Here is a 72,089-nt window from a genome sequence, read left to right on the forward strand (position 1 = left end):
ATTAAAGGTTGCCGTCTCTTGTGACGGACGCGTGGGGTGTTAATACCTTCCCCTTGTGTAAATACAACTCCCAAACCTTTCACTTAAAGTTCGTAGATCACGTCTTTTCCGGTTTTTCTGACGTTTTCCTCAAATAAACGTTGATGGTGACTCCGCGCGTATTCCTTTCTTGGAACACGCACCCGTGAGTCACGCGTCGCCCTCCCGCCGAAGGGTAGGTTGCGACAGTTGGCGACTCCACTGGGGACTGTTTTTAGAGAGTTAGGCCATTTATTCTTGTGCAAATGTTTTACCATGACTTTCTACTTTGTTGGCTTCCCTTTATTTTTCTTATGTTCTTGTATATATAACTCTTTAATGCTTTTAGTGCGTTTTAAAATGTATGCATGAGGTAAATCTTTATTCATTTGATGCACACAAACACCAACACTATTTGCACACACGATGAGTTGAAAAAAAAGGGCCCTATACCCGGGCTCGTGGGAACATAAGGAGTGGAGGTGAATCTGTGATCATGCTAGGTCTCCGACGTGCTTGGTTACAGTGAACCCTCATCTAGAGTTTTTCTCTTTGATAACACATTGTTGCTAGTAGTCCCTACTGCTGCAATATGTTCTTCGAAGGGGATGATACCTCTAGAGACCATCGCGAGAGATATGACCACCTTGGGGATTATCACTAAAAACCCTTTTAGCTCTCTCCCATATAGGTCCCTTGAATAGGGGCATGAAGCGGACACGCTGCGTGCCATTTTTTCACACTTCCATGCATAAGTGTCATGTACCCTTTTGCTTATATTTTGTGAATATTGTCATACTATGTACATTCCCGTGTTGCGCCTTTCGCATATGCATCGTGCACGGATTCTGTTTTGATCCCCTCTCTTTGGAAAACCAACGAAGGGTTCGTGCCACCTTCTTAAATACATACGTCGGGCACTTTGCTACCCCAAGACGTTGTATCTTAGAAGGAGACAATTTCCCGGGCTCCTGTATATATAAATTGCATCTATGTCATATGCATTTCTTCATGCATTCATCCATTCCACCCATGATAGATTTCAGAGTTTTGATTCGCACTAGATTTTGTTCACTTTAGTAAAACATGGGATCAAGTTAAATGCCTTCGCTTAAAAAGAGGTTCTATCAAGTCAAGGTCAAGAGCCTAGGGATCACCAGTCTAAAAAAGTTAGGGCAGTTGATGGGTCAGCTCCAGCAGCAAGCTTTTCGCAAAGCTTACAGTAAAATCTGGGACCTAGCCATGGTAGAAGTCTCCACAGAGGCCATTGCCTCCCTCGCCCAGTATTATGATCAGTCGTTGAGGTGCTTCACCTTTGGGGACTTCCAGCTATCACCCATGGTGGAAGAATTTGAAGAGATCCTAGGATGCCCTCTAGGGGGGAGGAAACCATACCTCTTCACAGGGTTCTATCCCTCATTAGCTAGAATTTCCAAGATAGTCCAAATCTCGGCGCAGGAATTAGACCATAGGAAGCAAGTCGAAAATGGGGTGGTTGGAATACCGAGAAAATATTTGGAGGCAAAAGCAAGAATCTTGGCAGGTAAAGGTGAGTGGGCCCCGTTCATAGATATTCTCGGACTGTTGATTTTCGGAGGAGTCCTCTTTCCGAATGTGGACGGGTTGGTGGACCTGGTTGCGATCGACGCTTTTCTCGCCTATCATAACCACAAGGAAAGCCCGGTTTCGCTATGCTAGCCGACCTATATGACACCTTCGACCGAAGATGTGAAAAGAGCAATACAAGAATTGTTTGCTATACTCCAGCTCTTTATGTATGGTTAGTTTCGCACCTTTTTCGCCAAGAGGTGAGGCATGCTTGCCTGCTAGAAAGCCACCGTTCATGCACAGAGAAAGGAGGGGCAAATTGGGACCAACTCTTAGCGAGCAATGAAGGAGCATCTGTCAACTGGTTCCCTTGATGGAAGGAAGGAAGAACCAGAGTTCTTATTTCATGCGGAGGATTTCCAAATGTTCCCTTGATGGGGACGAGGGGTTGCATAAGCTACAATCCCGTTCTTGCTATAAGACAACTTGGCTACCCTATGAGAGGGGCGCCACTAGAGGATGAGCTCACGCCTGTCATTTCACGAGGTTTCAATAAGACCAACGTGGAGACACTTCAGAAGGCCCGCAAGGCTGAGAGGTGTTGCAAAAGAAGGACAAGGAACTCAGGGGCAGTAACAATGGGCCCATCGGTGGCTATCGTAAGTGGTTAAAAGCCCACGTGCAAGGTTTGGATTGGCTTCCAAGTTTGAGAACCGCTAAAAGAGAGGAAGTTGAGGCACCAGAGGAAGATGAAGAAATGCAGGCCCTTAGGGCAGAACTTGAGCAAGCCCAAACAGTCAAGGAAAGGTTCAAATCAGCAGCTCTTAAGATCCGAAAGGAGAATGCCGAACTGAGAGATATAAATGCAGCTACCACCAAATCCTTGGAACAAGAAACCAAGAGGGCTCGTAAGGAAGAGCATGACCGAGACAAATTCCGTGTAGCTTTATGGGGCATCAACAGTGAGCTCAAGCTTCGAAGGGAAGAGAGAGACCAATCACGAGCACATAACATGGTCTTGAAAGAGGAGTTAGCTGCTTGCTCAAGGTCCAAAAGAAACTTGTCTCAGCATTTATGTGAGACAGAGACCAACATGTTAGCTATCATCAGCAAGTGCCAAAAAGAACTAAATCTGACCACGGCCCACGAGCATAGAGTGGCGGACGAGTATGCCCAAGTGTACGCGGAAAAGGAGGCTAGAGAAAGGGTGATCGACTTGTTACACCAAGAGGCAACAACGTGGATGGACCGATTTGCTCTTACTTTGAACGGGAGTCAAGAACTTCCCCGATTGCTAGCCAAGGCCAAAGCAATGGCGGACACCTACTCCGCCCCCGAGGAGATCCATGGACTTCTCGGCTATTGTCAGTATATGATAGACTTAATGGCCCATATGATTAGAAACCGCTAGGAAGTTTGTATTGTCGCTCAGATCTTGACTAGTTATAACTTTCTGAATAAAATGAGTTTATCCCACGTTTTTACTCCAAAAATCAGTGTGAATCAAGTCACTCCCACATTTTATCTCTAGCATGCATTGTATGTTGGTCTCGTCCTTTGTCACAGGAAGCCGGAAGGTCCATATCACCTTCTTTACTGTACACATGGAGCACTGCACCCCTAAATGCGCAAGTAAGAAGAGATAATTTTCCGGGCTCTCGTGTCCGTAAATGCATTCATATCATGCATCGCATAAGCATCTCTTCACAGCATCATAATGAACATAGCATATTCCAGCATCACATTTTGCATGAGTCATTGCATCATCATGCATATGCGTTCAACATACTTTTTGTTCTACAAACTGCATACCCTTTGTTTTCATGTTCGCTCATGCGTGATCCTTGCATTTTCCTCTACAAAACAGAAACAAAAAGGGAAGCATGAAAATTCATTCTTGGTTGCATATATTCGGTACCATGAGCCAACCATGTCGGGATCATAAACCTGTTTCACTTAAAAACAAAATGAGTGAACATGGTACCTAATGCATGGTTAACTAGGAAATGATGTTTCTTCGGGCATCTCAATTTCATAATTGCATTTTCCATGCATAGCTTGAAGTATGCCCGAGTCATTCATCTCTATGAGAGGTTGTTGAAGTATTGGCGATCAGAATTGCCATTCCTTGGATTATAGGGTTGAACTGAGCTCATGCTTTTTCAAAAAAAGTCCATCAAGTTGAAGTATGGAAGTAACCATCTTGTAAAAATTGGGGCAAAAGATTAATCGAGTTACATCACTGCTTCGTCTACTGCCAAACACATTTAGAACTGTTGATGTCCTTGTTACTTCCATTTTCACCTTGACCAAGATGTCATGGACCATGTTGAAAAATCTAAATTGATGCAACCCTATGTCCTGCGTAAAAATTCGCAATACTTCAAACTGTGCATCATTCACATACATCAATCCTTTTCATTGGTTGCATTGCTCATTGCATTCTTTCCTTGAAAAAAAATGAACTTAATCGTTATTATCAAAAAGAAAAAACACGCTTTATGGCGCCCTTACCGAACCTGTGCTAGAGCTAGAGTAATGGGTGAAGTAGAGAAGGTGCAAGAGCAACATCAAGGCCGACACGGAGGCCTTGAAAGAAAAATGGCCGCAATGATGGAGGCCATGATGAGCATAAAGGAGATGATGAAGGTCAGTACAGCTTACCGAGCCCATGCTAGAGCTAAGAGTAATGGGTGAAGTAGAGGAGGTGCAAGAGTAGAGGAAGGTCGACATGGAGGCCATGAAAGAGCAAATGGCCACAATGATGGAGGCCATGATGAGCATGAAGAAGATAATGGAAGCCGATGCAGTTGTAATTGCCGCTACCAGCGCTGTTGCTAAGGTGAACCCGATGCCCCCATCTGATCTCAACCAATGAATCATCCAACCTCAGATATGGTAGGCAAAGATTTGGGAAGTACGGACGGCCCCGTGATGTGCAAATTCAAAATGAGTACGCCTTCCCGCTATATGGCTTGCCTCCCAACTATACACCACCCAATGTGGCGTACACTCCTAATGAGGATGTCAATAACTCCACTCCCATGCTCATTGAGAGCCGACAACTTCATCATATACATGTCTCTCAACCCATGGGGGAGACACATGAAATTCCCCACCACTATCTAGCCGACTTCGAGCCTTGCCTCGGATATGCCACTAAAGGGCAAGCAGTTGGTGGTATACCCCTGCAAAACACTTTGGAGGGCCCTTAGTATCACCCCCAACTACACCTCTTGCATTCTACAACAAGTAAAAACCCTCATGCTATGGCACAAATGGAAAAGTTGGATCATCTAGAGGAAAGGCTCAGGGCCATTGAAGGAGGTGAAGATTATGCCTTTGCTAACCTAGGAAAGTTGTTCCTAGTACCCAATATCATCACCCCTCCCAAGTTCAAGGTGTTGGACTTTGATAAGTACAAGGGGACTACTTGCCCCAAGAACCATCTAATGTATTGTCAGAAGATGGGGCCATACGTAGAAGATGAGGAATTGTTGATACATTCCTTCCAAGAAAGTCTTACTGGGGTAGCTGTTACCTGGTACACTAACTTGGAACCTTCCTGAGTCCATGCTTGGAAGGACCTAATGGTTGCCTTCGTTAGGCAGTGTCAGTATAATGGCTTCAGATAGGATGCAATTACAGAACATGTGCAAAAAAGGGGGCACGGATCTTTCAAAGAATACGCCCAAAGGTGGAGGGATCTGGTAGCCCAAATGACACCCCCAATGATGAAAAGGGAGTTGATAATCGTGATCGTAGACACATTATCAGTATTCTACTATGAAAATGGTGGGTTACACACCTTCCAGCTTTGCAGATATGGTCTTCAGGATCGAAGTGGGTCTGAAAAGAGGCAAATTTGGTCATCCTGCTTTGATAAAAACTGGGGCAGATGAAGAGGATGAGAATGAGGGAGAAACCCATGCTGTGGCTGCCATTCCTATATGGCCAAGTTTCCCACCAACCCAACAATGTCATTACTCAGCCAATAATAACCCATCTCCTTACCCACCACCCATTTATCCACAAAGGCCATCCCTAAATCAAACCCCAAAACGCACCTACCACACGACCAATGCGAACACCACCTTTAGCACGAACCAAAAACACCAACGAAGGAAGGAATTTTGCAGCGAAAAAGCCTATAGAATTCACCCTAATTCCGGTGTCCTATGATGACTTGCTCCCATATCCACTCGATAATTCAATGATAGCCATAACCCCAACCAAGATTCCTCAACCTCCATTTCTCCGAGAATACGACTCGAACGCAACGTGTGCTTGTCATGGAGAAGCCCCGGGGCGTTCCTTTGAGCATTGTAGGGCCCTGAAGCATAAGGTGCAAGGTCTAATTGATGCGGGTTGGCTGAAATTTGAGGAAAATTGCATGTAAATCCTGACATTGACAAGAGATGCCACACATGGGGCAATTTTGAAAGCTGTTGTTAGATGTCTCCAATGACTCATCAGGATTTTCAAGTTTATACCATTATTGTAAACCACAGTTACAATGCTAAATAAAATGGATAAATTTGATATCTTTGTCCTTCATCCTCTCACAAATGCATCTTTGCTTATTCAACTTTCACCAGAATGTGGGTGCAAGCCATTAGTCTGTTTGCTTAAGCGACCTGTGCCCCTGAGTTTGGACTTCCAAGACCGTTCAATCAGAAATTACTCGTGCTACACATTTGGTGGGGGTGCCGTAAAACAATGAGTAAAGTTCAAAACAAATAAGTTTCAAAATAAAAAAAAAAGTTCAAAAAGAAAAAGAAAAAAAAAGCATTTGATTGACTGTGTTTTCAAGACGTTCATGTGACCTCATTTTATCATTCCGAAAATTTTGTCTTTTTAGAGAGAAGTGAGTTATCAAGAATAGGATGTTGGACAAATGGCCTCAGTTACCTTAAGAAAGAGGGGGGTTGAATTAAGATACAAAGACTATTCCCCAATTAAACTTTCACTCTCTCTTTTTGGATTAGCAATGCACCCTTAAAAGACAATTCAAAATAAACTTCTTTAAAGCAAAAGATAAATAGCAATAAATAAAAGAAGTTTAAGGGAAGAGAGGAATGCAAACTTGATTTATACTGGTTCGGCCCCGTGCTTATGTCCAGTCCTCAAGCAACCCACTTGAGATTTTCCACTCTCTTTGTAAAAGGAGTTTTACAAAGTCTGAACCACACAGGGACAACCCTTCCCTTGTGTTCAGGAATCCTCTACAACAAGAGACTCTCGGTCTCTTAATCCCTTTTCAGAAGTAAGAAGAAGAGAAGAAGAAATCTCTCTTGAAAGAGATAGATTGTACAATGAAGATCAATCAAAATTCCTTATTGAATATGCAAGTGGTTGACCAAGGAATCTTTTTGAGAGGATAAGACATTTCAGTTCAGAAAAACTCTCTTAATCTTTTGAGAGGATAAAACTTTTTGGGCAATGAAAACTCTCTTTAAATTCGTGTTTCCAAGTCACATATAAATAGACCTTTGATGGCCATTCATAAACCATTTGAATAGATGTGACTCTTGGAAATTATTTACTGAAAATCTCCTCTGGTAATCGATTACAAAGACTTGTGTAATCGATTACAGGCTTTAAAATTTGAATTAAAACATTCAATAAACTGCTGGTAATCGATTACCATCCATGTGTAATTGATTACACATTATAAATTTTGAATTCAAATTTCTAGTGACTGTTATAAACATTTTCAACTGCTGGTAATCGATTACCAGAGAGTAAATCTCAATTTAAAATGATTTAGATAGAATTCTTTGGCCAAACCTTTTGCTTTTTCAATTTGGAAACTTCTTCCTAAGATTCTAGAGATCAACTTGATCATATATCTTGATTTTCTTGGATTCTTGGATTCTTTTCTTGAATAAAACTTAGAAGCACTTGATCCTTTGGAATCATCAAAACATCAAAACATCTTGCTTCTACATAGGAGTCATTTGACTTAATCCATCAACTGAAAAATCCTTCAACTATTTCTCGTCCTTGGAAAATTCTTTTTGCAAGAATCAACTGCTTCTTTCATTCTTCCTCACTACGAGGTTGTGAAAACAAGACAACGATTGGTACCTCAAAGCCTTACACTGGGGCAATGAGGGGCACCGTGCATGAACCTCAAGCGAACCTAAGGGTAGATTAGAAGTTCTCACCCAATAGGTTCCCAGCTACAAGGTCATGATGAAAGATAACAATTGGTACCTCAAAGCCTTACACTGGGGCAATGAGAGGCATCGTGCATGAGCCTCAAGTGAACATAGGGGCAGATCAAAAGTTCTTACCCGTCGATGTTTTTAAACAAAAAAAAAGAGGGGGGGGGGGGACAAACCCTGGCATTTCAATGGATTGATTAAACGTCAAACGGCTCCATTGCCGTCACTCCATGATGGTCAAGTGACTAAATCAAACAGAACATACACTATGAGGGAGTTCCCGGAGAGATTTGCAAAAGATAGGATAAGGTTGCATGAATTATAACCTTTTTCAAAAGGACAGTCAATCTGTGTTTTCCAAAAAAATTCAAAATCAAAATCACAAAATAGGGAAAAAATGTCATGAACATTGTACAACTTTCCATTGCATTGCATTGTTTCATATGAAGTCCACATTTACCAAATTTCACGACAAAGGTTGCATGCGTCCCTAAAAATCATGTTAACTGCATAGATTTCCTACATCTATGTCCAATCTTTTGAATTTGGGATGACCGGCCCTCTCAAATGAGTCAATATCAGGTTTTCTCATAAGGGTGGACCCTTGGGTACTAGTACCCTCTCCTTCAGAGGACAGCACGTCCTCATCTTCAGAGGACTACATGCCCTCACCTTCTGAGGACTACATGCCCTCACCTTCAGAGGACTACACGTCCTCACCTTCAGAGGACTACACGTCCTCGCCTTCAGAGGGCTGCACGTCCTCGCCTTCAGAGGACTACACATCCTCCATTTCAGAGGACTACACGTCTTCTCCTTTAGAGGGCTGCACGCTCTCGCCTTTAGAGGGCTTCACGCTCTTGCATTCAGTGGGCTCCACATCCGCACCTTAAAAGAATTTAAGGTCCTCTTCCCCTTAATGCTTAACCGAGACTTGAACTCCCGGTTAAGGGGCCAGTAATTTCCTATTATCAGTTCCTGGGCCATTCCCTGATTCTGGAGGAGGGCCACCTATGCAAGTACAACCAGAGGAGGAGGCTATCGTGCAACTACTATGCATACCGGGGCAAGATTTCACCCGTGCCGCTGCAAAGAAACAAGTGCGGATCATGCGCACCAACATGACCACTATTACACAGATATGGATGACGTTGCTACTTAGCAACATTCCGTCCAACGACCGTAATGCCGATCTCCCCCTGCGGAAGTATCAGTTGGTCTGTGCCGTCCCGACATAGGTAGGTATGCATTATTTCCAACTGATTTCTAATGCCATATGCTATTTTCAGGGGTCGCGCCCACAAGACACCTAGTGGACCCGGAGAAGACCAACAGGGCCCTGGGGTTTCCAACTTTGGTTACGGGCCTCTATCAGTCCTACAGGGTGCCCGTACCCCCCGGCAAGGTCATGCCATCGCGACATAGGTAAGTATGCATATGGTTCAAACTGATTTCTGATGTCATCTATTGTTTGCAGGGATCGCGCCCGCAGGACACCCAGTGGACCCAAAGAAGTCCAACAGGGTCCTGGGGTTTCCAGCTCTGATTACGGGCCTCTGTCAGTTCTACGGAGTGCCCGTCACCCCCAACAAGGTCATCAGGCCCCCTACTAATCGAGCTTTCATCAAGAGGTACTGCGCCTCCCAGTCAGGCGCAAGGCAAAACACCACAACAGCCTGGGGATGGCCAACAACAGGCAACAAATGCACCGTCGCCACCTTTAGAGTTCACCTCAGCTCATCCACAAAAAGGTTAGAGTGTTGCCTATGACACATGGTCGACCAGCAGGCAACCAAGTCCAAAGCCAAAGGTAAGCAAAGTACTAGGTCCATGACCAACAAGTCATAAGGCGTTCAGCTCAAGACGTTAAAGAAGCGCTACTAGGAGGCAACCTAGTACCTTTTGAATCTACGCTTGTTATTTGATCACTTTTTATAGTAGGATGCACCTAGTTGCTCATGATCCTAGGAATTTAAATAAAACAAGCACAAGCTCAGAAGGTAGTCATACCTCACAAAATATATATATGTATGTTTAGGTAGTGAAAATACCTTAGATATGCATGTATGTAAACAAAAAAATACTTCACAAAATATATATATGTATGTTTAGGTAGAAAGATACCTTAGATATGCATGTATGTAAACAAAAAATACTTCACAAATATATATATGTTTAGGTAGAAAGATACCTTGGATATGCATGTATGTAGCAAAGATACTTCACAAAATATATATGTGTATGTTTAGGTAGCAAGATACCTTGGATATGCATGTATATAGCAAAAATATCTCACAAAAGATATATATGTATGTTTAGGTAGCAAGATACCTTGGATATGCATGAATATAACAAAAATAACTCACAAAAATATACACATGTTTAGGTAGCAAAATACCTCATGAAAAGAAAAAAACAAAAACAAACAAGGAAAAGAAATAAACACATGATAAAAAGGAAAAGAGAAAAAAGAAAAATAAGTTGTCTAGCTGAAAGAACAACATGCTTGTGAAAAGAGATAACTTCCAACTTTTCTTTGAAAGAATTCACTGATCATAACCAGTTTTTGAAAAAAAATGTGTATGCCTAAAGGGTAAATGCTGTGAAAGTTTTTCCGAACACCCAAGATAGATTCGAATGAATGCACAAATTGATAAAAGAACATATTTTGGAAATACTGGGTTGACTAAAATAGAGAAAATGAATTATGAGCCCTAGCATCACATGACCAAATTTTTTTCGACACTTGAGTGTCCACATAGGTGCATGCATGACTAGTTTTGCATAAAATTTCCAAATCATCATTGTTGCATTTGTATCATGGAAATAATGTGGGACATCCCCTTTTATCCCTGAACCAAACCAAACCCTGACATATATTATGTCCAGCCGTTCTACAAGCCTAGAGCCAAAATCCCGATTTACCATAAACCTTGCCCTCAGAAGAAAACAAAAGAGAAAGGAACTTCCCAATCAAAAGAGTGGCAGAAAGAAAAAAGAGAAAAATCCCAATCAAAGAATGAGAGAAAGCAGAAACACAAAAAAAGGAAGAAAATTCTCGATCAAGGATCGGAAGAAAACAGAAGAAATATGCAGAAAGGTCTTCTGACCAGACGATATCTGAACAATACAGATTTGTCACCAAGAAAACATGAAAAGAAAGGAAAGCACGACCTAAAGTGGTCCTCTCTTTTTGATTGCCAACCAAAATCCTGTGCATCGGTGACTTGTTTGCCTCGCGCTAAACAAAAAAACAGAAAAGGAAAAGGCCAAAAATATTCAAAGCCAAAATCCCACAAAAAACACCATTCCCAAGGAAAAGTCCTACTGATCCATGATCACGCATGTAGTCTTTGATTTGATAGGAAATAATTTTCAAAATCAAGTCATGGCATATCTATGGTTCGGAATTAGGATGAAACACTTACCTATGTGAGATTGATACACTTTGAGTGATTTTCTTCTATTTTTGTTGAGCCCAGTGTTTCCTCTAAATGGTCATTTAGAAACGAAATGCTAACATCCAAAATCTCATTTGTGGTTATGAGAAGATTTCGTCAGCATACTCCCCTTCCCTAGTAGACACATTGTTTTTCATCCAAAAAGCATATGTTGCTCTGATTAGTTGGAAGTTTTCTCTCTTTACTAAAGCATGTTCGCATTTTAGTGAAGAAAACACCAAGACTATTTTTAGTCTCACAAGTTAGCCCGAACTACGTAGGTCTAAGTTCCTCATTGAGGATACGTAGGAGCAAGAGCCTCGCTTTTGTCGGCCGCCCCACAAATTCTGTCATACTGACACTGGAGTCACGTGACATACGAAGATACCCGAGTGGTTATCTGTAAAAACTTTCTTTTGCTATCTCTAAGACTCAAAGCATGATAGCACGCAGAGACTAACGTCGCCTTCTGCACCCTTTGTCAATCGCGGCCAACAAGGCCGTTGACACGCGAAGATTTACGCCATCTTCCGCGCAGACAAATTCTGTCAAACTGACACTGGAGTCATGTGACATGCGGAGATACCCGAGTGGTTATCCGTAAAAACTTTCTTTTGCTATCTCTAAGACTCAAAGCATGATAGAACGTAGAGACTAACGTCGTCTTCTGCACCTTTTGTCAATCACGGCCAACAAGCCCGTTGACACGCGGAGATTTACGTCATCTTCCGCGCAGACAAATTCTGTCATACTGACACTGGAGTCACGTGACATGCGGAGATACCCGAGTGGTTATCCGTAAAAACTTTCTTTTGATATCTCTAAGACTCAAAGCATGATAGCAAGTTGAGTGGGTAAACGCGTGGAAACAGATTATGCGCCCTTTATCATTCAAGCACAACAACCTGAGTGGGTAAACGCGCAGAAACAGATTATACGCCCTTTATCATTTAGGAACAACAAGTTGAGTGGGTAAACACGCAGATACAGATTCTGCGCCCTTTATCATTCAGGAACAACAAGCTGAGTGGGTAAACGCGTAAATATAGATTATGTGCCCTTTATCATTCAGGAACAACAAGCTGAGTGGGTAAACGCGCAGATACAGATTCTGCGCCCTTTATCATTTAGGAACAACAAGCTGAGTGGGTAAACACGCAGATACAGATTCTGCGCCCTTTATCATTCAGGAACAACAAGCTGAGTAGGTAAACGCACAGAGACAGATTCTGCGCCCTTTATCATTCAAGAGCAGCGAGGCGGGTGATAAACACGTAGAGACAAATTCTGCGCCCTTTGTCATTCAAAAATAGCAAGCTGAGAAGTGGGCGGAGACAAATTATGGTCATTCTGCACACCTTTTTGCCGTCCAGAGGCGGTCGTGTTCGGTGGCACACAGAGACAAATTATGGTCATTCTGTGTCTCGCCGCCCAGGCTTGATTAGGTCCAACAAAACGTAGAGACAAATTATGGTCATTCTGCATCTTATATCAACCATGAGGAGCAAATTCGACAGTATCAGGATGATGTGTCGGTACTGATCATTTTCAATTTTTTGCAGGTTCCACTGGCAGGGAGGTTCACTGGCCGAGTGGTGTTTCGCTCGAACGAAATTAGTGTCTTATCTTTACTTCCCTTTTATCTCCAATAAAAGACAAGTAAAGAGGGGCAACTGTCATACCCTCATTTGACCACTTCGAGGTACTTAGCACCCATCGTTAGGCTATTCGTGAAGTTCCGTGACGTGCCGAAAGTCAAAAGAAGGCATTGTAGCACAATCCGTAAAGTTCTGTAACATTCCGGAAGGCAAAAAGGGGATGATTACATATTCCGTAAGGTTTTGTAACATTACGGAAAGAAAACAAGCATCGTTACGAAATTCGTAAAGTTTCGTAACGTTACGGAAAAAGAATCACCAAAAAAGAGCAAGGGGGTGTATTTAGTAAAAATGGGGGTGCAAATAGCAACCAGGCCCACTTGGGCCTTCCAGAAAATTCCTCCAGAAGGCGGTTGCTTTTGGAGGAAGCAACCTAGCTCGCCAGGGCAAGTTGAGCTCGCTTGGGCGAGCTGGGTGGCAAGCATCTCCCCCATTTTCCTATAAATAGGGGGAGATGTGAAGAGGAAAATTGTTCAGCCCTCCTGGTAATTCGAGAATCACTTGAAATTAGTGAAAAAAATTGGTTCCGTGAAGAAAATCCAAGCCGAGGCACTTTCGTAATGTTTCTGTGGGTGATTTCGCGAAGATTTTCAACCGTTCTTCAACGTTCTTCGTTCGTTCTTCGCCATTCTTCGTTCTTCAACCGGTAAGTTCCCGAAATTGAACTTTTCAATTCATTTTATGTACCCTTAGTGGTCCTCATTTGTTTCATGTGCTTTTATTTTCATTTCATTTACTTTCCGTATCCCCTTTTGACGTGCTTTAGTCATTTGCTTAAGTCATTTTCTCGCCTAATAAAAAAAAAAAAAATTTCCACCGATCATTTGAATTGTAATATTCGTTAATTTCTTTTAAAATGAAATCCAACCGTTCGGTCATGCCATAACCACGTTGGAAACCAAAAAAAGGTAAAATAATAATATAATAATAAAAAATATCTTTTAGTAAATTAAGTCAAAAAAAATCAATTAGACGTTTTTCTTTGGGATTTCTTTTTCTTAATCGAATCAACTAATAACCAAAGTGAAACTAAGGCTAAAATCAATTCATAAACCAAACTTTTGTCATCGCCTAAAAAAGTCATTTTCAAAGGTCCAACGCCTTGAAATGGTCTTTTCTGCTTTTATTGGTTAAGTGTAGATTTCTAAAAAGCCTAAAATCAATATGTAACTTTGTTACCTCTTTCAAAAATAAAGAAATCATTAATGGTCCAATGCCTTAATGTTTTCTCACTTTTCAAAAGAATCGAAAGATTGTCTAATGGTCCAATGCCTTAAATGACCTTTCATTCAATAAAAACATATCTTGCAAAAAAGTATAAAAAAAATAAATAACCAAAACGCTTCGTTCACAAAAGAACTACATATGTCTGATTTCCTTATCACAATTGAGGAATACGTAGGAGCAAGGGAAACACCCCTGTCGACCACAAAAAGATAAAAAATATAAAAGGCATAAAAAGACATAAGAACGTAAAAAAGGGAAAAAAATATAAATTGAAGTCATATTTGCACATTTGATTAAAGGTTGTCGTCTCTTGTGACAGACGCGTGGGGTGCTAATACCTTCCCCTTGTGTAAATACAACTCCCAAACCTTTCACTTAAAGTTCGTAGATCACGTCTTTTCCGGTTTTTCCTGACGTTTTCCTCAAATTTACATTGGTGGCAACTCCGTGCGTATTCCTTTCTTGGAACACGCACCCGCGAGTCACGCGTCGCCCTCCCGCCGAAGGGTAGGTTGCAACAGTGGGGTAACAAAAACTTGAGTTCATTGCTTCAAGCAGTGCACGATATGCTTCCAAACAGAAACATTTTGCTAAAAACTTATTATCAAGCCAAGAAGATATTGTGTTCGATGGGTATGGAGGATGAGAAGATTCATGCTTGCCCCAATGATTGCATATTATATCGACATGTGTTTTAAGAAATGCACAAATGCCTTAGGTTTAGGGTATCACAGTACAAAGTGAAGGATGATAACGAGTGTAGTAGTGACAAAAACTCAAAGAAGGGCCCCCAACAAAGGTGTTGTGGTATCTTCCGATCATTCCAAGGTTTAGGTGACTATTTGCTAATAGAGACGATGCAAAAGACCTTACATGGCATGCAAATGGGAGAAACTGCGATGGAATGCTCCGTCATCCAACTAATTCCTCCAAGTGGAAGAAGATTGATAGTTTGTATCCAGATTTCGGTAAAGAGGCAAGAAATCTAAGGCTTGGACTTGCCGCTGATGGAATGAATCCATATGGCAGTTTAAGCACTCAACACAATTCGTGGCTAGTCTTGCTAGTAATTTACAATCTGCCTCCTTGGTTGTGCATGAAGCGAAAATACATGATGTTGTCTATGATGATATCGGGCCCAAGAGAGCCAGGAAATGACATCGATGTTTATCTCAGTCCCTTGATTGAAGGCTTGACAAAGTTGTGGGACAAAGGGGTTTTAGTGTTTGATGGGTTTTGAAATGAGAATTTTCATTTGTGTGCAATGCTTTTTTGTACCATTAATGACTTTCCAGCATATGGGAATTTGAGCGGGTACAGTGTTAAGGGCCATCGTGCATGCCCCATTTGAGAAGAAGACACAAGCTACATACAACTGAAACATGGTAGAAAAATAGTATACACTAGGCGATTGAAAAAAAGCATTTAATGAAAGTCAAAAGCATGAAAGTGCGCCCATACCATTAATTGGTGACAAGGTCTTTCAGTGGGTTCAACACCTGAATACTATATTTGGAAAGACCCAAAAGAAGGGAAAAAAGTAAGACTTGCATATGGAAGAAAAGGTCGATTTTGTTTGATCTTCCATACTGCTTTGATCAAGATGTTAGACATTGTATTGATGTTATGGGTGTGGAGAAAAATGTATATGATAGTATCATTGGGACACTCCTTAACATTTAAGGCAAGACAAAAAATGGTTTAAATACTTGTCAAGATCTAGCTGAGATGGGTATACGAGCGCAGTTACATCCAAGGTCTGATGGTAAAAAAATATACTTGCCTCAAGCTTGTCATACTTTGTCCAAAAAGGAGAAGATGAGTTTTTGTCAGTGTCTGTACCATGTCAAAGTCCCACAAGGATACTCTTCAAATATTAAGAGCCTTTTGCAGTTGAAAGATCTTAAGTTGGTAGGCTTAAAGTCTCACGATTTCCACGTCTTGATGCAACAATTGTTTGTCATGGCCATACGAGACATTTTGCCTAACAAAGTCAGGCTTGCCATAACTCGACTGTGCTTATTCTTCAATGCCATATGTAGCAAAGTCCTTGATCTTGTCAAGTTAGATGAGCTAGAAAACAAGGATGCTATTATATTGTGTCAGTTGGAGATGTATTTTCCTCTTGCTTTCTTTGACATCATGGTTCACTTAATTGTTCATCTGATTAGTGAAATCAAATGTTATGGTCCTGTTTATTTGCGGTGGATGTACCCGGTTGAGCGATACATAAAGATCTTAAAAGGGTATACCAAAAATCTACACCATGCAAAAGCATATATTGTGGAAAGGTACATTGCAGAAGAAACCATTGAATTTTGTCCAGAGTACATTGAAAAAGTAAAACCTGTTGGGCTTCCCGAGTCTCGGCATGACGAAAGAGTGAGAGGTAAGGGTTCAAGAGGACTGCATGTTATCACTCTAAGTGTAGAAGATTTGCAACAAGCTCATTTGTATGTATTGAATAACAATAATGAAGTTTTGCCATACATACTTTGCCAAGAAGGTTTAGTGAAGGAAAGTAATCCAAAAATGTTGAAGAACAGGGTCTTGAAAGAGCATAACAAGACTTTCCTAGATTGGTTTAAAGATACAATCTTGATGATAAAGCTTATGAAACATTAAGAAAGCTAGCAGATGGGCCTAAAAGAAATGTTATCACTTGGCAAGGATATGATATAAACAAGTATTCCTTTTATACAAAAGCACAAGACGAGAAAAGTACAATACAAAATAGTAGGGTTACCCTAGGGCTGAATCTCAACACTTCGCTAGTGTACATGATGACAATCCCCGTGTAGCTTCCATCCCTTACTTTGGTTTCATAGAAGAAATTTGGGAGCTTAAATATGTCAAATTTATTGTTTGTGTTTTCAAATGTAAGTGGGTTGACAGTAATATCGGTGTGCAGATTGATGATGCAGGATTTATGTTGGTGGATCTTAAGAAACTCGCTTACCAGAATGATCCTTTCATCATGGCAAAACAATCTGAATAGGTATTTTATGTTCAAGACCCTTGTGATTAAAGGTGGTCAGTGGTTTTACACGAGAAAACAATTGGTGTTAATGTTGAAGATGATGATTCACACATTGATACTTATGTTAGTCCTTTATCCACACAAATGTCGCCTAACATCGTCGGAGCGGAAGAAGCTGACGATGTTCATGCTAATCGTAATGATCATGATGAAGGAGAATTAATTAACATCGCCTAATGTAATTTTTTTTATTATGTACTTTATTCCAGTCCATTAAATTACATAAGCTGTTGAATTTTGTGATAATGTTGAAAATTCATTAATGTTTTTTTCTTTACAAGAAAATGACTACACCACCCAGTTCTCTTCCTTCTCCTTCTCCTCCTCCTCTTCCTACTGATGCAACATCACATTCCCCTCTTACCTTGAAGCGGACAAGAAAAGCCACACACTTGAGATCATTAGCTACCAGACTAGTTGGGGCAAAGAGACCCTTGGTCCATGTGGATCCAGCGACCGGGAAAGCCGACGGTCCCCACAGAAAGAAGTTAAGAACATATTTGGGGATTGTCACTCATGATAAGGTGCATGTGACATAGGAGAATTGGAAACAAGTCCCTATTGCGCAGAAGGATTTGATATGGGAGGATATTCAGGTATTTTACTTAAATGTTGCATGTGGATGATTAACAATAAAATTGTAATTTAGTTACAATAAATTAATATTTAATTTTTGTTTGTCAGGCTGAATTCGATATCCCTAAAGCATCTGATCTGAGGACAAAAAAGAAATTACTTCAGACTGTAGGGGAGCGGTGGAGACAATTTAAGTCTGATTTGATGTGAAATGGACACTTGCAGCTGACAAGGATAGTGTTGATGACACTATATGCGAAAAGTATGGCTTTAGCAAGGAGAAGTGAACCCAATTTTGTCAGAGCCGCAGAGACCCTTTGTGGGAGGTAACTGCGTGATTTTCATTGTTTTAAACTTTAAATTTAGTTATTATTGTCAGTAATCATAACTTTTGATAATCTTTAATTTTTACAAGATGTGCGAAAGAAGGCACAGGCCATTCAGAAACAAAACTTCTCCCCTCACGTGTTGTCTCGTGGGGGTTATGAGTTTCTTGAAAAGAAGTTGATGGATGAGAAGAAATAGAAACAACTGGAGGAAGCTGCTCAATTTGGAAGCACTGACACTGTGATTGATCCTCCATCTCCCATCAGACGGCACGTGAAGTGGAAGATGGCCCGCACCAAGAAAACTAGGCAAATGACGTCTGAGGCAACAAAGGAAATTGCTGACAATATTATAAGTCACTTTCAATTGTTCCTTACAGGATTCATTGGAGGAGCAGGCCTCACAGGGTTCCTTTATCACATATGGACGTCAGGATGTACTGATTGCTGCCATTGGGCGACCAGAACACCCTGGTCGTGTGCATGCTATTGGAGCCGGTGTCACGATCAAACAATACTTTGGACTAGCTCCAAGGACCTCCCGCACTTCTTCGTCCATGGCTCCCGAAGACCTCGAGAAGGTAACACAAAAGATTAGGGACCAGCTGGAGGAGTCGATCATAGAAAAAGTGACTCAACAACTAATGCTGTCCTTTAGCCAGATGCAGTCCCAGTTTCAATCGCAGATGCAATCAGAGGGATTGTCACTGCCTCATGAGCCAGAGGTTGGTCCTTTAGATGCTCGTGTCAGCACAAAGGAGAGTTGTGTTGATCCTTCAGGGAACGACCCAGACACGGGTGACTCAAAGAAATACGGGTTGTACGTCGAAGAAAATCCTCCCCGCCTGGTTGCCCTAGGAAGACTTTATGAGGGGTCCACAACCGTTCAAAACATGCCTTTGTCCCATGATCAAGTCAAGGTTGGTGTTGAGGAAGTTAGAGATGCAGATGCTCCCATTCCTGTACCCACTCAAGAGGTTCAGTTAGTGGGGCAGACACTTAACACCTTCGTTGCTTGGCCAACACATCTTGTGAAGCGTTTATCAAAATAGGTATTTCACTGTGATTAAATGTTTTTTTTCCAATTAAAGTGTTCATTGTATATATATTATGTTAATTAATTGTGTTGGATAAACAAGGAGTTGTGGGACTGCGAAACCTGCACATAGGTCGGATCATCATGTCGATGATCTCTTATATCTGATGACATTGACCATCCCACAACTTTTTCTTAAGCTGTTGCAAGTTATGTGGGATGGTACCGTGTTTGGGGTGTTTAATGAAAACTTCCCCTTGTACATAAAACATGAAGATTTGTCTGAAATAACACACAATGGTCAATGTCTCAGCATCTCTGTTATACAATTATGGATTCTATAAGTTAGTTTACATTATTGTTTATTGCCTAACTAATTGTTTTAAATTCATACATAATTTACTTTATTTTAACAAAAATAGGCATATGACTGAGACAAGTATGCGAGCAGGGAATGCCGATGTGTATGGATTCCTCGAGCCACAGTCCATACAGAGATTTGGGCAATCACAATTTGAGTCAGAAAGTTACATTAAGAATTGGATGCATAATTCAAAGAGGGATGTGTACCTAGGAGCCTACTTGAATGGGTAAGTTAAACTGAACAAATGAATTTAAATAATGTATAATAGTATAATAACTTATATTGTTCTCCACTACAGTGCACATTGGCAAATGGTCGTCATTTTGCCTAAAGAAAATGTTGTCATCTGGTTTTGTTCGTTGCATAATAGGCCAGACAACTTCTTTAAGGGAATTATTAACAGGTTAGTTCTATTTTTCAATACATTTTCATTAACATTAGTCGGGAGCATCAATATATTAATTGTACAATACGCATCCATGTTTGTATTGAATAGTGCTTTGAAAGGACTTAACGATACTCCACAAAGTAAATCCAAGGCTGCTGCTAAGTGGATTGTTGTTAAAGTAAGCCATTTAAACAATGCTTCTAGTTATATTTTAATATTGTGTAGACTAATTTGTACTTAACATTGAATATCTAAACTTCATAATGTATTTAGTGTAATAGACAAAAAGGAAGCACTGAGTGTGGGTATTACGTCATGCACTGGATGTCAACTATAATCTTAGGAAGTTTCAAGAATAATTGGGAAATCGTAATTGTTTAATTCAAATGTATTTCATTTTGTTATAATTGGTATTATATATTATTGACTTATGTTTTATTATATCATGCAGTATTTCAATGATACTAGACCATTAGAAGCAGAGAGATTGAAGACTCTTCGCATCCAGTGGGCAACCTATTATTTGAAAGTTAAAAATGAAACAATTAGTGTTTAGGCAATTTTGGAATTGTAGTTTAGTTACTATACATTTTTTACAATTCATGTCTCCTTAACATTAAATATTCTTTTAATTCATAGTAAATAATAAATTTTTGATGGAATTTCTGGTAAAAACTATTTGAAAAAAGAATGAAAATTATATGGTGTGGTTCTGCTTTTAAATTTGCAGGTTAATTTGGGGTTATTAAAAAAACAAACATCGGTTTTGGAAAACCGATGTTAACAGTATTACTTTCAATGTCGGCACTTTCAACATCGGTTTTGAAAGTCCTTAATAATCGATGTTAAAACCCTATTTTCTAGTAGTGGTGCTTGGAAGGGAACTTTTTATGGGGAGGGGAGGATGGTGGGAAGAAAATTTCTTGGGGAAAATGGGACCATGTTTGTCTTCCAAAAGAGAAGGGTGGTTTAGGTATCAAGGATATTGCTTTGTTAAATGATGCCTTATTAACAAAGTGGAAGTTGAAAATGATGAACATAGAAGGAGGCTTGTGGTATGATGTCTCAATATCCAAGTATCAGGTTGGAAACTACTTTGGGCTCCTAGAGCTTTGTATAAGCAATTTACTTGGTGGAAGGACCTTGGGAAGAGTTGTGGGAGTAATAATATTTTGGGGTGGTTTGGTTCACATTTGGACACATTGTTGGTTAGGGGATGAAAAACTTGACTATAATTGACTATAAGTTTTGCAGAATGTACCAAAATTCTCTACAAAGAGAAATGGGCAAATAGGAGAGTGAGGAATGGGTTTGAGATTTCAAGTGGAGAAGGAGGTGGTTCCTATAGGAGGTTGGGGATTTTGATACATTTAGGGATTTAATTAGTAGAGTTCCCTTGAAGAAAGATCAAAGGGATAGGCGAAAATGGAAGTTGAAGGCTTTGGGAATTTATTCAGTTTCATCAACACATACAACTTTACAATCGATACCTCAGGTGGAGAATAAATTTTTTTACATGTCTTTGTGGAAGGTGAAGATGCTATTGTCAGTTTTACACTTTGTATGGAGGGTTATTCAAGATAGATTGCCAACGGACATCAACTTGAAGTGAAAAAGGGGTTCTGCAGAATGATGAGTCATGTCTTTGTCCCTTTTACGGGTTGGTGGAGGAATCAACATCTCACTTGCTGGCTATTTTCTATGCGGTGGATGAAATATGGAAAGCATGCTACTATTGGATAGATGTTAGGTGGTCATTACTGAGAATATACACCTGCACCATTGACTACATTGTCCATTGATTCAAGTCAAATTAGTAGCAAAAGTGTGGAATGTGATATGGATCATGATCTTGTGGAGTTTATGGAGGATGAGAAATGAGATGTTGTTCAATAATGGGGTTCTATCTTGTTAAGAAGGATTCAAGAAATTCTATTCAAATAGGAAAGTTCACATGATAGAAGGAGAAGAGAGATATCACACAAAATTGTTAAGTGTTGGATCAAGTGGCCTCAGAATAATTAAGAAGGGGGGTTGAATTAATTATTAATGTACCTTGACTAATTAAAACTTATCCTTCTTAATGTTACTAGATTCAATTTAAGCTTTACTACTAAGTTATGTAACTTAAACAAAAGTAAAGCATAAAAGTAAAGTACACATCGGAAATTAAAAAGTGTAGGGAAGAAGAAGACAAACACAATAATTTTATACTGGTTCGGCAACAACCCGTGCCTACATCCAGTCCCCAAGCAACCACCGGTTCTTGAGATTTCTTTCAACCTTGTAAAATCCTTTACAAGCAAAGATCCACAAGGGATGTACCCTCCCTTGTTCTCTTTGAACAACCAAGTGGATGTATCCTCCACTTGAACTGATCCACAAGAGATGTACCGTCTCTTGTTCTCAGTTACAACAACCCAAGTAGATGTACCCTCTACTTGTACCACAAAGGATGTACCCTCCAATGTGTTGAGACAAAGAATTCTCAGGCGGTTAGTCCTTTGAATCTTTGTAAGGGGAAACAAAAGATATCTCAAGCAGTTAGTCCTTTGAAATCTTTTGTTTAAGGAAAAAGGAAGAATCAAGAGAAAATCTTTTGGAAAGGGAGAAGGGAGACACAAAAGAATTCAGGCAGTTAGTCCTTTGTTCTTTTGGAAAACGGAGAAGAGAGACACAAAAAGAATTCAGGTGATTAATCCTTGTTGAATTCTTTTTGGCAAAGGGAGAAAAGAATGAAAAGATATAGCACACTTTTGTTTTCTGCAGAATTTTCACTTGCAGAAGAACAAGGTTTGAAGAAGAAACTTAGAAAGCTTTTTGGCAAAGGAAGAAGAAGAAGAAAGATGAGTAGGAAAGAATTGTAAAGGTTTAAAGGTTTCTCAATAATTGTTCAAGAAGTTCTTCCAAAAGTTGTTTGAATGCAAGTCAAGGTCTTACTTTTATAGACTCTTCATGTCTGGTCAAGAAAACCATTGAAAGAGTTATAACCTTGAGAAAATCATGTCAAGAGTTACATCTATTGACCTTTTATTTAAAACTTGTCACTGGTAATCGATTACCATAATCATGTAATCGATTACACAATGCATTTTATGGAAAGATGTGACTCTTCACACTTGAATTTGAATTTCAACGTTCAGATACACTGGTAATCGATTACCAATATATTATAATCGATTACACCATTTAAAAATCATTTGGAACGTTGCAAATTCAGTTAAAAGCTTTTTGAAATCAAACTTTATCACTGGTAATCGATTACAGGAAACTGGCAATCGATTACCAGAGAGTAAATACTCTGGTAACTTAGAAAATTTTGAGAAAACTCTTTTGTAAAACAAAACTGTGCTATGTTTGGTTTTTGAAAAATCCTTTTCAATACTTCCCTTGTGAAGTCTTCTTGATTTCTTCTCTTGAATCTTGAATTCATCTTCTCTTGAATCTTGAAATCAATTTCTCTTGAATCTTGAATCTTCTTGATTTCCTCTAATGAATCTTGAAATTAATCTTGATCATGAACTTGTTGACTCAATCTTGAAATCATTCTTTTGGGCTTTTTGTCATCATCAAAACTACTTGATTCATACTTGAATCATCATCATGAAACTTGCTTCTACATTAAGTTTATTGCGAATAACAAAATTTACAATGAAGGGGTTCTAAGAACTTTCAAGTTCTCTAAACCTAGAATACAAAGCTTCTTATAAAGAAGACAACAACTAATTGTCTAACCAAAAATAGTTACAATAGGAAAATAATTATAGTTACACCACAACTTATGTTAATAAACCACTAGACTGGACGCTTCCTTCTACGTGACTGGATGCTCCACCAGATCATTGAAGTTGGATGACCAATACAAAAGACAAGAGTACTAAACCAAACAACCAATGTTGTCGTCCACCCTATCTTTACCATCCATCCTCCAACAGTCAATATATCTTTTGAAGGTATTATGGATGCAATTTGTCTTAAATCGTGGATTTAGTTGAAAAAAATAAGATAGTTGGGTTTAATTACTTTTTTTTTCGAGTGGGTTAACTCCCCATGTCGGGCTTTGCTTACAGACATGGATGGATCTATGTGCATCTAAATTTCTGGAAATGCACTCATGTGGCTTTTCTTTTGCGTGGTTTGGTGATATGAACCCTCATGTCCTCATCATTTGGCCAAGTGGGGTAGTTGTGTACCGGGCTTTTGTTGAGGGTTCGTCTCTTTTTAGCAATGATGCAAAGAGGGAGTTGCTTTGAGCATCTAGCATTTTTACTGGGACACCCAGTAACTCAGGTGAAAGGGCTAAAATGCCCTTCCCCTATGCTTATAAATAAAAATAGTGACTCGTATGGACGAGTCACTATTCCGTTGCGTCGTTTTCCACTTCTTCTTCTTCTTTGCCTTCCAGCTTCTTCTTCTTCGTGTTGGTGGTTCTTCTTCGCCTTCCTACTTCTTCTTCTTCGTGTTGGTGGTTCTTCTTCTTTGTGTTCGTGCTTCTTCTCCCTCTTGGTGTTCCTGCGTCTTCTTCGTGCATTGCTACTTCTTTTTCTTCTTCGTGCGTTCTCCTTCGATTTAAGTATTGTCTTCACTTGCATTCTTCCTATTGGCATTGTTTTTTTTAATGATTATTGTTTGAATGATTGTTGTTTGAATGATGGCACAATGATTGGATTGTTCTCTGTGAAAAACACTGTTCTTTGTGAAAAAACCCACACGGATTGACAATCCGTATGAACCATACGGATCAGTAATCTGTACGACAATCCGTATGAACCATATGGATCAATAATCCATATAAACCATACGGATCAACAATCCATATATGTTTTTTTTTAATTCTTTTTATTTTATTTTTTTAGAAATCTTTTTTAATTTTAAATATTTATCTGTGAATTATTTTATAAATTTTTTTGTAGTGTAATTTTGTTTTGTAATAGTTAGTGTAATTTTATAAATTTTTCTGATTTATTTGTTTAGTATTGATTTTATTTATGAAAAAATATGTTCGTTATTACTAAGATTAGATTACATTTTAGATCATTTTAGATTGGTAAAACAAAGATTAGATTAGATTGCTAAGACAAACATGAGATTGGCCAAAATATTAATGTTAAATATTGTAATATTATACTTGTTTAAATTTTTAAAAAGTTTGTTACTTGTGAAAATTATTGAAGTCATAATTAAAAAAAATTAAATTTGTTATAAAAATATTGAAACAAAAATTTTAATTGTACAATAAATTTGTTTGAAAAAATATTGATTGAAACGAAAATGCAAATGAAAATTTATTCAAAATTTTTAAAATTGATGAAACCAAAATTTAAAATTTAAAATATGATAAGATTGTTAGCTTAAGATAATGATTGAAAACCAAAAACAATACTTTAGTTATAAGTAAGATTAGATTAGATTAGTTATTTCTAAGTATTCATTATATTTATGAAAACAATATGTTAGTTATTACTAAGATTAGATTAGATTGGTAAAACTAAAATTAGATTAAATTTGAAAAAGTATTTAAAAGATATTAAATTTTAAATATGATAATATTGAAGTCATAGTTAAAAATAATTTAAATTGGTTAGTTACAAAAATTATTGAAATGAAAAGTTTGAATAATTTAAAATTGTTATCAAAATTATTGAAAGAAAAAATTTAATTGTACAATAATTTTAAAAAAAAATTGATTGAAACAAAAATGTAAACAAAAATTAATTTAAAATTGATGAAACCAAAATTTAAAATATTTTAAAATGGTTAGTTAGTTCAAAAGAATTGTTGAAAGCTAAATTTAAAATATTTTAAAATTGTTAGGCACGGGTTGTTGCCGAACCAGTATAAAAACTCTTGTGTGTTTGTCTCTTTCTTCCCTACTCTTTTACTTTCTGATGTGCATTTTAATTCCCGCTTTTACTTTTGCTTAAGTTTCTTTTTTGTTCTTCATTTACTTAACAACATAGTAAAAGCCTTAGAAGAGTAAATTTTTAATTAGTAAAGGTCTGGTAATAATTAATTCAACCCCCCCTTCTTAATTATTCTGAAGCCACTCGATCCAACAAGTGGTATCAAAGCAGGTATCTTGTAGAAAGTTTAACCACTTCAAGATTTATGGCCTCTTCAAATCCTTTGTTTCCTGAAGGAAATTTCATTCAAAGACCACCCATTTTCAATGGAGAGGGTTACCATTATTGGAAAACCCGCATGCAGATTTTTATTGAAGCCATAAATCTAAATATTTCGGAAGCAATAGAAATAGGACCATACATACCCATTGTAGTAGATGTAAGCACAAGCACTTTAACCCAAAAACCTATAGATAAGTGGACAGAAGAAGATAGGAGAAGAATCCAGTATGACCTCAAAGCCAAAAACATCATCACTTCAGCCCTAGGAATAGATGAGTACTTTAGAGTGTCAAATTGTATTAATGCCAAGGAGATGTGGGATACTCTCCAATTAACCCTTGAAGGAACCACAGATGCAAAAAGGTCTAGAATCAATACCCTTATCCATGAATATGATCTATTTAGGATGAACCCTAATGAAAATATTCATAGTTTGCAGAAAAGATTTACACATATAGTAAACCACCTTGCCTCTCTAGGAAAAATCTTTCCTAATGAAGATTTGATTAATAAAATTTTAAGATGTTTAAGTAGGGAATGGCAACCCAAGGTAACTACTATTTCTGAAAGTAAAGATCTTTCTTCCATGTCTCTTGCCACTTTATTTGGTAAATTGCAGGAACACGAGATGGAACTTCAACGCCTTAATCAAAATGAAGAAAATGACAAAAAGAAGAGAAGTATAGCCCTTAAAGCCTCATCATCAATGCAAGAAGAAAACGAAGAAGAAGATTCAGATGATGAAGAAGATTTTTCTTTCTTTGTTAAGAAATTTCAAAAATTCATCAAGAAAAGAAGAATTGACAGGCGTCAGAACTTCAATAATGGATGAAAATCACAAGATGATTCTCAAGTCCTTAGGTGTTACAAATGCAACCAAATTGGTCACATCAAAGCCAATTGTCCTTCAAATGAAGAGTGGCCTAAGAAAAGTGAAAAGAAAAGGTTTGATGAAAGAAGAACTAAGAAAGCCTACATTGCATGGGATGACAATGATTCATCCGATGGTTCAGAAAAAGAGATTAATCTTCTAACCAAGGATTATGAAAGTGATGAGAACATCTCTCAAGAATGAAAAACAAGGAGAAAAAGTATGATCCTCATCTTTGAAGATCTAGACACTTTAATCTTGAAAAAGGTAATATCAAAACCATTCTCTTATTAAAATTTCTCTTAAGTTGAAATGTTTATTCAAACAATTTGATTATGATGACTAACAATTCTTTCATTTGTTTGTCTGAAAATTATGAGTATGTGTTTTTTGATTGATCTCATCTTATTTGCATGAAAAATTCATTCATATATTTGAATAAAATCAATATTCTTGATACTTATGTTTGATTGTTGTGATATAATTGTTTATCTACATACTTTAATGTTTTTGCATGATATGATATGTGAAATACATGATTAAGAATTATTCATAAAGTATTTTTCTTTAAAAAAGTATTTTGATAATCACTCAAAATTTCTTTTCTCCTAGAAAGCCTTTTGGTTTTTTGTTTTTTGGCTAAAATAATCTCTGGTAATCGATTACCATAATAGTGTAATTGATTACAAGCAGTTATTTCTGGCAATATTGCTCTCTTGTAATCAATTACCATATTTGTGTAATCGATTACAACGCGTCCCTGCACCTATATATTCAGATTTCAAATTCTGAAACCTGCAACTTTTCTCTCTCTCGAAAACCCTCGCCCCAAATTTTCTTCCAGCCATATCTCACTCAATTCTTGTCCAAATCACTCCCCACAAAGCCCAAACTTCTTCTTTTTCCACTCTCTTTCATTTGAACTGATTGAAATCTCAAAAAATCTCTTCAAATGGCGGAACCATCGAAGAAGCGAAAGGGCACTTCGAGCCGGAGTCAACAGTATTCCGGGTCACAAGAAACACCAATTCCTTCCTCCATTCCCTTGGGGATCATTGTTTTCATCAGAGGAACAGCGTATACGGTACACAAACCTCTTTTCCTCTCGTTTCATTATAGACCCAAAAATCATAGATATGGATTTCTTCTCAAATGAGAGTTTTGAATGCTTTCAAGCATTTGAAAACTCAAATCTTATTCCATTCATGTCTCTGAAATTACCTGTTTATTCTGATCTAGTCAAAGTCATTTATTCTAATTTAGAAATCCATGAAGGCACCCTAATGTATGAAATTTATGGGATTAAGATGGTCATTGACCAGTCCCTATTCTATGATTTAACCCAATTGCCAAGCGAAGGTGTACCATTTGAAGGTGCACTGATTGATGATTGGAAGTTTGATTTTTCTGTGCATGATGCCCGCCGGTTGGTTTGCACCAATCAAGCGGATATGAACGGAAGGCTTCTTGCCGATTCATTGGCTTTTGAAAGCCGCATCCTCCATTACCTAATTGTTCGCATTTTGCTTCCAAGATCTTCAAACCTTGCTCAGGTTTCTGAAGAAGATCTCATTGTTATGTGGGCCTTTCATAAAGGTCTACAAATTTATTGGGCACATCTTGTTAGATAACACATGCATAAGGCATTGCGATTGAATGCTTCATTGTCTTATTCTCATCTTGTTACCCTTTTCCTTCAACACTTCAACATCCCTCTTGATTCTGAACCCTATGTTCCAATCAAGAGATCCTTCCTTATAGGCACTTCAATCATAGCATCCTTTGGTTATCAAAAAGAGCATGATGGCTCTTGGGTGAAGAAGGGTGCTCGACATGTTGGTGAAGAAGGACATGATGGAGAAGATTCATCTCTTCTTTCAAAGATTTTGGACAGGTTTGATGGTCTTCAAACCTTTGTTGGTGAAAGGTTTGACACATTGGAATTACAAGTGGATATGTGCTTCAATGAAATGGAGTCAAGAATCACAAAGGTTGAAGAAGATGTGTCTTACATTCATTCAAGCTTTGATCTTCCACCATCGCCGCCACCATCATCTTAGATTTCTATTTTAATATTGTTAGTACGTTGATTTTCAGCTGTATATTTTGGCTATATTATTATGATATTTGAACAATTTACTATTTCCTTATTTGCATGGTATGTTTGAACAAATATTAAGTATGTTATTTGACTATGTGGATTTTATAATTAATCTATTCATGATTGTTTCTTCATGGTTCTTGCTTCATGATTTGGTTGATATTTTTCCATGAATGTTGTATGGATGCTTAGTTATCTTTGTATGATTCAAACTTGTAACGCACTTTGGCTTTTTGTTGATTCCAAAGGGGAGAGAAATAGGGATTAAATGAAGAACTCACATGAGTAATCAACTTAATTTTTAAGAGAAGCATAAATTCAAAAACAAAGGGGGAGAATGGAAATTTATGTGAGTGATCGACTAGGAAAAAGTATGTGTGTGTGTGTGTGTTTCTTGATTTCAGAAGTTGTCATCATCAAAAAGGGGGAGATTGTAGAAGCAAAGCTTCATGATGAATCAAGATTGATTCAAAGATATTTTGATGATAACAAACGTGATGACAAAAAGCTCAAAGGTCAATCAAAGAATAAGTTCAAGATGTTCAAGATAGAATCAAGAAAGAATGAGTTTAAGATGTTCAAGATAGAATCAAGAACACTTCAAGATTCAAGAGGAAAGTTGATTTCAAGAATCAAGAATCAAGATTCAAGGATCAAGCTTCCAAGAATCAAGATCAAGATTCAAGAATCAAGAGAAGACTTAATCAAGATAAGTAGAAAAAGGTTTTTTCAAAAAACTAAGTAGCACATAGATTTTTCTCAAAACATGTTTACCAAAGAGTTTTTACTCTCTGGTAATCGATTACCAGATTGTTGTAATCGATTACCAGTAGCAAAATGTTTTTGAAAAAGTTTTCAAATGAATTTACAACGTTCCAATTGATTTCAAAAAAAGCTGTAATCGATTACAATGTTTTGGTAATCGATTACCAGTGCCTTTGAACGTTGAAATTCAAATTTAAATGTGAAGAGTCACATCCTTTCACATAAAAGCTTTGTGTAATCAATTACACTGATTTGGTAATCGATTACCAGTGATTGTTTCTGAATAAATCAAAAGATGTAACTCTTCAAATGGTTTTTGACTTTTTCAAATAGGTTTTAAGTTTTTCTAAAAGTCATAACTCTTCTAAATGGTCCTCTTGACCAGACATGAAAAGTCTATAAAAACAAGGCTTTGTTATGCATTTTAAAAAAAATCCAATCAATCTTATACAAGCCTTGAATCTCTTTGAACTTCTTCTTCTTCTTCTTTGTGCCAAAAGCTTTCCAAAGTTTTCTTGTTTTCTAAACCTTGAAAACTTGTGCTATTCATTCTTTTCATCTCTTCTCCCTTTACCAAAAAGAATTCGCCAAGGACTAACCGCCTGAATTCTTTTTGTGTCTCTCTTCTCCCTTTTCCAAAAGAACGAAGGACTAACCGCCTGAATTCTTTTGCGTCTCCCTTCTCCCTTGTCAAAGAATTCAAAATGACACAGTCTGAGAATTCTTTTGATTCTCCCCTTTCCCTTATACAAAAGTCTTCAAAGGACTAACCACCTGATAATTCTTTTGTATCCCCATTCACAAAGTTTCAAAGGTTTAACCGCCTGAGATCTTTGTCTTAATACATTGTAGGGTACATCCTTTGTGGTACAAGTAGAGGGTACATCTACTTGGGTTGTTGACTGAGAACAAGAGATGGTACATCTCTTGTGGATCAGTTCTAGTGGAGGATACATCCACTAGGTTCAAAGAGAACAAGGGAGGGTACATCCCTTGTGGATCTTTGCTTGTAAAAGGATTTTTACAAGGTTGAAAGAAATCTCAAGGACCGCAGGTCGCTTGGGGATTAGATGTAGGCACGGGTTGTTGCCGAACCACTATAAAAACTCTTGTGTGTTTGTCTCCTTCTTCCCTACTCTTTTACTTTTCGATGTGCATTTTAATTCCCGCTTTTACTTTTGCTTAAGTTTGTTTTATGTTCTTCATTTAGTTAACAACATAGTAAAAGCCTTAGAAGAGTAAATTTTTAATTAGTAAAGGTCTAGTAATAATTAATTCAACCCCCCCTTCTTAATTATTCTGAGGCCACTCGATCCAACACAGAGATGATTCGATGTCATGGCTCTTATGTTCGACTTTCATGGCTGCGAGACGTGTATCAGATGAAAATTGATGCATGTCACTGGATTGTAGCAGTGCGAGCATATTTGTTGCATCTACTTGGATGCACACTCTTTGCTAACAAGAGCGTCACATACGTGCACGTGGTATTCTTGGATGCATTGCGTGACTTGACGCAGAGTGGGACTTACGCTTGTGTGCTGCTGCACTTGTGCATATGTAAGATAATTTAAATGAGGCGTCAAAGGGCACGACGAGGCAGCTTGCAGGATGTATCACTCTATTACAGGTTAGTTCAAATGTTACTAAAACATTTTTTCATTGGCGTTGATTATTATATGTTGTCACGTATTTTAATGAATATGTTTGTAAAATATACTTAGTGTTGGATCTACGAGCATTTCCTGTCCGTTGGTTCCGCCCTAGTCGCTGAGGATTATGACGAGGGGAGACCGCGTGCATGCCGATGGACCTCTGGCAAGGCATTGCCCGTGTCGACGTATCGCAGGCATCTGGACAGACTGACCCCTGACGTAGTGTGTTGGATTCCATATGGTGACCACTATTCATTTAGAGAATTTTGGGTCATCTCATTATTTTTCGGCCATCTCAAATGGGGTTCCTAGATGGTCATTCACCGATTGGAGAGGGTTGTATGACAGTTTGGATACATCCAGACTATTTCGCCAGATCCTACTGCGCCTTCGGTCTCTGTTGAAGAAATGGATGATAGATGGATATAGTTTAGTGACTACATTGCACATGTAGGGAAAATTTATGTAGTGTTTGGCCAATGTTTGTCAGGTTACATGGATTGATTCTACATGATGTCACACCCATTCATGTGTCTGACATAGCAAGAGGATCCTCCTAGAGTTTCGCTGGTTCAACAATATGACACATTTGTTGAACCAGATGTGCATCAACAACCAGTGGCGGCAATGACACCTAATGAAGCAAACGTTGTTGTCCATCATCTTAGGCATGTAGTGGTAATATATATTTTTGGTATTTTGTGTTTGTTGTTTTCTTTTCTATTTTATTACTAACAATTGTTATGTTTGTTTTTCTCCACTTACTAGGATGGTTATGTAGCAATTGCTGATAAGTTAGAGAGACTTCTGAACCTGAGGATCCTGACCGAAGGAACAAAAGCCTATACTATTGCTGAAGAATGTTTGAGTATCGCAAGAAGCTACATTAGCCAACCAACTATAGGTCACAAATCGAGGCGTAGGCGGCGTACATATGATCATTGAAGTTGTATTTTTTTGGTTTTTTTCCTTATATATGTCTATTTTAATTTTTTGGATAATTTATTTATTTGGTACATTTATGTATTGATTTTGAATTTGGTTAATTTATAATTTTAGTGTGTTACTTACGGACACATTTTTAATTACTTTGTACAAATTTTTGTCATCCATTTATCGTTAATTAGTCGTTAATGTTGATTTGAGGAATAAATTAATTCGTCCATAACAAATTACGAATGTATGTTTTTTGTAACGTTGAAGCATCATAAATCATTCTCAAAGTTGACAACACACTGTAAATTGCATGCGTCTGTTTAAAAAAATGAATACTACACATACGTACTGACATAGAAATGACTACTCAGTTGTTTTAGTTCTGATAGTAACAACGCATGTCTGATGCAAAATTAAAGCATGACACAACATTATTGTACTTGACAACACATAGGAAGTGGCACGCGTCTAATAAAAAAAAACACAAACAGTCTCGGTGAACAACATCTATATATACCACACCAACACTCTAAAAAATCACACATTCTTGCCTAATCTACCTTTAGAAAATAAATTTTACAAGAAAATATGACATTTTTGGGAGAAACGAGCGGTCAGACCATTGTCAACTCCAGATTAGCTTTTATTTTTCTGAATGGATCGATTATTCATAATGAATCTGGTGTTTATTTCCAAAGTTCCACTCTGATACCCATTTGAGTACCTAATGATTGTGGTTTTGAAATGCTAATAAACAAAATGCACAATACCCTTCAGCTAACCGACAATCAATATTTGGATGAAATTTATTACTGGTAGCCATTCGTAGATGCAGGTAACCAATTTGCCTTTCAATCTATGCAATTGAAAAATGATGATGATGTTAACAAAATGTTAATGTGTAATGATCAATACTCGTGTGTTGGCCCGATTAAGTTATTATGTACCATTGGTAGAACACCAGATGGTATATTAAATTTACTTCAAGCCACTATGACTCCTACTCATGATGCCCTGTTATATTTCAATGGGAGTTGGAACATGCCACGCCAACACGACTTTGTGGGTTACTCATTCACAAGAAAAAATCCAAAAAGATTTGACATTCCTTCGGGATGTAGCATCGATGGACTAAAGGATGTGATTAAGAAAGTTGCACTTCAAGGGATTCCCCCTTATGGTATTCATGAATCACAAATGGTAAGGCGATTGTTTTTTCAACAGTCAGGTCATTCTGAGTATTCAAAAAAAGTTATTAAATTTGAAATTATTAAGCTGAAAATTGACGATGACATGTTGAAGGTCTTAGTACAGTCTAATTACTGGAAACAATTTGGCCCAATAGAAATTTTAGCTGTTTTTAGTAAACTAGTAATCATAATGGAAGACAACATGTCTCGATTGCAACATGATTAAATACAAAATTAGTATTAGTTAATTGTAGCTTTTGATGTATTTTCTGTTTGTTTCAACTATGTTGTAAATTAATGTAATGTTTAAATTCGTGTCCATTAGCTAATGAAACTGTATGTTTATTATTTTCAAAGTACTCACTTATGGATTAACTTTTTAAAATAATTAGTGGAAATAAATTATTATTTACAAAAATGTCAACAAAATTATGAATGCCAACAAAATAATTATTTACACAAACGTCAGTGGAAATAACATATTTTATGTTCATTCTTCACCTAAATCAACAAATTCAGTTTTGAGCCTAGATAAATTTGTGTAATGCTGCATTCTATCTATGTATGGGGGTGAGCCACTGCTTTGCCTGATAATGACAATGTGTATTCCACAACAACGCCAATGATGGTAAAGGACAATGGTCTCGTAAAAAAACCTGTTACATAACACAAACAGATTCAATGTAATATAACCAACTACATTGTCAGCACTTATACTAGCATCATAATTATGCAATTACCTGTGCAAAATAATTCTCACACACATGACTAATGCATATTACGTGATGCACAGAAGAATCTGGTGGTGGCTGACTTCTAAGAGGAAAAATTGTCATGCTTTGTTGTCGTGAAAGAGAAACAGCGATCACATTGTATCGTGAAGCAATGACGTATCCCATATCTGTAATATTCATCCACTAGTCCATGGTAACCTACATGTAACAGACTACAAATATCGGTTACTTAAATGTTATTTTAAGAAAAAGTGACATAACAATAAACTTACGCACCATAGACAATTCTTCAACAAGTAGGGAACGCTTTAATTCCTTAAATCTCTCTATGACACCAAGTAGGTTGATATACTCTTCCAACCAGCTTGTCAATTCTTTATGCAGATGGTTGTGCATCAATGACCACGATTCTTCACCTATATCCAATAAGGCATCTATTGCCCGATAACCACAGTTACCATCCGCTTTGACATCAATAATGTTTTCAATAGAATCCTGGATGCACGAATGAAATTGATTCAACATTGGAATATTCTGCCTCTGTATTGGTTGCACAGATGATGATGCACTACGTTTTACTGAAGAATTACTATTTTGCACAAAGTGTAACGCATCAACATATTCCCAATAAGATGAATCATGTTTTGTTGAATTTTGTTGTTTGGTCTGTGGATTTTTTGTAGCACCCTTGGTCTTCACCTTTTCTGGAGGAGGACACACAGAATTTAGATCAGGATAAGTAATTTCTCGCAACTTTGTCTTCAAATGTATTTTGCCACAAACATCGAGCTGCTTAAATCGTTTCGATATGGTTTCCATCTCCTCAGTTATGGTCACCTCTGCCTCACATAACCCTTGATCTGAAAAACTAAGTCTCTGCCAAAAAGTGTGGATATTCTCTAGTGGTATGGAGCCAACAACATATTTAGACAACTCTCATGCACATGGAAGACTGTGGGTAGTCCTCATGACACATCCACAACGTGAAGGGTTTTTGCCTGTATAATGTACATGCTCATATTCAACAACAATTTCATTTAAAGTGTACCTTGAAACCATGTCAAGTAGTTTTTTTGTACAAGGTAACTTTAAACACAGGCCCAACCACGTGCGTGTTTGTCTCAAAAGATGTTTTAATTTGGGTGTGTTGAAGTGTCATCATGTTGTTCATTGCTTCCCAAACACTGCATATGTCACCAACGGATTTTTGTAGGAGTCTCTTTAATGGCCAATGAGCACTCTCAACCCTACAAATGAAATATACAACAATGTATAAACAACCACAACATTTTCATTTAAGTCAACACTTAAACAAATCAACACAAACAAAAAAACAATATTCAAACCTTTTAGTGGTTGTGTTTCCTAGATGCATCACTTTGTTGGTCCATGCCTTCACAAATTTTTCTTTGTGCGGAATCACCCATGTTTGACACACATAGTCCACAAATATAGGCCACGAAGAGCAATCCATTTCAATTTTTTTAACGTACTCATCAAAAGAACTCTCACATGGACAGTTAACCAAACTCCCCCAAGCCTCCATGACATAATCCCATGCATTCTTTTGAGCAACCAGGGTTTTGCACTTTACCTTTACATTCTTTTCAATGTGAAACCGACACAACAAATTCATAGCATCCGGGAATACAGTTTTCACTGCATTCATCAAAGAAAAATCTCTGTCGGTGACAATAACCCCGGGGAGTGCATCAACTCTCATGAAAAGACCTCGAAACCACTGCAAAGTCCAAACAACATTATTAAGATGTTCTCCTTCTAAGTAAGCAAAAGCAGTGGAGAATGTCATTCCTATTGGTGTAACACCAACAATATCAAGCAACGATAGTTTCTACCTATTTGTTTTGTAGGTACTGTCAATAAAAAAACAAATTACAAGAATTGGTTAATTTGACTGCATCAGGATGACTCCAAAACAAGTCACGTACAACATTTTCATCCTTCATCCTATGCTAGTGAATATATTGATCTCTGTCAAGCAGCATCATGAGCTGTTGCATTTCAGTGTTACTCCCTCTTATGGAAGAATGATATGCATGTATGACATTGTAAATTTATTTTATTGTTGTATAATTGTTGGCATTGTGCTCCTTCAACGTCAAGAGAATATTTCTTGGCTTCACCATGGACTTCATCATATCAGCAACAACAATCTTCTTAACTTTAGTTAGTCGACCCACATATGGATGTCCAACTAACGACTTTGCTATTTCATGATTGTGAACCCCACAAATTAGCTTCACCATCCATCCTTCTCCTCCCAAAATTGGCTTTGCACGCAATTTAAATGGGCATCCACATTTTCTAGTGTCAGTGCATGTTTTTACCAAATCAATCTTCTTAGGCTTATACTCACTACTCCTTTCGCAAGCTATTAACAGAAACGGGACCCTTCCTCTAACACCGGTATTGGTGTTTGACCTCATTATCACGACAACAAATCCAATGTCATGAGCCACCGATCAAGTCCAATGTAAAACTTCATCACAGCTAGGAAACAACTATAACACAATTCAAAAAAGGTCTGAGATCAATAAACATTTGTGTAACATAATTACTGTACCAACAACAAATTAGACAAATATCTGAGAAGTATTAAAGGCATCAAAGCAATCAACGTATTCTACTTTCACGCCAGCATCTTCCTCATTTTCAACATTCATATGAACTTCTTTAGACATGATACTATCATATATACATCCACTGTTCTGCGTCTATCTTAATAAAACATTTAACAAATTCAATGATAAACAAAATACAACTTAAAAAAATTATACAATCACCTCATTTGTTATCAACATAAATATAGCTCTATACAAAATTAAAAAAAATCTATTGTACATCATTTGGCACAGACTACATTTTCACTACATATCTTCATTTAAATATCATATAAATTCTAATAAATACATCATTCAATAAAATATCAAATTTGTTTAATTATCAATTGTTGTAATAAACATATAAATACATCATTGAGTTAAATATCAAAATTTTTTAATTATCAACTTTAGTAAATATTTTAAATGTAGAGGAAATTGGGCAAATTAAGGGTATTTTTGGCATTTTATAAGCTGCTGGGTGTCCCAGCAAAAATGCTGGGTGCCCCAAGTAGTTGCCATGCAAAGGTTGTGCTTGGCCTTATTTTCTATTTTGCAATTTCGAAACCTCTTTGTATATGTGGATTTGGTAGAGGCCTTCCTTATGAACATACTTTGTCCTTGTTTTAAAGTAATAACCGATCCAACTCATATTTGTCTAAAAAAAAAAGACAATGCAGATGGACTTGTAAGGACATGAAGATGTGTTCTTGTCCTTTCTTTTCCATTTTATTTTTGTATAGTGTCGATTAAATTAGATATTTAGTGTTCTTTTGTTCTATGGTTATACATAGTTGACACTATATTTCATTAATTACAACTTGTAAAAGGGCCATGAGATATCAATTTGTAATTATTTGATTTAAGTGTATGAATGACTTAAATGTTTTATTGTATTCATAACTTGCAAGTTTAGCATTTGACATTCAAAACAAAACAAAAAATCATTCATAAGTTGTTTCTTTCACAAACAAATTAAATGAAAAGCTTTGAATAAAAATAAAATAAGTAATTTTCTATTTTATTTACTTATGTAACGAAGGTTCCATTACATTTCACATTCTTAGTATTTTAGTTTACTTGCACTAACACATATTATCATAATTAGTTAAATAATTATTCTCTTATTCATTTTAATTATCATTTTTTATGTGTATTTGAACTTTTTAATTGTTTATCTATTTTGATCTATATATTTATCTCTAATTTTCAATTGAATTTCAATAGTCCTATAAAACAAATTATCAATAATTAAAAATAAATTATATAATAATTTAAATTATTTCTTATATATTTAAAATATATTAATTTATATTTTTAAAAATTATTTATTTATATAAAAATAAGTATTTTTTCTATATTTCACAGATTAAAATTCTACATATAAATTTATTAAAAAAAACGTATTGGCTTTGCTTGCACTCCAAAGCCTACTTATTCAAGCCTTCATATACACAACAAATAATGTTCGGACACTAGTCCTCTCGTCCTTCTCATAAGGACTGGCACATAAGCAACCCTTCCCATCCTCCGCATCACTGTCCTCATATATTGACCCACTATCTACCACTCGTAGAAAACCATTGGCATAGCTCCTTGAATCTCTCTTTACATTTTGTCCTCTACAATCCCCAAAACAATAGGAAATCAAGCCAGAGAAATAACAAAAAGAAGAGAGAGAAAAAACAAGAAAAAGAAAAGAAGAGACATTAGGAACTGATCAACCTTTACTATTACCAATTAGTTAGCTTCATTTGCCTGCTTTGTATATGGTCTCAAACACCACTCATCTGCGTTGTAAACTCCTGGTACTGTGTTCAATTTCTACGGATAAAAAAAAGCACCTCTCATCCATGCAAACAACCCACTACGAAGAACTGTGTCTTCATCGGAGTACGATATGTCGTCATCATCGGCCGCAGCGCCATACAACACCCCGCCGGCACTGATCGCCTTCTTGCTGGGCATGCTCGTGGTGTGCTTTGTGGTGTTCAGCATTGTGTACATGTGCAAGTATTGCTTCTCTGGTGTGATCAACACCTGGGCTTCCCAGCCTATCATTTCGAGCTCCCTCATTCGCCTTACACCGTTTCGGTCCCCTCCTCGAGGCCTCGACCCAAAGCTTCTCCAGGTTTTCCCCACCTTCCCTTACGCCTCTATTAAAGACCTTAGCAAGGATCAAAAGTACGACCTCGAATGTGCAATTTGCTTGTTGGAGTTCGAGGATGATAACATGGTTCGCCTCTTGACGCTCTGTTGCCACGTCTTCCACCAGGATTGCATTGATCTCTGGCTCCGCTCGCACAAGACCTGCCCCGTTTGTCGACGACACCTCGATTCGCCCCCGAATGAAATAGAGAAAGTCGTGGACGTTAACGAGGGTGTGGTGGTCACGTCCACGAGCAGGGAGATACATATTGATGTAACAGAAGGGAAATTGGATGGTTGTGGCGATGATGATGATGATGATACAAGTGGTGGAAATAAAAAACAAGAACATGAACATGGTCATGAGAATCATGAGGTGATCACTCATCAACAAGGGGGAAAAACATTTGCACGGTCACATTCGACGGGGCACTCGATAGTTTTGATAAGAAGAGATGGAAATAAGGAAAAAAATGATCATGAGAAGTATACGTTGATATTGCCGGAGCATGTTTTGAGAGAGAGGCATAATAATAAGCACAATTGTACAAGGAGTTGTGTGAGTTACAAGGACATGGCCATGCTTGTTGCTCCTCTTCCTGTTGCACCTTATAGTAATTGTGGCTTTGTTCAACCAGTTTCGCCAGCTGGCACCTCCTCCCCTGACCATACTCGGAAATAACGTTCTTTGTCGTTTTTCTCGATTCTTTTGAGTTTTCTCTTCTCTTCTATTTTTTTTTTTTTAGATTTTGCTTTTAAAATTTTACTTGTACTTGAGATAAAAGATAAATAGGCTTAAGAGGGAAATGATTGTTATAGAGTAGACACATGATAACTTTTGAAGAGTAATGATAGAAAGATGGCCAAACACTAAAACCATCCCTTTAACACCCGCTTACATGGCATAAAATATATCATTTTATCATTCAATATTTAATAAAAAAGAAAAAGAAAGAAAAAAGAAAAGCAAAATTTCAAATGCAAAAGGAGATTTGGCTCATTTAGGGTAGAATATTTCTCTCCTTCTCCTCAATACATCAAAAGCATTCCCTTCATCTTCTATATGCATTTTTGTCTCCACTCCCAATATCGGCTTTCATAGTTCACTTTTGCATTTAATTTCCAACATGGTGAAGGATTAAAGAGCTTCCCGTGCAGGTTATGTTTTTTTTTCTTGTTCATCGTTCTCTTTCTCCTTGGTTGTTGTTTTTCTAACTTGGGTGTCTATTTGGGAAGAGTCCTTTGTGTGTGTGACTTGGTGGATGCATGTGTGAGTTAGATGGTTGTGGTCGTGTGTGGGAAAAGAATTTTGTTGAAGATGAGGGGAAGAGCAACCACACATTCTAGATAGAAAATGAGAGGAATGGTAGAAAATCTTATTGATCACTCAATCGCTTGTGTTCATTGTGTTACACAGAGGTATTTATACATAAGTCACTTATATCAAGTCGCATAACAGATTCTATTGAGTTAACCACTCTAACAAATAGTGTTAACCACTTATCAGTAAAATTCTACTTAACCATATACCTAACAGAGGTAACCATAAAACATATATGAGTTAACACTTTGAATTACTCTGCAGCAAATTTAGGGGCTAAGGGGTTTTGCTATGTGTGCATGATAAAGGGAATTTGGGGACTAAGGGGCTCTTATTATATTATTATATTAAGAGTGTTTTTAGGTTCAACTTGTGTTAGTTGTGCTACACTTGTGCTTTATCTAGATTGTTAGAATAAAAAGGCCATTAGTAGTAGGTTTGTTTTATATCACAAGATAGTGATGATCAAAGTCTTATTACTTAAGTGCTTTGTCCATAATGATCAATGGTCAACAAGTTCTTAATGTTTTTTTTTTGAATGCTTGAATTTTATCCTTCACATCACACTGTTGCTAAGTGGTAACTTGATGAAAAAACTTTCATCTTCAGTTTTGTTAAACGTCTAGTTTGTTGGGATTGCTAGTTTTAGCTTGATCTAACAATCTACAGGTCCTCTTAACTTGTGTTAGTGCGCATAATTCAAATGCTGAACAACATGTTATACTCGCATGGTTTAAGAAAAAAGGATTTTGAGACTTTATATTCAACACAACTGGCTTTTAATATCTGTCTTAGTTTTTTAAGAGAAATGATGCAAATGATGATGTCAACGGAGAACTCAATTCATATATGACTTTTCAGAGCTATTAAAGTTTTAGATTCATATGTAGCTTAAATTTTAGTTTTAGGCATTTGTTGTTAAGTTTTCATATAAAAATTGTTAATTAAACTTACTAATTGGTTAGCCATCATTTTTTGAGATTGACATGTACAAAATTCATCTTGGTAATTGTGTGCAGTATAACATATTCATAAATTAAGGCTAGTTTAATCATGTGCAACAATTTGACCCATGTGATTGCTGAAACAGTAAGACAAGAACTTGTTTCTGAGAATGTGCAGTCCATGAGCAAACATAATGCTTCTAGAAACAAGCTTTTCCAATATGTTGGCTTATGGATATCCCAAAAGATTAAGGTTAGATTGTTATCCATTCTATTTGCATTCTTTTCATTTTTGTGATTACATTATCCTCTTAATTTTTTTGTTGAATGTGATCTCAAACTTGTTTATTTCCTTATAAAGATGCTTATTTATGTTATGCCATGATCATTGGTTGATCTGTCTAGCATTACCTACCATCACTGTCACCACTAGTTTATATTTTCTAGGACTTGTAGCAAAATATCATGCAAGTGATACAAATTAGACCATACATAATATGATCTATATTATTATTTGCCAATTTTTTCATAAGTGATAAACATTTATATACAAAACCAATTAAGTATAGTGATATCATGGTTTACCCTTATTTGGAAAATTTAACACCTACTTTGTTGTTGGTGTCTACTGCATAGAACCTTGCTCCTATTAGGATTGCTTCAACAAACCCATTCATGAAGACATTGTTCTTCGAACTTGTGGGCAAATTGAATCCCGTAACCCTCTTGCATTTTTGCTCCTAAAATCGTCAGAACTTCTAATTCTGCACCTGAAATTAGGGTTAGACCATTAGAAAATAAACTTAGTTTTTCACCTATGCAATTTAAACCACCTTTAATAGGGTATTAATTATTATCTTCTTGTAGGATGACCCAAATAAAACTCCCGCTTCATTTTTTTGGTTTTTATTTCTTTAATGTCTTCTCCTACACCATTCATTTTTCTTTTTTCTTTTTTTTGTTCTTGTTAACTTTGACTTTTTTTCTTCTCCTTCTGCCACACTTTACTGAGATAGATTTTCTTTTTAGCCTTTTTAGACTTTTTAGCCTTTGAGATTTTCATACATTAAGCAAGTGGTTAAGGAGATCAAAGTAAAATTTTGAGGAGTTTTGGCCTTTGGACACAAGCTTGCAGCCACAAAATTCCATATAATTAAAAATTGGAGATTCTTGTTTGTGGTAATAATCACAAAAAGAGTTTTTTAACACAAGCAATTTGTTTTAATTTGTATCATAATATATGTAGTTACTTCCCGTGAGAAAAATCTGAGGAAAATGTATTTTGATTTTATATTTGATTCAACATTTTTGGCAATGGCCGGATTGAAAATTATTTAATTGAATTGGGTTTTATATTGCTTAATTTGGCAATAATACATGTGCTGAATTTATTTATGTTTATTTTTTATTCTTTTTTTACTTGGCTACTTAGTACTCCTTTTTATATTAACATTAATTTTTATTGTAAATATGTTGTTTTATAACAACTAATACAAAGATGTAGTAAAAAATTCCATTTTGCACAACTATGACTAATTATTCATATTAAAATGGTTAACCACATTTTTTTATAGAGTTAATTTAATGTTATTGAAATATGTTAGGTCTGGACGATCACTCTTCTCATCTATCTTGGATTTTGATAAATAACAAAAAGTATAAATTATTGATGCTCTAATGAGTTTTTGACAAGTGGACAAGTTCAAATATTAAAGGACTTAACAATATGTTGTATCATCCAAGAAGGCATTCACTCTGTGACATTTAGTGTTATATAGTTATTCCATGCATCCAGCTAGTAAGTAAATCACACAACTTTTGAAATGATTAACATTGGGCAAAAAGTCTATGATAATATAAAAAAGGAAGTACATGTATTCTATCCTATACAAATTCATTTAAATTTAAGGAAAAGACAGGATATAAGGAAATAGAAGGTACTCACAGAATATTCTCTAAAGGTTACTTTCACTAAGGACAAGGAGCACATGGTGCTGTTTGTACTATCGTGTAATTTCTCACAAATTAGAGCACACCATGTAGCCTTATCTTCCACTGTGAGGCAATGATATTTTCAAGTAACCAACGTTGATCCCGTAACGGATCATTCATTGAAGTCTATAAAAGGTAGTCTCTACCCAAAAAGAAAAGAGAGAAAAATTGATGAACAAGCAAGAACATAATTGAAGTGAAACTCTGCTGAAATTACTGGATGACTAATACAAAGTTTTTATCTGTTTATTCTTTACTAAGCAAAGTCATTTTGTAATTGAGTTTTATTGTTTATCCACTCTTTGAGTGTTGTTGAATACTCGTATTCATTCAAACTACTATTTGTGAAAGACAGGAGTGACTTAGTGTTAAACAATACTTGGGTTTCTTAGATTCAGGGGGAGTCTAAGAAAGTTTTAGAAGTGGTGTTAAGAATACTTGTAAAGCTAGGAGTGACAGGTCAGAATACTTGTTTTGTAATCAAGTTTTGATTAGTAGAACCATTTACTGTTGAGTAAAGGAGAACTGAACGTAGCTCAAGTTGAGTGAACCAATATAAACCAAGTGTTTGATTAACACTCAGAGTCACTTCTTTAGTATCAAGTGTTTATTTGAAAAAATATTTTAAAAAGACTCTCTATTATTAAGTATTTGGACAATCAAACTTGTCGTTATTAAAATCTATTTTTCTCCTCAGTGGGTGATCTATCTTTCTTCTATATTTCCCTCTATATATGTGTTAAAAGGTGTAAAAGTTTATTATATATTTGATTAACACACTATTCAACCCCCTTTTTGGATTGATTGTTGTCATTTCAAAATTTAAGTCATCAAAGCTGATTTTTCTATAAGTAAATGAGGAATTTTTATATATAATGGAAACACACATCATCCAATGAATGACATGGATTTTATAGTATGGGAACTTGTATCCCTCATATTCGTATCATTGTTAAGTCAATAACAATTATATTTTTAGTTTGGTTCATTGATCATTAACTCTAGTCCTTCTAATATCATTACTCAAAAGTCACACTTGAATGAGATTTTCTTTGGCTTATGCCTAAAAGATTAAACTTGTATAAGCAAAAGCTCTTGTCATGTCATTTGATGGAATAATTCTACTTGTACCTAGATAATCAAACAAATTATATTTGTTGGTTAGTTATGCATAAAGTTACTAAAAATTGATGATCCTAAATGATTTGATAAGTGTATAATGTACACATTAACTCTTTCTATTGTTTTAAATTTAAGCACACCATATGATAAAAAATTGTATCCATGCTATGAATAAGGTGGTTAAGTCTATAATAAACAAAGATTATCCTTGTATCATTGGTGGTTAACTCTAATATTTCTAATATTATTACTCGAAAGTCACATGTGAACAAGAATTTGTTTATCTTATGCATCAATGACTAAACATATATGAGGAAAGCATGCCCCATGCCATCTAAGAATAATTCAACCTTTATCATATGGGGATCACACAAGCTACATTTACTGGTCAGTTATGCGTAAAGTTAAGGTTACTACAATAACTTAAGTTGTTACATTTGATTGGATTTCATTTTACATCTAGACTTTCATAAAAAAACTACAAAAAATGATGATCATAAATTATTCAAAATGTGTTTAATGCACATTTAACCCTTAGTATTGTCTTAAATTTAGGCACACCATACGATGAAAATATGTATTCATGCTACGAATTAGATGGTTAAGTCTATCATAAATAATGGTTAACCTTTTATCATTTGTGGTTAATTTTATCCCTTATATTCCTATCACTCAAAAGTCACATCTGAACAAGATTTTTTTTCGCTCATGATTGAAAGATTGAACTTGTGACAAAGCTTGTGTTATGTCATCTGATAGAATAATTATACTTGTACCAATGGAATTATGCAAGTTATAATTACTAGTTAGTGCTTCACAAAATTAAGGTTACATTAATAACTTAAGTGGTTACATTTGATTGGATTTCATTTGACATCTAAGCTTTCATTATAAATTACAAAAAATGATGATCATAAATAATTTGATAAATGTATAATGCACATGTTAACTTTTACGATTGTTTTAAATTTAAGTACGCCATATGATGAAATTTGTATTCATGCTATGCATGAGGTTGTTAAGTTTATAATAAACAAAGGCTATCCTTTTATCATTGGTGGTTAACTCTAATCCTTCTAATATTGTTATTCAAAAGTCATATGTAAACAAAAATTTGTTTGTCTTATGCATCAAGGACTGAACTTAAATGAGGAAAACATGTGTCATGTCATTTGATAATAATTCAGCCTCTATTGTATGAGGATCACACAAGCTACATTTATTGGTTAGTTATGCACAAAGTTAAGGTTACTTTAGTAACTAAAGTGATTACATTTCATTGGATTTTATTTTACATCCAAACTCTCATTAGAAACTATGAAAAATGATGATCGTAAATGATTTGAAAAGGGGATTATGCACAAGTTAATTCTTACTATTATTTGAAATTTTGACACTTCATATGATGAAAATTTGTTTTCATGCTATGACTAATATGATTAAATCTATCATAACTAATGATTAACCTTTTATCATTTGTGGTTAATTCTAATCCTTTATTTGTTAATTCTAACCCTTTATTACTCAAAATTCACATGTGAACTTGATTTTATTTTACTACATGCATGAAAGATTGAACTTGTTCGAATAAAGCTTGTGTCATGTCATAATTCTACTTGTACCAAGGGAATCACGAAAGCTACAATTATAGGTTAATTATGCCCAAAGTTAAGGTAGGTTACTTTAGAAACTTAAATTGTTATATTCGATTGGATTTCATTTCACATCAAATTTTCACTAAAAATTACAAAAAATGACTATTCTAAATGCTTTGATAAGTGTATAATACACATAATAACCGTTGCTTTGATAAGTGTATAATACACATAATAACGGTTGCTTTTGTTTTAAATTTAGGCGAACCATATGAAGAAAATATGTATTCATGCTATGAATAAGGTGATTATGTTAATCAAATTATTATTAACTCTGTTCATTAGTGGTTAATAATGTTATTGAGTTTCATAAGTAGTTAAATACATATGTAAAAATGGTCAACTTTGAGTCACAAATGGTTATAAATAAATTTGACTAAATCAATTATTCATGTGCTTGATAATATATTTTTTTTTCGTTTTTGAGGTATTTATTGTTCACTTATCATTTGTGGAGATTATTTAATAATTTCAAAAAAATTCAAAGGATCAGATGGCAATTAAAGAAAAAGAAAGATAAGATTGTTGTGATATGTTTTTAAAAAATGAAGAAAGATTTGACAAAGCAAATATGATATACAATACCATACAATCTAATAATCTAATCTTAAATCCCATACAACATTTATATAAAGATAGACAATTCATTTTCTTAGAATCACATAGAGTCTCTCTTGACAGATAGGAGATTTATGGGTTGCTCAATGATTATTGCTAGCTTATAAGCTTAGTCACCTTAATTAATGGCATATTTCTGACTCAAATTATTGCTAGTTGTGACAGACTACTCATTTTCCCTTCGTAAATCATTTAATTCCTATGTTATTTTTCCTCCTCCAACTACACCTTTCTTTCCATCTGCACTCTTTCCCATTAAGATGAACCATATTGTCTTTTGGTTTTCTTGTTTTTTCTTTTCTTTTTGGGACCCTTTGTTTTGAATTGCTCTTTCTTACCTCGGTCATTGAATGGATCATCTAGAGTACATAGACTAAAGCACATCCCTTCATATCATGAAAAAACTACTTGTATAATTCCTATTTTACCCAAGTCAAGAAAAAATCACAATAAATACTATTTTCAAATGTTTATGGAAATAACAACATCAATGCTTTCTTAACATATTCAACAAAGAAAACAATACCTGAAATTGTTTTCAACACAATAGTTCTAATCACCAACATTGCTTAAGTTATCCATTATAATTAGGGAGAATTATAAATTTCGAACCAATACATCAACACTTATGATAGATTAGCATTTATCAACCTCACTATGCAAAACAGATGAATAAAACTTCAAACCAAGTTTATATTGGCACGAGGCATTACATAAATAATCATTGCTAACGTTTGAACATGTATTTGGATGCATTTCAATCTTGATTTTTTTTTCAACTAGAAATTTGTATATTCGTGCATTTTTCACAGCTCTAAAATAATATCACACACAAGATGCACACGCATACTATGATAGCTTATGTTAAATATCAACAAAACCCAAAAAACCTTCATAAGTCCTAGTTTTTCCATTTTTCAACAAAAGATAGAACCACTGTCAAGGAGTGCATTGCAATAATATATAACCAAGAAAGTTCAAAAAGAACAAGAAAGAATGAGAAAGTAACATGGTTGCATAAATTGAAAGACAAAGAAGGAACTTATAAGAAAAGAAAACTTTTAAACACTGACTTAATAAGTAATAAACATTTTATTCAACGCTGCATGCTTCTATACACAAGAAGCTCTTAAAAAATATACCATCATGTTTGTGAGCACCCAATTATGCATTTTTTTTACCAAAGTAAACACAATTTTCCCATGTCACTATGTTAGCACCACAAGAATATTAATGCCACAAGAAAGCTGAACTGAAGTCTTTGATATTTGAATATGAGTAAACTAATCATACTAACATGGTAGTATTAGACTGTAATAAGTTGATAGTGTTAAAGTTAAACTTGAACACACTAACCACTCTTAATCAAAGATTATATAACACATAAATATTATGGGAAAGGAAATAGATACAAATCTGTTAATGACCAACATTTCTATCTATCTCTCTCTCTCTCTCTCTCTCTCTCTCTCTCTCTCTATATATATATATATATATATATATATATATATATATATATATATATATATATATAGTGTGAACATTTTCAAGGGTTTATCTTTATTCTACAAAAAGTACACCTTATCACAATGTAGTAGATGCCCTGAAAACAAGAGAAACAGGTCGCAGTGGGTTGCGATGGGTCACGGTGGAGGAAGCAATAACAGAAATAGAAGGAGCATCAAGTTTTTTGTTTGACGAATGAATGACAGATGAGAAGGAGAAACAGAGCAACAACGCAAACTCCCTTTGGTGTCAACAGCTATACGACCTCCAATAAGTGTGAAGGAGAAATAGTGTGCAAAACAAGAAGAAGCATTGTTATGTAAACTAGGGTCTTCAATTTGTCTACAAGTAGCGCCCTTTTCCTTTCCTTCTTTTCATTCCTATTTTTAATTTCAACTTTTTTCTTTTGTTTTTATTTTTTATTATTAATTAGTTGAAATGATAAAATAATATTTTTAAAGCTAGCTAAGCGAATGGCTAATGGGCTATAACATTGTTTAGGTGTTTGCCTATCTTTTTCCATTTTTAAAAGGCTAAAATATGTTTTTTTGTCCATGTAAATATGCAGAAGTTCAATTTTAGTCCCTACAAAAAAAAATTATTAGTTTTTCGTCCTCACAAAATTATAATGTGTCATTTTTTGGCTCGGATCTAGGTTTGGTTATATCCAAACCTAACTGAACTATGTGGCATTATTTTTATATTAAAATTTAAATACGATTTATGGATTAAAAACTGTCACAAATTGCAAAAAAAAAATAATGCAAGAATACAATTTGTGGCGGTTAAATTGAGGGGGGGAAATCATATCAGATTAAAAAAACCAATCTCTCAAAATCACCAACACCAGCATCCCCCCGTAGATAAAAGAGAACCTAGAACATAACCAATCAACTCAATACCAACCAAATTCAAATCCTCCAATTCACCACCACACCTTGAACCAAAACATCCACCACCTCCAACCCCTAAATCCCTAACCTCTAGGTATGAAGTGTAGTTTATTGTGGCAGCAATCTAGGCTCAAATGGTTGAGAGAAGGGGATGCAAAGTCTATCTTTTTTCATAAGTTGATGGAAGCTTGCTTGAGAAGCTTCTATGGAGGCTAGATCTTCAAGCTTCAATGAAGTCCTTCAATGGTGATTTTCCACCATGGAGATGCAGCGAAAGATAAAGGAGAAGAGGTGAGAGGAACAAATGATGGTTCATCAAACCATTTTTTTTTGAAGAAATCATAGCAATAGTTAGGAAATGAGAAGGATCTAAAAGCCCAGATCCAGATGGTATTAAAATCTTATTTTTGAAGGATTTTTGGGAAGATTTGATGTTAGACTTTGTGGGATTTATGGAGGAATTCCATAGAAATGGGAAACTAGTGAGAGGGGCCAACAATTCTTTTATTATGTTGATACCTAAAAAAGATAGCCCTTTGACTTTAGGGGATCATAGGCCTATTTCATTGATTGGGTGCATTTATAAGGTGTTATCCAATGTGTTAGTGAATAGGTTGAAAAAGGTTTTGGATCCACTCATATTTGAGATCCAGTAAGTTTTATCAGAGACATACAAATTTTGGATGGGGTTCTTATTGCAAATGAATTGGTGCGTGCGTTAAAAAGGAAGAAAAATGAGTTGATGTGTTTTTAAGTGGATTTTGGAAGGATTTTGGAAAAGCTTATGATTCTGTGAGTTGGGAGTTTTTGGATTTTATCATGCAAAGTTTAGGATTCCATTCTAAGTGGAGACATTGAATTTAGGAATGAGTATCTTCGACTAGAATTTCTATTTTGTTTAACGGTAGTTTTTTAGAGGAGTTTGGGACTGGGAGAGGGTTGTGATAGGGGGATCCTCTATTACCTTTCTTTATCTTATAATGGCAGAAGGATTAAGCATGATGTTCAATGAGGTAGTGAAGAGTTTATTTTGTGGGTTTCAGATAGAAGGTATATAGGGGTATGTATTCCATCTATAGTTTGCCGATGATACACTCGTTATTAGCAAAAAGATAGAGGAAAATGTGTTGGCTATAAAAGTCATTCTCCAATTATTTGAAGTAGCTTCTGGGTTGAAGGTAAGTTTGCATAAGAGTCAACTGGTGGGGGTTGGGATTCAAGAAACATAGATGAATCAAGAAGCTGAGTTGTTGCATTGTAAAATTGGTTCCCTTCCATTTAAATATTTAGGTTTTCCTATAATGGTCAATTATAAGAGATTGGCTGCTTGGGAACCAATGGTGCAGAACATGAAGAAAAGATTGGTTTCATGGGATAGTAAGCATATCTTATTTGGTGGTAGGGTTGTTTTGCTCAAATTTGTTTTGGTCTCTCTTTTGATCTACTTTCTTTCTTCAGAGCACCTCCAAGTATTATTACTTCCCTTGAAAGCTTATTTAAAAAATTTCTTTGGGGGGAGGGGGGTAGTGTGGATAAAAGGAAGATTTGTTAGGTAGCATGGGATATCACGTGTTCTGAAAAGGAGAATGAGGGTTTGGGGTTGAAAATTTTACATAGGTATAATTTAGCCTTGGTGGGTAAGTGTGTAAACATAAAGAGTTGATGAAGACTTGCAAGTTCTTAGTTTATTTTGATGATGTGTTGTATTAAGAAACACTTTTAAAATCACTAAGTTTCAATTCTGCATCAAGATAATTGATTATATGTTAATATAGTAGACTAGATCTAGCCTTTGTTTTCTTAGAATTGAGAACAACTTGCAAATAGTCGTCTACCTTAAGTGTCCAATCGACTATCTGGTTCTAAAGTGATTTTTTGCTTTCATAAACAGTCAATTAAATGGTAATATAAGCTACTATTTGTTCTTCAGAAAACTCAGGTGATGCAAAGAAAACTCTAGTCGACTATCTCTATGACATAATAGAATATTTTGGTTCTAAGGCTATAAAAATGAGTTTTTTGAAAGACTTCATGGGTGACACCATTTCTCTTGTTTTTCTTTGAGATAGTTTCTGAACCTCTGATTATCATCCCCACTTTGATCCTTGATTGAAAACATCATTTCACATTGGGTTCAATAGATCTTTGCATGGATCATGAAGGGTAGTAAGGACTATATAGGAAGTATTTCAAAACTTTCACATATTAGGTGAAATCTTTCCTTAATTGTGATTCTACTTTTCATTTTTCATTGAGTAGTTTCTCAATGGTTTGGATTTAGTTGGTTTTCTACATGTGGGTTTAGTTCTTGATAGGTTTTCAATAGTTTAGGCATTTGTGGTGCGTATTTGCTTATGAGTTTGGTTGTAACTCAAAAGGTTATAGTGGATAGATCTTAGTGGACTACTTGGATCAACTGGATGTAGATTTCTTTGAAATCGAACCAATATAAATTGTTGTGTGCATCTTTTTCTTTAACCTTTAAACTCTTGTATTGCTTCTTGCATAAGCTTCTTATTCTTTGAGCTCTAATTATTGTTTTGTATCATTGAGTAAGTGTTTGAATGAGTTTAAGAAAACAAGAGTATTTGCAACACACCTAAATCTCTTGGATTAACTGGATTAAGGAAGCTATTTGTGAAAACTTTTCATTTAGGGTCTAAAATCGATTTGGAACCAATTCACCCCCTCTTGGTTTATGTGCCATTATTTCTGAAAATTGGTGATCAGATCTTTATTTGATAGTCATTCAAATGGTTTTCGAAAAAGATCCTTATAATGGCTAAAAATCATTAAACTTTTGTGGAAGGTGCTTCTATAAATCGACCCCCTCTTTCTACCGAAGAAAACTATCCATTTTGGAAACTACACATGGTGGTTTTCTTTGAATCCTTTGATAGAGGAGTATGGGATGCCATTGTAAATGGTTCTTACATTCCAAAATTTGTTATTGATGGAAAAGAGGTAGAAAAATACTTTAACTCTTAGACAACGAAAGAAAATAGACTTGCTCAATACAATGTTAGAGGTAAAAATTTCTTGCCTCCTTTTTAACCCTTGATGAGTTTTATTGTGCTTCTCAATGTGCAGATGCTAAACAAATTTGGAGATGTAGAAGCAAAGCTTCCAAGATTATTTTGATGATACCAAAGATTATTAAAGATCCATTCAAACAAGATTAAAGAATCAAGAAGATTCAAGTGAAGAATCAAGAGAAGACTCAAGATATGCAAGAACCTCCAGAAAAGCATCAAGATAAGTATAAAAAGAATTTTTCAAAGAAAAGATTGAATAACACAATTTGTACAAAATAATTTTTCAAAGAAAAATCTTTTACCAGAGTTTTTACTCTCTGGTAATCGATTACCATAAGGCAGTAATCGATTACCAGAAGCCCAAAACAGTTTTATAACTGTTTTACAAAGTAGTAATCAATTACCATGGGCATGTAATCGATTACCAATTTTTTTGAACGTTGAATTTCAAATCTCAAGAGTCACAACTTGTGACAAAATATTTTCAAAATAGTGTAATCGATTACACAATATTTATAATCGATTACCAGTGGTTTTTGAACGTTGGATTTTAAACATCAACATGAAGAGTAACAACTTTTGATAAAATAAACTGTGTAATCGATTACACCATTATGGTAATCGATTACCAGTGACTGGTTTTGAAAAATTGTCAAGAGTCACAACTTTTAAAGTCATTGGTTTTGAAAAAAATTGCCTAGAGTCACAACTTTTAAAGTGACTGGTTTTTGAAGAAATTGGCAAGAGTCACAACTTTTTTAAAGTGACTGGTTTTGAAGAAATTACCAAAAGTCACAACTTTTAATATGGTTTCTTCAAAAGCCATCAAATGGCTATAAATATGTGACCATGGCACAAATTTCAATATGATTATTCTCAACATCTTTCTAAGAGTTTTTGTTCAACACTTGCTTTGTCAAGAAAAGTTCATTGGGCAAAAACTTATGCTATTCTATTTTCTTCCTCTCCTTCATTCTTACAAAAAGCTTTTCAAGAGACCTATTCTTGGTGACTGTTTTCAAGAGAAGGTCTTCTTGGTTACAAACACTGAACACAAGGGACCAACGTTCCTTGGGTTCATTGCAAGAAGCAGGATTTGCTTCTTGGTTGATCACTGGACACAAAAGACCAACGTCATTTGGGTTCATTACAAGAAGTGGGTATAACTTCTTGGTTGTTATCAGTGGACACAAAGGACCAACGTTCCTTGGGGTTCATTGCAAGAAGTGGGAATAACTTCTTGGTTGTAATCATTGAACACAAAGGAGGGAAGCCCTTTGTGGTTCATTGCTTGTAAAGGATTTTACAAGTATAGTGGAAATCTCAAGCGGGTTGCTTGGGGACTGGACGTAGGCACGGGTTGTGGCCGAACCAGTATAAATCCGGTTTTGCATTCTCTCTTTGCTTAATCTCTTTTACTTTCTGTTGTGTTTATATTTCTTTAAGCTTACTTCTCCTTATTTGTTATTCGAGTAACTTACAATTAAAGAAATAATTGAATCTAGGGAATATCTAAGAAAGGGAAATTTTCAAATAGGAATAGTCAACAAAATCTTAATTCAACCCCCCTTCTTAAAATTTCTGATGCCACTTGTCCAACAGGAGAATCTTGGAAGTAACTCATGAAGGAACTACCAAAGTCAAGAGAGCAAGAAAGAACTATTGGACAAGTGGCCTCAGAAATTTTAAGAAGGGGTGGTTGAATTAAGATTTCGTTGACTATTCCTAATTGAAAATTTCCCTTTCTTAGATATTCCCTAGATTCAATTATTTCTTTAATTGTAAGTTACTCCAATAACAAATAAGGAGAAGTAAACTTAAAGAAATATAAACACGACAGAAAGTAAAAGAGATTAAGGAAAGAAAGAATGCAAAACCAGATTTATACTGGTTCGGCCACAACCCGTGCCTACGTCTAGTCCCCAAGCAACCCGCTTGAGATTTCCACTATCCTTGTAAAATCCTTTACAAGCAATGAACCACAAAGGACTTCCCTCCTTTGTGTTCAGTGATTACAACCCAGAAGTTATTCCCACTTCTTGCAATGAACCCCAAGGAACGTTGGTCCCTTGTGTCCAGTGATAACAACCAAGAAGTTATACCCACTTCTTGCAATGAACCCCAAAGACGTTGGCCTTTTGTGTCCAGTGATCAACCAAGAAGCAAATCCTACTTCTTGTAATGAACCCAAGGAACGTTGGTCCCTTGTGTTCAGTGTTTGCAACCAAGAAGACCTTCTCTTGAAAACAGTCACCAAGAGTAGGTCTCTTGAAAAACTTTTTGTAAGAATGGAGGAGAGGAAGAAAATAGAATAGCACAAGTTTTTGTCCAATGAACTTTTCTTGAAAAAGTAAGTGTTGAACAAAAACTCTTAGAAAAATGTTGAGAATTAGTGTTAATCAATATTTTGAAATTTGTGCCATGGTCACATATTTATAGTCATTTGATGGCTTTTGAAGAACCATGTTAAAAGTTGTGACTCTTGGCAAAAACTAAACACTTTAAAAGTTGTGACTCTTTGGCAATTTATTTTTCAAAACCAGTCACTCATAATCGATTACACAATTTATTTTATCAAAGGTTGTGACTCTTCATGTTGAAGTTTGAAATCCAACATTCAGAACCACTGGTAATCGATTACGAATATTGTGTAATCGATTACACTATTTTGAAAATATTTTGTCACAAGTTGTGACTCTTGAGATTTGAAATTCAACGTTCAAAAACATTTGTAATCAAATACATGCCCATGGTAATCAATTACTACTTTGTGAAAAAGTTATAAAACTATTTTGGGCTTCTGGTAATCGATTATTGCCTTAAGGTAATCGATTACCAGAGAGTAAAAACTCTGATAAAAGATTTTTCTTTGAAAAATTCTTTTGGAAAAATTGTGCTATTCAATCTTTTCTTTGAAAAATTCTTTTTTTACTTATCTTGATGTTTTTCTTGAGGTTTTTGCATATCTTGAGTCTTCTCTTGAATCTTCTTGATTTCTTTAATCTTGTTTGAATGTATCTTTTTAAAAATCTTTGGCATTATCAAAATAATCTTGGAAGCTTTGCTTCTACAAGAACATCCTCATTCAAGAATATGAAATGTTTAGAATGTTGTCATGATAAAGCATTTCGGATGTGTAAAAGCACTTTACACATGTTGTGAACTATTTGTTGGCTCTAGGAAAGACTTTTGTAAGAGAGAAGCTTAATATAAAAGTTCTGAAAAGTCTCGATAGATCTTGGCAACCTAAAAGTACAACTATATCAAAATCAAAAGACTTAACAACCATGATCATAGCTACACTTTTTGGCAAGCTAAAGGAGTATGAGCTATAACTTGGGAGAATAGAGGAAGAAGAAGTTGAAAAGAAGAATAGATTGGCCTTGAAGACAAGTACTTCATATCATGAAGCTAGTGATGAAGACCCTTTGGATGACTCGGATAATGAAAATTTGAATTTGCTTGTCAAAAAGTTCTCCAAAATATGAAAAAAAGGAAGAGACAAAGGGAACTTAAAAAAGAAAAGTCGTTAAGTCAAAAGACATTTATGTCTTAAAGAGGAATTAAGACTCCTAATTATTGTGATTAGACGAAAATAAATAAAAATGATAAAAGTTGGGTCTGATATGCTATCAGATCATGATCTGTATTTGTGCGTCCTAAGTTTCAAACGATGCACTCATAAGACGATCTGGTATAGCATTTAAGTAGTGCATTAAGACCTTTATTTAATACTTTGTGTCTAAGATTCTTTCATGTAGAAAAAATTCTTTTAGGATCTGTCAAAGTCCTATGAAGAATAAATGAAGTCCACAGTCTGAAAGACGCTGATCCTCATCAAAAGGCGCACTTGGTTATTGCAGACTTTTTACGATGAAGGAAGTGACTTTCCTGTTTGAGTACAAGACATGCTAGCCTATCAGCATGGACTTTGCATGAAGAAGGGATGTTCATTTAATACAAGTATTAAATGCTCCAATGGGCTCAAGACTTCAGATGAAGAACAAAGTAAATAATCCAATCGTTGTGAGACAACGAATACATGGAGATGAAGGCTATATATAGATGAAGCTTTGAAGAAATAAGACATGAATTATGTACAAGATCTTATTCTTTCATTCTTTATTGTAAAGCTTTATGTAAATTCTTGTAAAGACACTAAGCTCTCAAAACACCTTGTATACCTTGAGAGAAAACACTAAAAGTGTTGAGTGATATATTTGTTTGTAAAATGATTACATATTTAGTTGGTGCGTAATCTTCTAACAAATCTTGCTAATTTGTATAGAGCCAATAGTGGCCTGGTAGGATAAAGAATATTGGGTTTAAGTCAAGCTTGGGGTTGAGCTTGCAAGTCTAAAAGACAGAAGTGGTAGTGAACAATACTTGTAACTTGGATAAGTTAGTTGAAACTTGGTGGTTGCCAAGAACTAGACGTAGTCTCATGTTTAAGAGAAACCAATATAAGTATTTGTGTGCTTCTCTGTTTTACTTTAACTGACAAAGGGTTTGAATTTGTTTTTAGATATTATATCTTTTTTTGGTTTACAAAGAAAACTGTTTTTATCATCAAACATAGTTTAATCTCTAAGTGTTTATAGGTCTATCTACATTAGATGATAAATGTGTTTTTAGTCTTAGTAATTTTTTTGTTTTTAGTCTTAGTAATTTTTTAAAATTTCTAAAAACACAATTCAACCCCCTTCTTGCGTTATTTGCTTCTACAATTTGGTATCAAAGCTCAACCTTTAAGGGTTGAGCACTTAACAGTGTGTAGAGGAAAAGATCCAAATGGCACATAATGAACGTTTGTTCATCACTAAGGGGACATCTCTCATAAGGCCACCAGGCTTCACTAGAGAAGACTACCCCTACTGGAAGGATAGAATGGAGATTTACATCAAGTCCACCTAGTATAGTTCTAGATCATCATTACCAATGGGGATATTCCCATTCCCATACCTAAAGCTGAATGGGCAAATGAGAATTTGTCCATTATGGAGCTCAACACGAAAGCCAGATATAGTCTGACATGTGCCCTATCAGAAAATGAGTACAACAAGATCTATAGATTGAGAACTGCTAAAGAGATATAGGACTTAGTGAGCATAAACTATGAAGGCAATAAAGATGTCAGACTGAGGAAAGTGACGACTCTAACCAAACATTATGAAAGCTTCACCCTGAAGGATGAATAGTTTGTGGATGACATTTTGGAAGACTTCAAGTGCTTCTAAACAATATGGAGGCTCTTAGATAGACGTACTCCAAGGCTCAAATAAACTTGAAGGTGCTGGACAACTTTCCCAAGGTGTGGGAACCCAAGACCACAACCATCCAAGAAACAAGAGATATGAAAAATCTTGCATAGGATAAGTTGTTGGGCATCTTGAGAGTCCATGAAGTCCACCTTGAAATCAGGAAGCATATACAAAAGAAGACTTTACCTGCCCTCAAATTTGAAGAGACAAGCTTCAAAAGAGAAGAAAATAAAAGCTTGTCCAAAGCTCTAAAAGTGTAGATACATGAATCTAATGGATCAGAAAACTCTTATGGATCCACATATGATGAAGTGGCTCTCATGTTTGAAAAGTTCAAATAGACGATGAAGAATGTTAGTGCTTAGCTCTACTGAGTTTTAAAAGATTGGCTAAGATTTTGTTAAAACATAAGCACTTAGACAATGAAGGAAAGCTGGAGTTGCTGCACATGATGTCCAACGTTATGTCAAAGAATAAGATCGGGCTGCACAATGCACAAGGCAAGATAAAGTGTCAAATGAAGAATTGAAGCTGCAGGATTCACGATGTCGGATACAATGTCCAGGACATCCTGCCCGAAAATACTGGAGTTGCTGAAAGCATTGAAGTTGCAGGATCCACGATGTCGGATACAATGTCCAGGACATCCTGCCCGAAAATACTGGAGTTGCTGAAAGCATTGAAGTTGCAGGATCCACGATGTCGGATACGATGTCCAGGACATCTTGCCCGAAAATACTGGACATATAAATCTGTTATATCTTTAACAGATTATTGTGCAGTTAGCAAGAGATTAGATGATCTATCTTTAGGAACGAATTAAAAGATAATTAAAGTTCGAATTACAAACTAGAAGAGTTCGTTCAGGGATTAAAGATTAAAGATAAAAACTAAAAGATCAAACGTTATCTTTTAGTTCTTTAAGTGCAGATTTTCAGGAAGAATGATAGATCTCATCCAGCACAAGCTGTTGCAGCCCAGACCCACACACTGCTATAAAAACATGGAGGCTGCACGAGTTCTGTACCAAGTCCGGGATTGAAGAGTTATTTTGTGAGTTTTGGGACTTGAGTGTTTTGTGAGCCACCTTGATGGTACCCTAACATCAAGTGTTGGACCTGAGTGTGTAGAGTTGATCTCTTGTGTGTAGAGTTGATCTCTTGTGTGTAGAGTTGATCTCTAGTGTGTAGAGTTGATCTCTTTTGTTCAGAGAGCAATCTCTGGTGTGTTTTTGATTTGATTGTAAACACGGGAGTGTGATTGAGAGGGAGTGAGAGGGGTTCTCATATCTAAGAGTGGCTCTTAGGTAGAGGTCGCACCGGTAGTGGTTAGGTGAGAAGGTTGTAAACAGTGGCTGTTAGACCTTGAACTAACACTATTTTAGTGGATTTCCTCCCTGGCTTGGTAGCCCCCAGATGTAGGTGAGGTTGCACCGAACTGGGTTAACAATTCTCTTGTGTTATTTACTTGTTTAATCTGTTCATACACTCAGAGATAATCTGCATGTTCTGAAGCGCGATGTCGTGACATCCTGTACGACATCTGTCCCCAGTATCAGAATTTCAATTGGTATCAGAGCAGGCACTCGAAATCACTGAGTGAGATCTAGGGAGATAAATTCTGATGAACATGGAGAAAGAAGGAGGACCAGTGAACAGACCACCTATTCTGGATGGAACCAACTATGAATACTGGAAAGCAAGGATGGTGGCCTTCCTCAAATCACTGGATAGCAGAACCTGGAAAGCTGTCATCAAAGGCTGGGAACATCCCAAGATGCTGGACACAGAAGGAAAGCCCACTGATGAATTGAAGCCAGAAGAAGACTGGACTAAAGAAGAAGACGAATTGGCACTTGGAAACTCCAAAGCTTTGAATGCTCTATTCAATGGAGTTGACAAGAATATCTTCAGACTAATCAACACATGCACAGTGGCCAAGGATGCATGGGAGATCCTGAAAACCACTCATGAAGGAACCTCCAAAGTGAAGATGTCCAGATTGCAACTATTGGCTACTAAATTCGAAAATCTGAAGATGAAGGAGGAAGAATGTATTCATGACTTCCACATGAACATTCTTGAAATTGCCAATGCTTGCACTGCCTTGGGAGAAAGGATGACAGACGAAAAGCTGGTGAGAAAGATCCTCAGATCCTTGCCTAAGAGATTTGACATGAAAGTCACTGCAATAGAGGAGGCCCAAGACATTTGCAACATGAGAGTAGATGAACTCATTGGTTCCCTTCAAACCTTTGAGCTAGGACTCTCGGATAGGGCTGAAAAGAAGAGCAAGAACTTGGCGTTCGTGTCCAATGATGAAGGAGAAGAAGATGAGTATGACCTGGATACTGATGAAGGACTGGCTAATGCAGTTGTGCTCCTTGGAAAGCAGTTCAACAAAGTGCTGAACAGAATGGACAGGAGGCAGAAACCACATGTCCAGAACATCCCTTTCGACATCAGGAAAGGTAGTAAAGACCAGAAAAGATCAGATGAAAAGCCCAGTCACAGCAAAGGAATTCAATGCCATGGGTGTAAAGGCTATGGACACATCATAGCTGAATGTCCCACTCATCTCAAGAAGCAGAGGAAAGGACTTTCTGTATGTCGGTCTGATGATACAGAGAGTGAACAAGAAAGTGATTCTGACAGAGATGTGAATGCACTCACTGGGAGATTTGAATCTGCTGAAGATTCAAGTGATACAGATAGTGAAATCACTTTTGATGAGCTTGCTATATCCTATAGAGAACTATGCATCAAAAGTGAGAAGATTCTTCAGCAAGAAGCACAACTAAAGAAGGTCATTGCAAATCTGGAGGCTGAGAAGGAGGCACATGAAGAGGAGATCTCTGAGCTTAAAGGAGAAGTCGGTTTTCTGAACTCTAAACTGGAAAACATGACCAAATCAATAAAGATGCTGAATAAAGGCTCAGATATGCTTGATGAGGTGCTACAGCTTGGGAAGAATGTTGGAAACCAGAGAGGACTTGGGTTTAATCATAAATCTGCTGGCAGAATAACCATGACAGGATTTGTTCCTGCCAAAAATAGCACTGGAGCCACGATGTCACAACATCGGTCTCGACATCATGGAACGCAGCAGAAAAAGAGTAAAAGAAGTAAAAGAAAGAAGTGGAGGTGTCACTACTGTGGCAAGTATGGTCACATAAAGCCCTTTTGCTATCATCTACATGGCCATCCACATCATGGAACTCAAAGCAGCAACAGCGGAAGGAAGATGATGTGGGTTCCAAAACACAAGACTGTTAGTCTTGTTGTTCATACTTCACTTAGAGTATCAGCTAAGGAAGATTGGTACCTAGATAGCGGTTGTTCCAGACACATGACAGGAGTCAAAGAATTCCTGGTGAACATTGAACCTTGCTCCACTAGCTATGTGACATTTGGAGATGGTTCTAAAGGAAAGATCACTGGAATGGGAAAGCTAGTCCATGATGGACTTCCTAGTCTGGACAAAGTACTGCTGGTGAAGGGACTGACTGCAAACTTGATCAGCATCAGTCAGCTGTGTGATGAAGTATTCAATGTAAACTTCACAAAGTCAGAATGCTTGGTGACAAATGAGAAGAGTGAAGTTCTAATGAAGGGCAGCAGATCAAAGGACAACTGTTACCTATGGACACCTCAAGAAACCAGTTACTCATCCACATGTCTATTCTCCAAAGAAGATGAAGTCAGAATATGGCATCAAAGATTTGGACATCTGCACTTAAGAGGCATGAAGAAAATCATTGACAAAGGTGCTGTTAGAGGCATTCCCAATCTGAAAATAGAAGAAGGCAGAATCTGTGGTGAATGTCAGATTGGAAAGCAAGTCAAGATGTCCCACCAGAAGCTTCAACATCAGACCACTTCCAGGGTGCTGGAACTACTTCACATGGACTTGATGGGGCCTATGCAAGTTGAAAGCCTTGGAGGAAAGAGGTATGCCTATGTTGTTGTGGATGATTTCTCCAGATTTACCTGGGTCAACTTTATCAGAGAAAAATCAGACACCTTTGAAGTATTCAAGGAGTTGAGTCTAAGACTTCAAAGAGAAAAAGACTGTGTCATCAAGAGAATCAGGAGTGACCATGGCAGAGAGTTTGAAAACAGCAGGTTTACTGAATTCTGCACATCTGAAGGCATCACTCATGAGTTCTCTGCAGCCATTACACCACAACAGAATGGCATAGTTGAGAGGAAAAATAGGACTTTGCAAGAGGCTGCTAGGGTCATGCTCCATGCCAAAGAACTTCCCTATAATCTCTGGGCTGAAGCCATGAACACAGCATGCTACATCCACAACAGAGTCACACTGAGAAGAGGGACTCCAACCACACTGTATGAAATCTGGAAAGGGAGGAAGCCAACTGTCAAGCACTTCCACATCTTTGGAAGTCCATGTTACATTTTGGCAGATAGAGAGCAAAGGAGAAAGATGGATCCCAAGAGTGATGCAGGAATATTCCTGGGATACTCTACAAACAGCAGAGCATATAGAGTATTCAATTCCAGAACCAGAACTGTGATGGAATCCATCAATGTGGTTGTTGATGATCTAACTCCAGCAAGAAAGAAGGATGTCGAAGAAGATGTCAGAACATCGGGAGACAATGTAGCAGATACAGCTAAAAGTGCAGAAAATGCAGAAAACTCTGATTCTGCTACAGATGAATCAAACATCAACCAACCTGACAAGAGACCTTCCATTAGAATCCAGAAGATGCACCCCAAGGAGCTGATTATAGGAGATCCAAACAGAGGAGTCACTACAAGATCAAGGGAGATTGAGATTGTCTCCAACTCATGTTTTGTCTCCAAAATTGAGCCCAAGAATGTGAAAGAGGCACTGACTGATGAGTTCTGGATCAATGCTATGCAAGAAGAATTGGAGCAATTCAAAAGGAATGAAGTCTGGGAGCTAGTTCCGAGACCCGAGGGAACTAATGTGATTGGCACCAAGTGGATCTTCAAGAACAAAACCAATGAAGAAGGTGTTATAACCAGAAACAAGGCCAGACTTGTTGCTCAAGGCTACACTCAGATTGAAGGTGTAGACTTTGATGAAATGTTTGCCCCGGTTGCTAGACTTGAGTCCATCAGATTGTTACTTGGTGTAGCTTGCATCCTCAAATTCAAGCTGTACCAAATGGATGTGAAGAGCGCGTTTCTGAATGGATACCTGAATGAAGAAGCCTACGTGGAGCAGCCAAAGGGATTTGTAGATCCAACTCATCCAGATCATGTATACAGGCTCAAGAAGGCTCTCTATGGATTGAAGCAAGCTCCAAGGGCTTGGTATGAAAGGCTAACAGAGTTCCTTACTCAGCAAGGGTATAGGAAGGGAGGAATTGACAAGACTCTCTTTGTCAAACAAGATGCTGAAAACCTGATGATAGCACAGATATATGTTGATGACATTGTGTTTGGAGGGATGTCGAATGAGATGCTTCGACATTTTGTTCAACAGATGCAATCTGAATTTGAGATGAGTCTTGTTGGAGAGCTGACTTATTTTCTGGGACTTCAAGTGAAGCAGATGGAAGACTCCATATTCCTCTCACAAAGCAAGTATGCAAAGAACATTATCAAGAAGTTTGGAATGGAGAATGCCAGCCATAAAAGAACACCTGCACCTACTCACTTGAAGCTGTCAAAAGATGAAGCTGGCACCAGTGTTGATCAAAGTCTGTACAGAAGCATGATTGGGAGCTTACTATATTTAACAGCTAGCAGACCCGACATCACCTATGCAGTAGGTGTTTGTGCAAGATATCAAGCCAACCCTAAGATAAGTCACTTGACTCAAGTAAAGAGAATTCTGAAATATGTAAATGGCACCAGTGACTATGGGATTATGTACTGTCATTGTTCAGATTCAATGCTGGTTGGGTATTGTGATGCTGATTGGGCTGGAAGTGCAGATGACAGAAAAAGCACTTCTGGTGGATGCTTCTATCTGGGCAACAATCTTATTTCATGGTTCAGCAAGAAGCAGAACTGTGTGTCCCTATCTACTGCAGAAGCAGAGTATATTGCAGCAGGAAGCAGCTGTTCACAACTAGTTTGGATGAAGCAGATGCTCAAGGAGTACAATGTCGAACAAGATGTCATGACATTATACTGTGACAACTTGAGTGCTATTAATATTTCTAAAAATCCTGTGCAACACAGCAGAACCAAGCACATTGACATTAGACATCACTATATCAGAGAGCTTGTTGATGATAAAGTTATCACACTGGAGCATGTTGACACTGAGGAACAAATAGCAGATATTTTCACAAAAGCATTGGATGCAAATCAGTTTGAAAAACTGAGGGGCAAGCTGGGCATTTGTCTGCTAGAGGAATTATAGCAGCTACTGCTATCTGAACGTGCTCAAACGTCTCACTTAACATTAATAGCACGTTCACTACTGAACCAAAGCAAATTCGACCGTTGCTTCACACGTCCCTCTACATTCCTCATTCAAACTTATATTTTCGTGGTAATCTCGTTTTCAGCATTCCCCAACAGCTCTCAGAAATTTGCGAAACCATTCCAAACGCTCTGCTTTTCCATGGCTACCCCACCAAAAGAAACTTCAGCTCCTGGTTCACCCTCTGTACCATCATCTCCATCATCCACCAAAGCACCAGCAAACCAGGAACGACCTGAATTCAATATCCAGCCCATACAAATGATTCCTGGTTCAGCCCCTGTTCCTGAAAAACTGGTCCCAAACGACAACAGGGTGTGAAGATTTCTGAAAACCCTAGCCTTGCAACAAGTCCTAGGGAAGTAGACACGGAGATGGACAAGAAGATCCGCAGTATTGTGAGTAACATTCTGAAAAATGCTTCTGTCCCTGATGCTGATGAAGATGTTCCAACATCTTCCATCCCAGATGTTGCTGTTCCTGATGCTGAGAAAGATGTTCCAACATCTTCCACACCAAATACTGAAGCCGTCTCTTCACCCAGCAAAGAGGAATCAACAGAGAAAGAGGACCAAGCCACAGAGGAGACCCCTGCACCACGGGCACCAGAACCTGCTCCAGGTGACCTCATTGACCTAGAAGAGGTAGAATCTGATGAGGAACCCATTGCCAACAAGTTGGCACCTGGCATTGCGGAAAGACTACAAAGCAGAAAAGGAAAAACCCCCATTAAGAGGTCTGGACGAATCAAGACTATGGCCCAGAAGAAAAGCACTCCAATCACTCCTACCTCATCCAGACGAAGCAAAGTCGCAATTCCTTCCAAGAAGAGGAAAGAAATTTCTTCATCTGATTCTGATGATGATGTCGAACTAGATGTCTCGACATCAAAGAGGGCCAAGAAATCTGGGAAAAAGGTGCCTGAAAATGTCCCTGATGCACCATTGGACAACATCTCATTCCACTCCATTGGCAATGCTGAAAGGTGGAAATTCGTGTATCAACGCAGACTTGCCTTGGAAAGAGAACTGGGAAGAGCTGCCTTGGATTGCAAGGAGATCATGGACCTCATCACGGCTGCTGGACTGCTGAAGACTGTCACCAAGTTGGGAGATTACTATGAAAGTCTAGTAAGGGAATTCATTGTCAACATTCCCTCTGACATAACAAACAGAAAGAGTGATGAGTATCAAAAGGTATTTGTCAGAGGAAAGTGTGTTAGATTCTCCCCTGCTGTAATCAACAAATACCTGGGCAGACCAACAGATGGAGTGGTGGATATTACTGTCTCTGAGCATCAAATTGTCAAGGAAATCACTGCCAAACAAGCCCAGCATTGGCCAAAGAAAGGGAAGCTGTCTGCAGGGAAGCTAAGTGTGAAATATGCAATCCTGCACAGGATTGGAGCTGCAAACTGGGTACCCACCAATCATACTTCCACTGTTGCCACAGGTTTGGGTAAATTTCTGTATGCTGTGGGAACCAAGTCCAAATTTAATTTTGGAAACTATATTTTTGATCAAACTGTTAAGCATTCAGAATCATTTGCTGTCAAATTACCCATTGCCTTCCCAACTGTATTATGTGGCATTATGTTGAGTCAACATCCCAATATTTTAAACTACACTGACTCTGTGATGAAGAGAGAATCTCCTCTATCCCTGCATTACAAATTGTTTGAGGGGACACATGTCCCAGACATTGTCTCGACATCAGGGAAAGCTGCTGCCTCAGGTGCTGTGTCCAAAGATACTTTGATTGCTGAACTCAAGGACACATGCAAGGTGCTGGAAGCAACCATCAAAGCCAACACAGAGAAGAAAATGGAGCTGGAACGGATGATCAGAAGACTCTCAGAAAGTGGCATTGATGATGGTGAAGCAGCTGAGGAAGAAGAAGAAGCAGCTGAGGAAGAAGAAGAAGCAGCTGAGGCAGAGGAAGATGCAGCAGAGGATACAGATTCAGATGATGATGATGATTCTGAAGCCACCCCATGATCATCAGACCTTTATGTTTTTTGCTTTTACTTTTATTAGCTAAAGGGGCATGTCCCTTTGAACAATGGTTACTATTGGTCTGTAATATTTTCACCTTAAGCTCATGCATTCTACTTTTGTCAAATTCTGTCTAAAAAGGGGGAGTAATAGTTATGCATGATTTGGGAGTAATGGTATTAATATGTATGCAGTAGTAGTATTATGCATAACTTATGATTTAGAGAAGTAGGATACGATGTATGCATGATTCATGATTTTGAGGGGGAGTTGTATGTATATGATTTTGAGGGGGAGACTGCTGCTGCTGATGATGACTGATGTAAGCTACTAGTAGCTGATAGAAGATGCTGCAGTAAGAGCATGGAGACAAGGGAAAGCTGATGTCACATGAGATGTCTTGACATCCTGGAAAAGACTAGTAGCTGATAGAAGATGCTGCAGTAAGAGCATGGAGACAGGGGGAGCAGAAGCAGAAAGCTGATGTCACGTGAGATGTCTTGACATCCTGGAAACGATTTGCAACTTGTCTAAACTACAGATTCCGCTGTGCTTGATTACTCTGATAATGAAAGTTGCTGATCCCACTTGCATAACTGCTCGTACCTGCTCAGGAAGTGTCTAAGTATGTTTTAGACAAAATTTGCCAAAGGGGGAGATTGTTAGTGCTTAGCTCTACTGAGTTTTAAAAGATTGGCTAAGATTTTGTTAAAACATAAGCACTTAGACAATGAAGGAAAGCTGGAGTTGCTGCACATGATGTCCAACGTTATGTCAAAGAATAAGATCGGGCTGCACAATGCACAAGGCAAGATAAAGTGTCAAATGAAGAATTGAAGCTGCAGGATTCACGATGTCGGATACAATGTCCAGGACATCCTGCCCGAAAATACTGGAGTTGCTGAAAGCATTGAAGTTGCAGGATCCACGATGTCGGATACAATGTCCAGGACATCCTGCCCGAAAATACTGGAGTTGCTGAAAGCATTGAAGTTGCAGGATCCGCGATGTCGGATACGATGTCCAGGACATCTGGCCCGAAAATACTGGACATATAAATCTGTTATATCTTTAACAGATTATTGTGCAGTTAGCAAGAGATTAGATGATCTATCTTTAGGAACGAATTAAAAGATAATTAAAGTTCGAATTACAAACTAGAAGAGTTCGTTCAGGGATTAAAGATTAAAGATAAAAACTAAAAGATCAAACGTTATCTTTTAGTTCTTTAAGTGCAGATTTTCAGGAAGAATGATAGATCTCATCCAGCACAAGCTGTTGCAGCCCAGACCCACACACTGCTATAAAAACATGGAGGCTGCACGAGTTCTGTACCAAGTCCGGGATTGAAGAGTTATTTTGTGAGTTTTGGGACTTGAGTGTTTTGTGAGCCACCTTGATGGTACCCTAACATCAAGTGTTGGACCTGAGTGTGTAGAGTTGATCTCTTGTGTGTAGAGTTGATCTCTAGTGTGTAGAGTTGATCTCTTTTGTTCAGAGAGCAATCTCTGGTGTGTTTTTGATTTGATTGTAAACACGGGAGTGTGATTGAGAGGGAGTGAGAGGGGTTCTCATATCTAAGAGTGGCTCTTAGGTAGAGGTCGCACCGGTAGTGGTTAGGTGAGAAGGTTGTAAACAGTGGCTGTTAGACCTTGAACTAACACTATTTTAGTGGATTTCCTCCCTGGCTTGGTAGCCCCCAGATGTAGGTGAGGTTGCACCGAACTGGGTTAACAATTCTCTTGTGTTATTTACTTGTTTAATCTGTTCATACACTCAGAGATAATCTGCATGTTCTGAAGCGCGATGTCGTGACATCCTGTACGACATCTGTCCCCAGTATCAGAATTTCAAAGAAGAAGGGAAATTTCCAACCTGCTACAGACGAAAGGATTCTAGATTCAAAAAGAAGAACAAGGAGAAAAGCAATGAGATCATCTGCTTTGAATATAGAAAACCTGGACACTTGAAGGATGAATGTCCCCAACTAAAAAAGAGATATTTTGGGGACAAGAAAAAGAAAAGCCTGATGATCACTTGAGATGACTCAAACAATGAGAAAAGTAATAGTTCAGATGATGAACAAGCCAACATCTATCTCATGGCAGATACAAATGATAAGGTCGAGGTAAAAACTATTCTAAATCTAATACTTCTTGTACTTCATCAGACGATGAAGAGGATATGCCCTATGATGTTCTTCTTCAAAATTGTCATATGATTTCTCTTTAGTGTAAAAAGTTTAAAAAAATCAAAGCTTCTGCTTCTAAAAACAGTGAATTAAAGAAATTAAATGAAGATCTGAAAAAGAAGATCCAGATTATAGAAGAGACTCTGAGTCTGGCTAGTAAGACAAGTGAAACTTCCTTTGTTGATAAACTAAGGGAAGAAGTAGCATGTTTTACCAATGACTTTGGGAATTTCTTGGAAAGTTCAAAGACTTTAACCACTCTTTTGAAATTCCATCAACATCCCCATGACAAGTCTGACTTGGGCTTTGAAAAGGGAACAACATCCTTCAAGTCACAGTTTGTTCCAAACAAATGTGACTTATGTTTTAAGTCTGGACACTTTAAGTTCAGATGCATCCATAAGAAGAAATAAATGTCTAAGGGTACAAATTATGTTTGAACCAAAAAGATATGGGTACCAAAATCTTAAATAGTGCCTGTTGTAAATATCTATGGTAGGAAAATGTTAGGATTTCAGCTTGTACCTGGACAGTGGATGTTCATGACACATGATGGGGGAAAGGTCTATGTTCCGAGACCTAAAGCCACATGAAGGAGGAGTAGTTGCCTTTGGAGGCATAGGTAAGGGAAATATCTCTGGTATAGGTAAAATTGGTACTCCCTCTCTATCCTCCATAAACAACATCTTATATGTTCAAGGTTTGAAGTATAACCTGCTTAGTATAAGTCAATTTTGTGATAGTGGTTATATTGTTTTCTTCAACAAAGACAAATGTATAGTGAAAATAGAATATGGCGAGTCTTTCTTTACTGCTAGACGACACAACAATCTATATAAGATTGATATGATAGATCTTAGTCAATAGAATGTTGTGAATGTATGTGTATGAAGGTTTTGATGATGCCAAGATGTAAGCAACATAAGATTACTTCAAGTCAAAATTCAAGATCAAGAAAACAAGATCAAGAGAAAGATAAGACTTAGTTTATTTTTGTTAAAAGAATCTTTTATTGGTTAAAAAGGTTTGGCCTCAAAAACATGATTTTAAATGATTATAAAAAGTTATAAAATATTTTATCATTGCTAAAATAAGTATTTTTCCACTAGTAATTGATTTTCAGGCATTGCAATCGATTACCAGAGACAAATTGCAAATTGGTTTTTCAAAAAGAAGTTTAAAATTTGAATTTTGAAAATTGTAATCAATTACCTATTAACTGTAATCGATTACCAGTAACGAAACTTCAAAAATTCAAATTGAAAAATCATGACCCCTCAATGTATAATTGTGTAATCGATTACCAAGAAGTTGTTATCGATTACCAATGAGAGAATTTATGAAAAAAATATTTTGAAAAGTCACATCTCTTCAAAAGTTTTTGAAAAGCAACCAAGGGCCTATAAATATGTAACTTGTCTACGAAAATCTTTAGAGTTTTTCAGAACCTTATTGTCTTATTCTCTCATAAACAAATTATTGGCCAAACACTTGAAAATCTATTGAGTATTCTTTTAAGATCTTCAACTTGTATCATCTTCTCTAAAAGAGAGAAAACCTTTTGTACTTTCTGCCAAGAATTGTTGTGATCAAGAGACTGTTTGTTTCTTGAATTATGAGAATCCTGAACACAAGGGAGAGGAATCCCTAGGTGGTTCAGAAGTTGTGAAAGAGTTTTACAAAGATAGTGAAAATCTCAAGTGGGTTGCTTGAGGACTGGACGTAGGCACGGGAAGTGGCCGAACCAGTATAAATTGAGTTTGCATTTCTCTCTTCCCTTATCTCAATTATTTTATTACAATTTACTTTGTCTTGCGCATTTAAAAGAACATTTTAAAATTGATTGCTTATTCTTCTTCTACATTATGAGCCTATCATATATCATTTAAAAGGGGGTTAAAATTTGTTAGTGGGAAAATTTTAAAACTTAATTCACCCCTTCCCCCCCCCCCCCCCCGCCTTCTTAAGTTATTGAGGCCACTTGTCCAACAAATGTAACATTTATAGTATCAGAGAAGATGAAAGATTGTTTTGGCATAAAAGACTTGGGCATGTCAACCTAAAACATATTTGAAAACTATGCAAAAAGGATTTAGTTAAAGGACTTCCCAAGATCAGTTGGAAAACTTATCTTCTCTATGAAGCATGTCAGCAAGGGAAACAAATCAAAACTTCATTTAAATCTAAAGATGTTGTTTCCATTTCCAGACCATTACAATTGTTGCACATGGATCTATTTAGACCAACTAGAATGTTGAGTTTGGGAGGAAAGAGATATGGATTTGTCGTAGTTGATGACTATTCAAGATATACTTGGGTATACTTCCTTGCTCATAAGCATAAGTCTTTCAAGGTCTTTGAAATATTTTGTAAAAGAGTTCAAAACGAAAATGGCTTTTGTATCTCTTCTATTAGAAGTGACCATGGAACTGAGTTTGAAAATTGAGTTAAGATCATTTTGTGAAAAGAATGATATTTTCCACAACTTCTCTTCACTAAGAACACCTTTACAAAATGGGGTAGTTGAAAGGAAAAATAGAACTCTACAAGAGATGGCAAGAACCATGCTCTATGAAAAGTCACTTCCTAAGCACTTTTGGGCATAAGAAGTTAATACAACATGCTATGTTTAGAACAACATACTGATCAAACCATTGATAAAAAAAATTATCCCTATGAATTATGGAGAGGAAGAAAACCTAATATTTCATACTTTCACCATTTGGATGTGAGTGCTTTATCCTGAATACTAAAGATCAACTGGCTAAGTTTGATTCTAAAGTAGATAAAGGGATTTTTTTTTTTGCTTTTCTGATACATCTAACGCATAGAGTTTTTAATACTAGAAATTTAGTTTTAGAAGAATCCATCCATGTTAAATTCAATGATGGACTAACGTCTAATAAGAAGTTATCAGATCTTGAGGATGATTTTGCATATATGCAGATAGGATCATTTGTAACTCCTAAAGAAAGAGAGATTAAGAAGTCTGATGAAATTCTTCCTCATACTTAAGAAACCTTAGATCATAAACCATGGATGAGGGACTGAAAGTTTGTCCACCATCATCCACAAGATCAAATCATTGGAGATCAAACTGAAGGAGTCAAGACCATATGAACATTCAAAGATCTTGTTTCATGTGCTCTCGTGTCTGAAATAAAACCTAAGACCATGAAGAAGCTCTCATAGATGATGATTGGATTATTGCCATGGAAAAAGAGCTTCACCAATTTACCAGGAACAATGTCTAGACTCTTATTCCCAAACCTAAAAACAAGAGCATCATTGGAACAAGATGGGTATTTAGAAATAAACTGGATGAACAAGGAAAGGTGGTAAGAAACAAAGCTAGGTTAGTAGCTTGGCTATAACCAACGAGAAGGTATTGATTTCATTGAAATATTTGTTCTTGTTACTAGACTTGAAGCTATAAGAATCATGCTTGCTTTTGCTGCTCATAAAACATAAAGGTTTTTCAAATGAATGTCAAAAGTGCTTTTTTAATGGCTTTATTGAAGACGAAGTGTATGTCAGACAACCCTCCTAGAATTGAAGATAATACACTTCTAGACCATGTTTTCAAACTTCAAAAGGCTCTATATTGTTTGAAATAGGAACCTCATGCTTGGTATGACATGCTGAGCTCTTTTCTTCTAGAAAATGGCTTTATGAGAGGCAAAGTAGATACAACTCTCTTCAGAAGAGAAGTTGACAAGGATTTGATTGTAGTTCAAATATATGTTAATGATATTATCTTTAGAGATATTAGTGAATCTTTGTGCAAGGACTTCTCTAATATTATGAATAATGAGTTTGAAATAAGCATGATGGGAGAACTTAAGTTCTTTCTAGGGCTTTAGATCAAGCAAGACAACAAAGGTATCTACATCCACCAACAGAAATACACAAAGGAACTTCTGAAGAATTTTAAAATGGAAGATGCTAAGCCTATGAAAACTCCAATTCATGCTTCCCAGCCTCTGAGTAAAGACGAATCTGGTTAACTAGTAGATCAAACGATCTATAGAGGTATGATAGGACCCCTTCTGTATATGACCTCAAGTAGACTTGATATTATGCATAATGTATGTTTGTGTGCTAGATTTCAATCTGATCCTCAAGAATCACATCAAAAGGTTGTAAAAAGGATTTTACATTATCTGGTAGGTACCACTAACCAATGTTTGT

The 72,089-nt window shown here is 36.7% G+C and overlaps 3 protein-coding genes across 3 annotated transcripts; 2 read left to right on the forward strand and 1 right to left on the reverse strand.

Moving 5' to 3' along the window:
- The first annotated feature begins 19,465 nt into the window (after positions 1 to 19,465).
- Positions 19,466 to 24,044, forward strand: LOC114424107. Its single transcript, XM_028390971.1, has 4 exons — positions 19,466 to 19,629; positions 19,702 to 19,806; positions 19,900 to 19,948; positions 23,862 to 24,044. The coding sequence occupies exons 1-4, from the start codon at positions 19,466 to 19,468 to the stop codon at positions 24,042 to 24,044; spliced, it is 501 nt and encodes a 166-aa protein (XP_028246772.1).
- Positions 24,045 to 33,988: 9,944 nt separating this feature from the next.
- On the reverse strand, positions 33,989 to 36,615 carry LOC114424108. The gene is made up of 6 exons (XM_028390972.1): positions 36,313 to 36,615; positions 35,515 to 35,909; positions 35,352 to 35,415; positions 34,445 to 35,044; positions 34,175 to 34,351; positions 33,989 to 34,090 (listed from the first exon to the last, which is right to left on the reverse strand). The coding sequence occupies exons 1-6, from the start codon at positions 36,613 to 36,615 to the stop codon at positions 33,989 to 33,991; spliced, it is 1,641 nt and encodes a 546-aa protein (XP_028246773.1).
- Positions 36,616 to 38,689: 2,074 nt separating this feature from the next.
- On the forward strand, positions 38,690 to 39,619 carry LOC114424109 (RING-H2 finger protein ATL29-like). Its single transcript, XM_028390973.1, has one exon. It carries the CDS (start codon positions 38,690 to 38,692, stop codon positions 39,617 to 39,619), a length of 930 nt encoding a protein of 309 aa, XP_028246774.1.
- The last annotated feature ends 32,470 nt before the right edge of the window (positions 39,620 to 72,089 follow it).

This window comes from Glycine soja, chromosome 8, assembly GCF_004193775.1.
Source record: "Glycine soja cultivar W05 chromosome 8, ASM419377v2, whole genome shotgun sequence".
In the NCBI taxonomy this organism is placed as follows: Eukaryota; Viridiplantae; Streptophyta; class Magnoliopsida; order Fabales; family Fabaceae; genus Glycine; species Glycine soja.

Bases quoted from the DNA above. Each gene is read 5' to 3' on its own strand.
- LOC114424107 (XM_028390971.1), top strand. From the start codon at position 19,466: ATGACTGAGACAAGTATGCGAGCAGGGAATGCCGATGTGTATGGATTC. The intron at 19,630-19,701 runs GTAAGTTAAACT...TCTCCACTACAG, and splicing joins CTAGGAGCCTACTTGAATGG to TGCACATTGGCAAATGGTCG. The intron at 19,807-19,899 runs GTTAGTTCTATT...TGTATTGAATAG, and splicing joins TTTAAGGGAATTATTAACAG to TGCTTTGAAAGGACTTAACG.
- LOC114424109 (XM_028390973.1), top strand. From the start codon at position 38,690: ATGTCGTCATCATCGGCCGCAGCGCCATACAACACCCCGCCGGCACTG.
- LOC114424108 (XM_028390972.1), bottom strand. From the start codon at position 36,615: ATGAGGTCAAACACCAATACCGGTGTTAGAGGAAGGGTCCCGTTTCTG. The intron at 35,910-36,312 runs GTGAAGCCAAGA...TGGACTTTGCAG, and splicing joins CTGATATGATGAAGTCCATG to TGGTTTCGAGGTCTTTTCAT. The intron at 34,091-34,174 runs GTAATTGCATAA...GTTATGTAACAG, and splicing joins GTGAGAATTATTTTGCACAG to GTTTTTTTACGAGACCATTG.